The sequence below is a fragment of the Arachis stenosperma genome, chromosome 3, assembly GCF_014773155.1.
Source record: "Arachis stenosperma cultivar V10309 chromosome 3, arast.V10309.gnm1.PFL2, whole genome shotgun sequence".
Classification (NCBI taxonomy): Eukaryota; Viridiplantae; Streptophyta; class Magnoliopsida; order Fabales; family Fabaceae; genus Arachis; species Arachis stenosperma.
The window spans coordinates 54107970-54180058 of NC_080379.1; the positions used below are offsets into that span (position 1 = coordinate 54107970).

Genomic DNA, 72089 nt, shown 5'->3' on the forward strand with positions numbered 1-72089 from the left:
GAACCTGAAGCACCAGAAAACATAAGAAAAACAAAAGCTATGGTGGACACACTAATGCCATCTGGGGGTGCTGCAAGGCCTACAGGTGATGAACAGGATATACAAGTGGGTGACAGATCGGAGGGGTGCAAAGAATACCACGATCACATGGATTCGCAATGGTGATGATGTGCAGCTGCAGCGAACGGACCTTCAATCACTGGGATGGCGCAGAAGAGTAAGCGATACGGTAAGAGCAAACAAAAAAACTGTAATCAATTGCTGTGTATGTGTTCTGCATTAAAGTGCTATGAAATGTAATACGTTTACTCTATTCAGGTGGTTGATTACTGTTGTGCCATGTTTAATGCTTCGAGCAACGCAAGGTTTTGCAGGAATTTTTACTGTATTCCACCGAGACTAATGGTTAGTGCAATCTGTCCTTACGCACTTAATATTAATTAATACCCATAATTGCCTCGGTGAAGGATACTCTAAATTATTACGTTAGGTGTTTAACTAATACAAACTGGGTTTACACGCCATAATATTGACTGATGATAACATTGAACGATGTGCCGGGACGAACACTAGTTTTGTCCCTGTTCTTAGCAACTTCATGGGCCGTGGGAAACACTGGTTCGATGCGAGGAAGGCGAAAAAAGTTAATTATGTCAGTAATTTACGCACACAAAATCTATTTTTTCATTACAAGAATATGAAAAAATAACTATATGCTAACATACTTTATTCAATGATGAAGTGGTTTGTTCCAGTGTGTCGAGATGATCACTTGTGGCTATATGTACTCCATCAGCAGACTGATAACCTATGGGTGTTAAACTCCATGCACAATGGCCCACACTCGGAGCACCGAGAGAAAATAGATAAATATGTAGTAAGTGAGAATAGATTTGATGATACATATTTTTTCGGGTGTTAGGTGTTCCCTTCCATGTATTTTTTTTTATATTTTCCTCCCTAATTTTTTCTGTCTGGCTTGTCGAAGGGCTTTCTTCTCCAAGAGTTGGCAGCAACTATATACCCGAATGTAGTATTCACAGCTGAGGACTATGAGTGTTGCTATGAAACAAGGCTCTAAAAACAGCCAAATGGGTAAGTATATAGATGAAAATGAAGAACGGTTTAAAAAATCAACCCACACAAATTTTAATATGTTGGCACAACTTTTTGTCTTTTGTGTTGCATATGTGGGACTGTGGCGTATACGTCATTAAATGGATGGAAATGTGGGATCCAAAGAGCTTGGCAGAGGATGAATTGAACATGCCTATTTGGACGACGGTTAGTGAAATTCAAAACATATGCTGATGCTTATTTGTGTATTTAATAATTGATAAATAACTCTTCTTGGATGAATTCTACTTATGCTGGCTGGATTTATATTTGCTTGTTTAAAGTATTCTATACCAAACACAAATACATCTGTTTGTCACCACAGGCCCAGCTGCAACAAATTTGGAAAGAAATTGTAACTGATATTCTAATTTGCAAAGACAACATCTCTAGGAGTGAGATAGATGGTGTGCTCAATGTACCATTTCGTCATGTGGAGGATAGGGGAGAGAAGAAAAATCTTGAAGATCCTTGGACGAACCCATGGACAAGATCACTAGTTCGAAGGACAGAATGGGCCAAGAAAGCTAAATAGAACTATAAGCCACAAATTGATATTAGAGTTGGTCGGTGTGTGTTTTTTGTTAATTTGATTTCAGAATTTAATGGATGTTATCGTGGAATACAGATGGATGTTATCGAATATAAACCAAAATCGGGTGCATCTTTTATAAAAGGTTACCTATATTGGACATCAGGGTAAATATATCTACAAATAATTAATTAGGACTAGAGTTGCTGTGTTTATTTACGGTTGATATGGTTACAGGATTTACGTGATTTTATCATGAAATATTTGTGAATGGTTTTGGATTTGAACTGGAAAAAACACACAAGAATTCAATATCCCAATTAATAATTATGTATAAAAAAATTGTTTTTAAATTGTTAGTTTATTTTTTTATACGTGTTTGACTTGTTTTTGCTCAGATCGAGAACACATTGATTGAAGTTTGAACTTTCTTTCGAATATCTGCTAAAAATTTTTCGGACTTTACAATTATCCATACTTAATAGCTAGCTAAAAATATCTATGCCCAAGTAATAAATGCTCGATCGTGGTTGTTATTCTAATAAATTAAAGGATGTTATTGGATGTAAATAAAATACATGTCTGGATATGCCTTTTTGATGTCTAATTTTTTAAATAATAAAAAAAGACCTTATTGTGTACGGTACTTTTGATATTCAATTTTAAACTTTATGTATTGCACCACATTATCATAATGATCAAATTGCCAACTAAACATTTATTATTTTAAATATTAGTAACAAATAATAACGGTAAGAAGGAGTAAAAGAATAAAAATGTTATATATTAGTTGCCCAAGTCTGTTATTGTATTTTGTTTAATAATGGAAGATGAAGCTGTAGTAAGGTAAAATAAAGTTGAGTATATTAAAATACATAAAATAAACCCAATAAACCACCAAATTCATGATAACGTAAAATTACGTTGAAGTATGGGCAAAGTACAAAATAGTTGTTAAACTCTAATGCTTATGATATGTAGTGCTGTTAAACTTCGAATCCTCTAAACATGCTTTTAAAACAAAAGAGGAAACAATAAGTAAATGGACATGACATTAATTCTATGAAAAATACACTAGGTACACATACACAATTGTTCAGCGTTGTGGAATGAATTCAATAGTGATATGAAGGAACCAGAGTGCATAGCCAAATTGTCTGTCATTTCTGAACAAGCCCATTGCGTATCTTTGTAGGAAGATGCCACATTGGTAGGAGATGGTTGTGCATTACCATTAGATCCCTTAACACACAAATCATATTGAAAAATAACATCATCACTTATCATCCATTCAACCCACTTAAAATAAACAAATGACGTGAAAAAGGGGGGTAGATCTCATATTTGCCTTGTTGTGATTGTGAGTGTTCTTGTGTTTGTGTGCCTTCTTTTTAATAGATTTTTCTAGATTTGCCCCAATTCTGGTGGACGTTGGATGACCTCGCATAAAAACATGACGTGGGCCATGTAGCTCATCCATGCTAACGGGACATTCATCACGCGTATGTGAGTAAATCGCACTTGGTACATGTGCAGCTTGATGCTCGGATTCCTTGTGTTCTTTGAGCTTCTGCCGAGCATTGTCCATGGCATCACGCAATATAGCAGCAACCACTGGAGTAGCCACGAAATCCTGAGCGACATTGTAAAAATCAAAACACAATTCTCTAAAATGGTCAAGCTTTCATTAGAACGGTCCATGTCAATGCTATTCCTGATGTATGTGTGTCTCCGACTAACATTCTTACTCCATCGGGATAGAATGTATTGTGAGGACACTACTTTCATACGAAAATGTAGAAGAACAGCAAGACTGTGACAGCATAGAATACCATTCGATTGGAATATAAAGCAATCATATTGAACGTCTGATGACTGCGAGCAATACACGACTTGGTATCTACTATACACTAACATGTCAAACACCATCTTTTGTTGGTCAACTTCATAAACTATACTTGTGCCATGATGGTTGACTGAGGAGATGTCACAATCGGCCTTTTTTATAAATTGATCCTGCACGTCTCGAAACATGGAGTTTGTATATTCTCTCTGGAACTGCTTCTCTATTGGTGAGCTAGAAACACAAGGGATAATACCCCTTAAATCAGCAGCGTCACACTCAATCTCCTTTTGCTCCTTGTCTATAACACAGTTTTGGTATTGACAAACAAATTGCAACAAAGAGCTCTTACTGTTTAAGTACTTATTGAAAACTGAATGCATGCTCTCACTACATTGTGTGCTCTTCATGCCAGCCCAGAATTCGTCCTTGAAAAATACTGGCACCCACATATGTCGGTCAGCAAACATATCTGCAAATGAATAGGAAAAATAAAAAATGCAAAAAAAATAGCGTAAGTTAACCCATAAGTGCAACATCCATATTGACTATAAAATAACATCTATAAAGAAGCCACACAGAGGCAGCAATGAACCGGAAAATTATACTACCATTTAGGCACCTAAAATTGTGGAGGTCATACTCTTCAATAAAATTGTGCCAATCTCTCTTAAATGAGTCCTTAGATTTGGATTCAAACACAATCCTCTTTATGCATGTGATAAGCTGATCGAAACGATGGTAACCTACCAGTTTGTTTGGTATCTTGTTTAGGATATGTCATTTGCACCATCTATGTCGTTTGTGTGGTAATGTGGTCTCTAATGCAGAAGCATCTGCAGAGACTGATATGTTATAACACATATGGGGGCTTTACCCATGCACTTCAACCAAGTACGAAAAAGCATTTGAATGTATGAGTGTCCTCATTCTGCAATAATGCACACCCAAGAAGCGTAGACATCCCATGGTGGTTGACACCTACGAAAGATCCGAACGACATGTCGTACCTAAACAATGGAAATATAAAGACATGTAATGTAGGTAGAAACTCTAAATGCCTTGGATGAAAAAAGTCTAATTAAGTCCAATAGAAAAATAATAATTATGTACCTATTAGTCTTGTAAGTAGTGTTAAACGTCACGACATCACCAAAATATTCCCATGCAGCTCTACACCGAGCATCGATCCAAAACACATTTCTAATGCTATAGTTTTCGTCCACATCTATTTCAAAGAAAAAGTTCGGATTGAGCTCCTTCATCCGTGAGAAGTGCTTAAGTAACTCTTTTGGATCCGTCTCATCCCCGAAAATGCATAAGTGACGACTAATGTAATTTCTAATACTCTTCTCTGTAAAGGTGAGGTTGGCAGGGCCACCAATGACATTGGCTAGTGCCTAGTACGTCTTACTCGGTTTAATGCCAGCTTGGTCATTTTGCTGTATCAGGTCCTTTATATGCATACTTAGCTGACGGTTTGCTGAGAACATTCCAGATAGCTTCGGATTAAGCGGGTGTGAGTGGGATACCTCTACTCGAGAAATTCTCCACTGTCCTGTCATTTTATCTAATGCCAAATAGCAACGGGCTTTGCAATTTGTTAAGGCCACAATTTTTCTTCTCTTGGGTGCCTTTATACGGGATGTGCGATATCCATCTCTGTTACAATGCAAAGCCTGATTAACAACCACCCTCTGATCATTTCTAGTCTCCCAGCCGGTGGTTCTTATTTTGACGATAAATCCAGTCCTAGCCGCATATCGATAATAATATGTACGCGCATCTTCTAATGTGTCAAAGCACATTCCCTCCTCGGGATCTAGCTCCTTGTCACCAATGGCTTGGTTTATGACCTGAAAAAAAAATAAAGAAAGAAAAAGAAAACAAATGAAACTCTACCTAATAGTTAACTGTACAAAAGTGGCTAATTTCACTATCGAGTATAACAAATAAAATACAATACTGTAATTTTGTAATACTAATTTCGTTTTATTATGTATGTTAATGTAGATGTTAAAATCATGTAATTATGGATGTTATTCATATAAACTTATTATTGCATAAAACATGAACTTTACATGAATATTATGCATATAACTAAAAAAAGATTCAAATACCAATTACCAAAAAAAAGTTTAAATACTAAAAAAAATACTTCTTATTTTAGAGATCAACATGATAAAACTATTTTAAAAAATTAAAGTTATACATTTGAAACATATATAAAAATTGAAGGTATACATATGAAACATATATAAAATGGTATATAAAACATTCTTCTAAAATAATTATTGGTCTTTCAATTTTTAGTCTCTATAAAAATTATGATTTTGCTAATACGTGATCTAAAGATATAATTAAGGATACCACAAATAAAATTAAAAAAAAATGTAAAAATAAATCAAAGGTGAACTATATCATTCACATGTTACGAAAACAATTTTAAATGCTTCTATTTTCATAAAACTTTTTTTATAAAATAAAAAATATAACAAAAATAATAAAAAGTTATTTTTTTGACATAAATAGCAAACAAATAATGATCAAGAATATTACACATATAACTAAAGTGCTAAAAAAATACACAAAAAATAATCCGGGTTATTACCATACCTCATCAGAGCTAGTGTAGTTTTCCATATTCTCAAAAATTGATTGACTGGCAACAATTTCATTGGATGAGTCCGTCTGTTGTTCAAATTTTTCAGCACCTTCTTCCACAGGTACTGTATTAAGGTCAAAATCAATTCCCATACAAATTACAATGATAAAAATAATTTCTTGTAAAATTTCTTGGCTTATACACTATTGTGCTTGCAATGGTGTTATTCTTGTAATTTTTTAATGAATATGATTGAATTAATATAAAGTATATATTAGGATAGGTTTCATGTTTCATATCTCTAATAATTGATGATAAATACCATAACGGACAAAGAATCAATTGCAATTATTTAATGTAATTGATATTATAATTACTGTTCTTAAATATAATTATTATTAATCTTTATTGTATTTTTATATATAAAAATTAAATTATAAAAAGGAATATTCAGTATTGATTACAATAGTGCCTAATAAAAAGGGATATGATTTTATAATTAATATCATTAATAAGCAGATTTGATAAGAACGGTGATAAGTAGAGTGATAAAAGAGTGGGATAAAAAATAAAACTGTTATTAAGTGATATAAATGAAATCAATTATGAAAAGTTTTGGTTACCAAACTTTTTCCTCTTTTCATAAGTTAATTATATTAATTTGTTGAGTATATACCAAATAGGCTTCCTAAAGAACTCTGCATATGACACTTTGGTCTCCATCTCAAATTTTAGGTTCCTAAATTTTAATTTTGTAAGACAGATAGATCTTCCTCCAAAACCCATAGAAGTATCGTAGTTTTCATATGCTCCAAATATCATGTTTTAAGGGGCCAAATAGACAACAAATTTCTAGATATAGGTATGTCCTTAATTATTATCAAAGATATGCTTGTTTAATGATACAAAAAATTAAGGGCCTAATGGAGTAATATTTGTAATTTTTGGAGACTAATTTATTTTATAATAAAAATAAATTGAAGAATTTGATCTATCTGAATATATTTTTGGCAGAATGACGTATTTATACTTAATACATCTTATACATATGGACACATACATATTATAAATTCTATGAAATTAGCGAATAATTAATCAATAAATTAAATATTAATAAAAGAAATTAAAAATGTAAATTTTATAGTAAAATAAGATAGAACTAATTAAAACAAGAATTTTAGCACTGATTTTAAAGAATTTGACCCAAAATTGAGTCGAACGAGGCGAATCCATTGAATCGGACCTAAAATGGGCCCAAAGCCCAATCCATTGGCCCAATAACTTAATGAAGAGAGTCCCTCTTCTTCCCCATTCAGCAAAGGAACACTAAAACAAGCTAAGGGGAGAGAAGAGAAGGGTTCCAACCCTTGGCCTTGATTAAATCCTCTATAACTTTTCTCTCCGAACTCCGATCGCCACACCGTTTGTGGCCATGCGACTGTGTCGAGCTCTATGAATCTATTGGAATAATTTTATAGGTAAGCCTCATTCTCACTCTAGTTGCTCTACCCTTGATTTTTGAAATTTGTGAGTATATATGTTGAGATTTTGTTGGCTTTGGTACTTTAGGTTCGATCTAGATTGCGAGAATTGTGGGGCTTGGTTCATTTGGTCCGTGGGTATGGTAAGGATTCTCAACTCATAGTGAATTCATTGGTTAAGTGTGTGGGTATTGAATTTTGTATATGTATATGTGATAAATGTGAATTAGGTGTGTATATATATAATTTGGAGACTTGGTGGAGTTTGGGTGTCATTGCTTTGGAGATTTTGGATCTTTGGGGCTGTGTTTGGTGCCTTGGTGGTGTCTTGGGTTATACATGGAAATCAGCCAAGGTATTGTTTTGGTTTCTCATATTTAATATATAATGTCTTGTAAAAACTTAGGTTAGACGATCATAGGATAGGAATGAATGCATGAGTACGTAAATTGTTTAGTGCTTTAATTATATATGTTGAATAAGGTTAAGTTTTGGCTTGTTGTTGATATTGGTGATAGAATGTTAAATGATGAATTAAATATGTTTGATAAGGTATGAGGATGAATATGAAGTTGTGATGGATTGTTGATGAATCTTGTTGATTAAGGTAATGAATTTAGGTATGAGATTGTATATATAGAGGTATAATTGATTGACATAGGATGTGGGGATTTTGGCATTTTAAATGGTGTGCTGCTGTGATAAATATATGTATAGGAGGTTGGATTTGAGTTTGGTTTTTAATGAAAATTGAGGTTTGAGGTTTTTGTATAAAATAGATTTTTGGCCAAACTTTGGCGAGCTATAACTCAGCTTCCGGACCCCCAAATTATTTCAAACCTGTTTTATATGAAAATTGGGTCTGTGAAGTTTACGCCATTCAAAGAACGGATGAAAAGTATTTAAAAACAAGAAAGTTATGCGTGTTGGAAGTTCGGTATGTAAAATTGAAATTATACAGATTTAGCCATTTTTGATCAAACTGCTGTGAATGCATATGCATACCCCTTATTTGTGAAAGGTCGTTTCTATCCAGCGTACATGCATATGCGAACGAGGGTATGCATACGTGAGATGGGCTAAATTGCACTCCCACGCATACTAAGAACTCGGACAGAACCTCCTCTTAAAATTCGTCTCCACCACCCTTACGGGCTCCCTCACTGTTATAATTTCTCAAATCAACAACCCAACCAAGACATTGACATAACCAGAGTTTTTAGCATCAATCACAGCCTCAATTCAAACTCAATTTCATATTTCAAATTCAACAAGCAGTACCAAATCTATACCATTCACCACCACAGCTCAACAAATATTCATTATAACCAGCTAATAATAAGAATTTTCAGCATTCCTAAACAATCAAAAAATCAAACACACATTCATCAAATTCAGTCACAAATATAGCTCAAACTCATCATTTAGTTATTCCAAACAATTATTAATTATTTGAAAATACCTACTAGACTTCCATGGCATTCATGAACTAAAATAATTAATTTCAAAATAAAATTCTCTACCTCGAATAATCGAACCCGAAAGTTATAAAATGCACAAAACACCTTTTTCTCTCAGGCTGCAGCAAAAGTAGCCACAATCACAACTCCATTTCATCTTTACAGCGACAACAGCAACTCTAAACACGACATGCAATCACCGTAATTCAATCTTATAGCAAAAACGTCGCAAAAACCTCAGTAATATTTAACGAAAAAGCGATAAAAGAGGTTTTCGAAGCAAGATAGCTTACTGTACTCAGAGAAAAAGCCAAGGAACGGAGTATCTGCAGCTCCAGTGATGATTTCTGGTGAGCGAAACGGTGGCAGAAGCTCGCGACGATGGCAGCTCTGACAGTTTTGGCATCTCCGATCGACGGCAGTGGCGCTCTGTTAGATTCCAGAAACCAGGAGCTGAGGCGGAACAACGTCTTCTTCCTTTGATTCTCGCGACACTCCTCCTCTCTGTATACACAGTGGTAGCGGCTTCCTCTGGTGGCACAGCATCGGTGACGAGCTTCACGGCGGCGGTTACTAGCATGACGACGGTAGTGACGTGGCGTGGGATCTCCCTTTCTCCTTGTGCGCGACGACGGCAGCAGCTCGGTGGAACGGTGGTGACATCTCCACGGCGGTGACCTAGGTGCGACGGGATGCGGTGGAGATGCGGCCCCCTCCCCTCTTCTCCCTTCTTCTCCGTTCTCTCTTTCCCTCTTCTTTCTTCCTTCTGATTTCTCTTATTCACAGTGTGTTTTGTGTTCTTGGGTGTGGTTAAGAGTGTGAGAAAAAGAGGGTTGGGGTGGCGGTGGGTGAGGCGGTTAGGTTAGGGTTTGATTTTGGACAAAATTAGGTTTTGATTTGGAAATTAAGGTTTTGCGTAAAAAAATGGAAATTTTGGGTTTAAGTAGAATATTAATTAAAACCAAATTTAATCCAATAATAATATTTATAAAAATACTATTTAATTATCAATTCAAAATTTATTTCCAAATAAATAATCTAATTCAATAATTAGAGATAGTCAAATTAATTTCTCTTAAAATCATAAAATAGAGTTCAAAGTCTAATTATTCAAATTAAACCATATATCTAAAATCCTCATTATTTTTTTAATTACTCAAGCTTTTAAATCAATAAGAAAAAAATATCCAATTAATATAAAAATTTCTAAAAATAATATTCTAAATAAATAAAATAAGTCATAAATAAAATTAAAAATTAAAAAAATTAAATATTACATATCCAAATTAAATAGACATAACTTATAAATTGAGATAATCTTTTAAATTTTTTTGAAACTAAACTAATCAAATCTTAATATTAGAATTAAACTATTTAAATAATATCTAAGGTATTTAATTTTAGACCTTAGATGCATATACAATAGAATCATTTTTATCACAATAACTAATGAAAATAGTTTGACAAGTTAAATATGTAAAATTCATGCAAACTCTAACCATCCTCTTGTTAAATAACCTTTATCATATGTTATTTATGTAATGGAGCAAAATATAGAAGAACCACATTAAGCTTAATGGTAAATTCACCTTCTATAAAATATAATTTCACTCACATTTCATTAGGTCGGTCATATTATATAAAGAGATCTAACCATTCTTGAGTAAAATAAAATTTACTGCCTCTACATTAAACTCTTACATTCATATAATTAACATCTGGGTTACGAAAATAATTTTGAATGGAACATAATGGATGTGATGCATTGTAAATGATTGCATAAAAGATAATTTCATTGCAAGGACAAAAAAATATGAGTAAAAACACTCATTAATCATTATATAATTAAAAAAATAAAATTAAGATTGGATTCATAAAAGAGTTGCAAAATTCTGATTTATACCTTAAAAATGATCAATACTGATAAAAAAAGGAAGAATTTATTATTATTATTATTATTATTATTATTATTATTATTATATGACATAGTTAAAGAAGAAAAGAAAATTAAAAACAAAAACAAAATACTTTGGTTTTAGAACTAACACTCATAAACGGTAAATGAACACTATATATAATATTTATAGAGATATAAAAAAGAATCATTGTAATTATTATGATTATTGACAAATTTATTTTTTAATTAATCATTAAATATTAATAAATATAATGATTTAAGACTTTCTAAAAATAAGAAACAGAAAAGAGAGGCAAGCATACTCACATCAAAGGGTTTTTAATTCTAGACTTTAGATACATATACATTGGAATTATTTTCATAATAACAACTAATGAAAATATAATTTGACCAGGTTGAATATGTAAAATCCATACAAATTCTAACTATTTTCTTGTTAAATAAACATCACCAACTATTATCAATGTAATGCAACAAGATATAAAATTATTACTTTTTACTCAATGATAAATTTAACTCTCCTACAAAAATAACTTCATCCACATTTCTTTTTAGTTGGTCATATTATATAAAGAGATTCGACTATTTTTTAATAAAATAAAGTTCATGGCCTTTACGTTAAACTCTAATATCTATATAATTAACATTCGAATCAACAAAAACAACTCAAGATGAAATATGATGGATATAATACATTGTAAATAATTGTGTAAAAGATAATTTTATTGTAAAAATAAAAAAAATTGAGTAATAATATAATTAAAAGAATAAAAATAAAGTTCAATTCATAAAACATAAAAAATATAATTTATATTTTAATAAGGATCAATTTCAAAAGAAAAAATACATTATGAATTACTTTAAAAAAGAAAATTAAAAAATAAAAATAAAATACTTTAATTTTAAAATTTACACCCATAAACAGTAAGTAAAACACTATATATATATATATATATATATATATATATATATATATATATATATATATATATAGTTAAAAAGATATAAAAAATTGTTATAATTATTAAGATATGATATAAACTATTATCATTATTAACAAATTTTACTATGAATAATTATTAAATATTAATAAACATAATAATTTAAAATGAATACTTTTTTAAAATAAAAAAATAGAAAAAAAAAAGACAAACAACTCATATTAAAACATATCTCGTCACCATGTCTAACAACAGAATGCAATCTATTATAAATTTATATAATAATAATGATTGAATGCATGTATTAAAAAATTAAAAATCTTTTAAGCCAAGATTTTCTTCACTTAAGAGCATACACACATTTTTTTATGGCACATCCATTAAGGTTATTTATTAAGTAAAGTGTTATTTAACATTATCAACTCATACTTTTTACATATTAATTACTCTTTATATATTCTACAATTTCAAAAGTCAACGCTATGATAATAAAGAATAATTAAATAACTGTGTTAAAAAAATTTTTCTATTAATGATATATAAAAATTAAATACGTTACGTATATTTAATAATAAATCTGGAAATATGAAAATATCTATCTATATATATTCTATCAAAGTATCAATCTATTGTATTTGTATACACCCAGCAACGACAACCCATTCCTACTGTCAAATCCTTATAAATAGCTTAGCAGATTTCTTTGAAAACTCATCCTGCTCATCAATCATAATCATGTGGCTAGAGTAGCTATTATCCCATGAATTTTTGGAAGAAACTTTAAAAAAATTTCCACATTCATTGCGGCTACTTTGTAGCCTAAATTTGGGGAATATTAAACTTCACTCTTTGTGATGCAGCATTATTGGCTTTTTTTTTTGAGCAATGCTAGGGGCCAGCAATTTTTGTGATTGTTAGCCATCAACTAGCCATCAATGATGATTTGATGGTGTGAGATTGGTGTGAAATTTCATCCAATGGCTCACCTTCCTCTGCTGGTTACATGCTGGCCAAAATTCAATAAAACTGCTGGCCCCCTAGACTTTTCCTTTTTTTTTTTTCTTATTCTTTTCTATAATGACCATGACCATAAGCATGTTTCACACTTTGTTTGCTTCAGGCTTTGGTTTCCATGTTTCCAGCTATAATGAAGCTAAGCATGGACATCTAATTGAGATTGGCTGTCTCAAGATTCTGCATGTTTTAGGTTACATAGAAAGAAGGCCGGGAAAGAAAAAATGTCTTTTTTATTTTGGGTTCTCTTCAAGTTTTGCATTGATGAAAATTTAAAAAAGGATAATTATTTAAATCAGTTTCTAAAATTTTTAAAATTAAATACTTTAATTTTTAGATTTCAAAATATATAAAATATTCTCCGACGTTTATTTATATTAGACAATTCAATTTGATCCAAAAAATTAAGTACAAAATAGTCTCTAAAGAATTTAAAAAAATTTAAAATAATCTCTAATTTTTTTCAAAATTCTAAAATAATAATTTCAATTAAACGAATCAAATTTAAAAAAAGGTATTGGCTAATACAAGTAAATGTCCGGAACTGTTTTATCTATTTTAAAATTTTGGGACTAAAATATCCGATGTTAAAAATTTTAGGAATTGGTATGGATAATTATTTTTTAAATTAAACAACTTTTGTTTTATAACGGAGAAAAGTTACATATTCCTATATGTATTTAATTTAAGTATATATATAATTTTAAAATAAAAGTATATGTATATATTTTGATTATTAGAAAAGAAACCAACAACAAAGAATGGAATAATTTAAGGGAAAAAAATTTATGGGTAACCTATGGAATAATTTATGAGTCTGTGTATATACAATGGAATTTGAAAAGAAGGAGATGTGAACGTTGAAAGCTGTGTTATGCTCTTCACATGGTTCCTTCCTAGCTACTATATATATACTTGTTTGCACATGTAGCATCACTCGATCTATGCACCATGGCAACATTAAGTTGTCACTATAATAATGAAACTTCCTATTACTTGCGCTAATTGTTAGTGGAAAACCCTTAATTAACGAAAATAAACATAATAAAATCTCACATTTACCAAAGATTATTCCCTAGAATTGTCCATTTTGCGCACGTCCTTTCACTTCGTTCTATATATATTGTATTATGTTCTCTTTTGTTGCAAATTCTAGTAACAAAGATATATTTATTTATAGATATAGGACACCGAGATAAAAATATAGAGATATAAAATTGTATTTAGTAGATAATATATAGACAAAAATATTATATCTAAAAATATATTAAATTAATGTATTTTATCTCTATCCGGATAAAAACGATACGAAAATACTAACAAGAGACACAACTTATTTTTTATTTTTTTATTATTTTCGTTAATTTTTCTTAATTATATCTTTTATTATTATATTTTTTTTCTAAATTTTTTGAATGAAAATAAATTGAACTTTCATAATTTATTTTAATTTTTCACCAAACAAAATACAAGAATATTGATTTTTGTGCCTCTGTCTTTTGTGTCTTGTCTTATCCTGTTATCAGAACCAAACTCAACCAAAAAAATGTTGAATACCATCGGATTTAACGTCAGAGGTTACCAGTAGATTTACCAGTAGATTTGGCAATAAATTCGTCAGGTATACAAGTTACCGTCGGATTCAATTTTTCGATAGTAAATTCACCGGTAATAATGGGAGGGAAAAAATTGGCGCGATCATTACCGTCGTAATTAAATGAAACATGATGTTTTGGTCGTAGATTATACTTTATCGACAGATTTTTTCCACGGTAAATCCGCTGGTAAAATTAATCCTAAATTCGAATTTGCGAACCTTTCCCTTCCATTTCTACAATATCATCAACCTCACTTCTATCTCCTTTCTCTTTCTCTCTCGTCGTCAGCCCCCAATCGCCACTATTCGCTATCGTTTTGCCGATCATCGCCACCCTTACTCACTCTCATCGCTGATCACTGTCACTCAGTCATTGTCGCCGTCTCAACATTGCTGCATCCTACACCGCACTTGTTCAACAGCGTCAGCACCTCCTGCTCCACTCTTGTTCATCATTGTCGTGGCCTCCTCCGATCGATCTTTCCTCGCCGTTACCGCGTCCATCAAAATCATAAACACCACTAGTAGCGTCATCGCCACCCCAGCAGCATTTTTGCTTGTCATCGTCATTGCCTCCCTGATGAGCGGATAATTTGTATGCTTTTTGGCATTGTTTTTAGTATGTTTTTAGTATCTTTTAGTTAGTTTTTAGTATATTTTTATTAGTTTTTAGTTAAAATTCACTTTTCTGGACTTTACTATGAGTTTGTGTGTTTTTCTGTGATTTCAGGTATTTTCTGGCTGAAATTGAAGGTTCTGAGCAAAAATCTGATTCAGAGACTGAAAAGGACTGCAGATGCTGTTGGATTCTGACCTCCCTGCACTCGAAATGGATTTTCTGGAGCTACAGAAGCCCAATTGGCGCGCTCTTAACGGCGTTGGAAAGTAGACATCCTGGGCTTTCCAGCAATATATGATAGTCCATACTTTGCCCAAGATTTAATGGCCCAAACCGGCGTTCAAAATCACCTCAAGAATTCCCAGCGTTAAACGCTGGAACTGGCACCCAAATGGGAGTTAAACGCCCAAACTGGCATAAAAGCTGGCGTTTAACTCCAAGAAGAGTCTCTACACGAAATTTCTTCATTGCTCAGCCCAAGCACACACCAAGTGGGCCCGGAAGTGGATTTTTATGTCATTTACTCATCTCTGTACACCCTAGGCTACTAGTTATCTATAAGTAGGACCTTTTACTATTGTATCTGAGGACTTTGGTAGTTATCTTCGTTTTATGCTATCTTAGATCATTGGGAGGCTGGCCATTCGGCCATGCCTAGACCTTATGCTTATGTATTTTCAACGGTGGAGTTTCTACACACCATAGATTAAGGTGTGGAGCTCTGCTGTACCTCGAGTATTAATGCAATTACTATTGTTCTTCCATTCAATTCCGCTTGTTCTTGTTCTAAGATATCACTTGTTCTCCAACTTGAAGAAGGTGATGATTGTCACGAATCATCACCACTCTCACTCATGAACAAGGTGACTGACAACCACTCTTGTTCTACAAGCAACCAAGGCTCTAGTGAATATCTCTTGGATTCCTGATTGCACGATGCATGGTTGATCGCCTGACAACCGAGTGCTCGCCTGACAAACGAGCCAACCATTCCGTGAGATCAGAGTCTTCGTGGTATAGGCAGGACCTGATGGCAGCATTCAAGAGAATCCGGAAGGTCTAACCTTGTCTGTGGTATTCTGAGTAGGATTCAATGACTGAATGACTGTGACGTGCTTCAAACTCCTAGCAGGCGGGGCGTTAGTGACAGACGCAAAAGAATCGATGGATTTTATTCCGGCCTGACCGAGAACCGACAGCTGATTAGCCATATGCTGTGACAGAGCATAGGAACATTTTCACTGAGAGGATGGGAGGTAGCCACTGACAACGGTGAAACCCTACATGAGCTTGCCATGGAAAGGAGTAAGAAGGATTGGATGAAGACAGTAGGAAAGCAGAGAGACGGAAGGGAAGGCATCTTCATTCGCTTATCTGAAGCTCTCACCAATGATATACATAAGTATCTCTATCTTTATCTTTATGCTTTATTCGTTTACCACTATACCCATTTGAGTCTGCCTGACTGAGATTTACAAGGTGACCATAGCTTGCTTCATACCAACAATCTCCGTGGGATCGACCCTTACTCACGTAAGGTATTACTTGGACGACCCAGTGCACTTGCTGGTTAGTTGTGCGAAGTTGTGTTTATGCCATGGTATTGAGCACCAAGTCTTTGGAGCCATTACCGGGGATTGTTTTGTGTAAAAGTAGTGATCACAATTTCGCATACCAAGTTTTTGGCGCCGTTGCCGGGGATTGTTCAAGTTTTGAGCAAGCTTTTCGTCCGGTAACATCAGTGCCAAATTTCTGATCCGGCAACAAGCACCAAGTTTTTGGCGCCGTTGCCGGGGATTGTTCAGTTTGGACAACTGACGGTACATCTTGTTGCTTAGATTAGGTATTTTTTTTTTCGAAATTCTTGAAGATGAATTCTAGAGTTTCATGATGATTTTTTGAAATCTGGCTGGCTGAGAAGCCATGTCTAATCTCATTGGACCAAGGTTTCAACTTATCATCACAAGAGCTTGTTGATTTTTATCAATCTTGCTTTTGGAGCAGTGATCTGCTAAGGCTTGACTGGCCTTTGGCCATGTCTAGTGTTTTGGACCGAAGCTTTCTTTGAAAGCTTGGCTGGCTGTGAAGCCATGTCTAATTCCTGGACCGGAGTCTTAGACTAGCATTGCACTGATTCCTGGAATTCTCATTAAGAATTTTGATACCTTTTTCCACTTAATTTTCGAAAAACACGAAAAAAAAATTATAAAAAAAAAATTATCATAAAAACCAAAAATATTTTATGATTCTTGTTTGAGTCTAGAGTCTCATCTTAAGTATCAATTGCATGTTTCTGTTCTTATTGTATTCATGCATGTGTCCTCATTGATCTTCAAGTTGTTCTTGATGATTTCCTTGTTTTGATCTTTGAATTTTTTTGGCTTGAGTGTTTATGTGTCTCATATAGTGTCAGTGGTATACAAACTGCTAAGTTTGGTGTCTTACATGCATTGTTATTTCATTCTTGTTGCATTTTGATTATTAAAAATCCAAAAATATTTTTTAATTTGTGTCTTTTCAAGTCAATAATACAAAGAATTGAAGATTCAGAACATGCTGCAGAGGAATTATACAGAAAAAGCTGGGCGTTCAAAACGCCCAGTGAAGAAGGACAGACTGGCGTTTAAACGCCAGCCAGGGTGCCTGGCTGGGCGTTTAACGCCCAAAAAGGGTGCATTTTGGGCGTTAAACGCCAGAATGTATACCATTCTGGGCGTTTAACGCCAGGATGGTGCTAGGGGGAAGATTTTGTTTTCAAATCAATTTTTTTTCAAGTTTTCAAAATTTTTCAAAATCAAATCTTTTTCAAATCATATCTTTTCAATCAAATGTTTTCAAAATCAATTTCTTTCCTTTTTCAAAGATACTTACTAACAATTAATGATTTGATTGAACATCTCAAATATGTTGCCTTTTCTGTTGAGAAAGGTTTAATGTTTGAATCATATCTTTTCTTGTTAGGCAAGTTACTAATTTTCAAAATCAAATCTTTTAAAATTGTTTTCAAAACATATCTTTTTTAAAATTGTTTTCAAATCATATCTTCTCAATCACATTTTTTTAAAAAATCAATCATATCTTCTCAACCACATCTTTTTCAGAATAGTTTTCAATCAAATCTTTTTAACTTCTAAATTCAAAATCTTTTTCAAAAATCACTTGATTTCTCCTCCACTTTCAATTTTCGAAAATTATCAATCAATTTTTTAAATGTTTTTGACATCTTTCTAATTAATTTTCGAAAATTCTCTTCCCTCCTCCTCACATCCTTCTATTTATGGAGTACTACTCCTTCTTAATGCACAATTCGAACTGTATCTCATCAAGTTCGAATTCTTCTACCTTCTTTCTTCTAATTTTCTTTTCCTCTGAAATCTCAAGGAATCTCTATACTGTGACATAGAGGATTCCACATTTTCTTTTTCTCTTCTCTTTCATATGAGCAGGAGCAGAGACAAAGGCATTCTTGTTGAACCTGACCCTGAACCTGAAAGGACCTTGAAGAGAAAGCTAAGAGAAGCTAAAGCACAACTCTCTTTAGAGGACCTGACCGAATTCTTCAAAGAAGAAGAACACATGGCAGCCGAAAACAACAACAATGCCAACAATGCAAGGAAGGTGCTGGGTGACTTTACTGCACCTACTCCCGACTTCTATGGGAGAAGCATCTCTATCCCTACCATTGGAGCAAACAACTTTGAGCTTAAGCCTCAATTAGTTTCTCTAATGCAACAGAATTGCAAGTTCCATGGACTTCCAATGGAAGATCCTCATCAGTTTTTAGCTGAGTTCTTGCAAATCTGTGACACAGTCAAGACTAATGGGGTTGACCCTGAGGTCTACAGACTGCTGCTATTCCCCTTTGCTGTAAGAGACAGAGCTAGAATATGGTTGGATTCACAACCTAAAGATAGCCTGGACTCTTGGGAAAAGCTAGTCAATGCCTTCTTGGCAAAGTTCTTTCCACCTCAAAAATGGAGTAAGCTTAGAGTGGAAGTCCAAACCTTCAGACAGAAGGATGGCGAATCCCTCTATGAAGCTTGGGAAAGATACAAACAATTAATCAGAAAATGTCCCTCAGACATGCTTTCTGAATGGAGCATCATAGGTATTTTCTATGATGGTCTCTCTGAACTATCCAAAATGTCTTTGGATAGCTCTGCTGGAGGATCTTTTCATCTGAAGAAGACGCCTACAGAAGCTCAAGAGCTAATTGAAATGGTTGCAAATAACCAATTCATGTACACTTCTGAAAGGAATCCTGTGAACAATGGGACTAATCAGAAGAAAGGAGTTCTTGAGATTGATACTCTGAATGCCATTTTGGCTCAGAACAAGATATTGACTCAACAAGTCAATTTGATTTCTCAAAGTCTGTCTGGAATGCAAAATGCACCTGGCAGTACTAAGGATGCTTCATCTGAGGAAGAAGCTTATGATCCTGAGAACCCTTCAATAGAAGAGGTGAATTACCTAGGAGAGCCCTATGGAAACACCTACAATTCTTCATGGAGAAATCACCCAAATTTCTCATGGAAGAATCAAGAGAGACCTCAACAAGGTTTCAATAACAATAATGGTGGAAGAAACAGGTTTAGCAATGGCAAGCCTTTTCCATCATCTTCTCAGCAACAGACAGAGAGTTCTAAGCAGAATACCTCTGACTTAGCAACAATGGTCTCTGATCTAATCAAAACCACTCAAAGTTTCATGAATGAAACAAGGTCCTCCATCAGAAATTTGGAAGGACAAGTGGGTCAGATGAGCAAGAAAATTTCTGAACTCCCTCCTAGCACTCTCCCAAGCAACACAGAAGAAAATCCAAAAGGAGAGTGCAAAGCTATTAACATGGCCGAACTCTGGGAGGAAGGAGAGGCAGTGAACGCCACTGAGGAAGACCTCAATGGGCGTGCACTGGCCTCCACTGAGTTTCCTAATGAAAAACTATGGGAATCTGAGGCTCAAAATGAGACCATAGAAATTCCATTGGACCTACTTCTGCCTTTCATGAGCTCTGATGAGTATTCTTCCTCTGAAGAGGATGAGTATGTCACTGAAGAGCGAGTTGCTAAATACCTTGGAGCAATCATAAAGCTAAATGACAAGTTATTTGGAAATGAGACTTGGGAGGATGAACCTCCTTTGCTCACCAAAGAACTGGATGACTTGTCTAGGCAGAAATTACCTCAAAAGAGACAAGATCCTGGGAAGTTTTCCATACCTTGTACCATAGGCACCATGACCTTCAAGAAGGCCCTGTGTGACTTAGGGTCAAGTGTGAACCTCATGCCTCTCTCTGTAATGGAGAAGCTAGGGATCTTTGAGGTACAAGCTGCAAGAATCTCATTGGAGATGGCAGACAACTCAAGAAAACAAGCTCATGGACTTGTAGAGAATGTTTTGGTAAAAATTGAAGACCATTACATTCCCACTGATTTTATAGTCCTAGAGACTGGGAAGTGCATGGATGAATCTATCATCCTTGGCAGACCCTTCCTAGCCACAGCAAAGGCTGTGATTGATGTTGATAGAGGAGAATTAATCATTCAAGTGAATGAAGAGTCCTTTGTGTTTAAGGCTCAAGGATATGTCTCTATCACCATGGAGAAGACGCATGAAGAGCTTCTCTCAAAACAGAGCCAAACAGAGCCCCCACAGTCAAACTCTAAGTTTGGTGTTGGGAGGCCACAACCAAACTCTAAGTTTGGTGTTGAACCCCCACATTCAAACTCTAAGTTTGGTGTTGGGAGGTTCCAACATGGCTCTGAGTATCTGTGAGGCTCCATGAGAGTCCTCTGTCAAGCTAATGACATTAAAGAAGCGCTTGTTGGGAGGCAACCCAATGTTTTATAATTAACTATTTCCTTTTGTTATTTTATCTTTTTTGTAGGTTGATGATCATGAGAAGTCACAAAATCAATGAAAAAAGCAAAAACAAAATGAAAAACAGGAAGAAAAACAGCACACCCTGGAGGAAGAAGTTGCTGGCGTTCAAACGCCAGTAAGCCTAGCAGTTGGGCGTTTAACGCCCAGTCTGGCACCATTCTGGGCGTTTAACGCCAGAAAGGGGCACCAGACTGGCGTTAAACGCCAGAAAAGGGCAAGAACCTGGCGTTAAACGCCAGGAATGGGCACCAGCCCGGCGTTTAACGCCAGAAATGGCTCAAAACGTGATTTTGAGCAACATTTGGTGCAGGGATGACTTTTCCTTGACACCACAGGATCTGTGGACCCCACAGGACCCCCACCTACCCCACCACCACTCTCTCTCTTCCCCCATTCACCAATCCCCTCAATACCTCTTCCCCAAAAACCCTTCACCTATCAAATCCCATCTTTCTCTTCACCACTCACATCCATCCTTCATAAAACCCCACCTAACCTTCCATTCAAATTCAAACCACTTTCCCACCCAAACCCACCCTCAAATGGCCGAACCACACTCTCCCCCTCTCCTATATAAACCCTCCTTCACTCCTTCATTTTCACACACCTTCAACACCATCTCTCTCCCCTTTGGCCGAATACTAAGCCATTCCCTTTCTCCTCATTTCTTCTTCTTCTACTCTCTTCTTTCTTCTTTTGCTCGAGGACGAGCAAACATTTTAAGTTTGGTGTGGTAAAAGCGTTGCTTTTTTTCGTTTTTCCATAACCATTTATGGCATCCAAGGCCGGAGAAACCTCTAAAAAGAGGAAAGGGAAGGCAAAAGTTTCCACCTCCGAGTCATGGGAGATGGAGAGATTCATCTCAAGGGTGCATCAAGACCACTTCTATGAAGTTGTGGCCTTGAAGAAGGTGATCCCCGAGGTCCCCTTTTCACTCAAAAAGGGTGAATATCCGGAGATCCGCCATGAGATCCGAAGAAGAGGTTGGGAAGTACTTACCAACCCCATTCAACAAGTCGGAATCTTGATGGTTCAAGAGTTCTATGCCAATGCATGGATCACCAAGAACCATGATCAAAGTGTGAACCCGAATCCAAAGAATTATCTTACTATGGTTCGGGGGAATTACTTGGATTTTAGTCCGGAGAATGTGAGGTTGGCGTTCAACTTGCCTATGATGCAAGGAGATGAACATCCTTACACTAGAAGGGTCAACTTTGATCAAAGGTTGGACCAAGTCCTCACAGTCATATGTGAAGAGGGCGCACAATGGAAGAGAGATTCAAGAGGCAAGCCGGTTCAATTGAGAAGGCATGACCTCAAACCCGTGGCTAGAGGATGGTTGGAGTTCATCCAACGCTCAATCATTCCCACTAGCAACCGGTCCGAAGTTACTCTAGACCGGGCCATCATGATTCATAGCATCATAATTGGAGAAGAAGTGGAAGTTCATGAGGTTATAGCCCAAGAACTCTATAAGGTGGCGGACAAGTCCTCTACCTTGGCAAGGTTAGCCTTCCCTCATCTCATTTGTCACCTCTGTTATTCAGTGGGAGTTGACATAGAGGGAGACATCCCCATTGATGAAGACAAGCCCATCACTAAGAAGAGGATGGAGCACACAAGAGACCCCTCTCATCATGAGATCCCTGAGATACCTCAAGGGATGCACTTTCCTCCACAAAACTATTGGGAGCAACTAAACACCTCCCTAGGAGAACTGAGTTCCAACATGGGACAACTAAGGGTGGAGCATCAAGAACACTCCATCATCCTTCATGAAATTAGAGAAGATCAAAGAATCATGAGGGAGGAGCAACAAAGACAAGGAAGAGACATTGAGGAGCTCAAGCACTCCATAGGATCTTCAAGAGGAAGAAAGAGCCGCCATCACTAAGGTGGACCCGTTCTTTAATCTCCTTGTTCTTTATCCTTCTGTTTTTCGAATTTTATGCTTATGTTTATCCATGTTTGTATCTTGTGATCATTAGTGTCTTAGTGTCTATGCCTTAAAGTTATGAATGTCCTATGAATCCATCACCTTTCTTGAATAAAAACGTGCTTAATTGAGAATAAAGGAAAGAATTGCATGAATTTTGAATTTTATAACAGTTTAATTATTTTGATGTGGTGGCAATACTCTTGTTCTCTGAATGTATGCTTAAACAGTGCATATGTATCTTGAATTTGTGGTTCATAAAGGTTGGCTCTTGAAAGAATGATGAAAAAGGAGACATGTTACTGAGGATCTGAAAAATCATTAAAAATGATTCTTGAAGCAAGAAAAAGCAGTGAATACAAAAAAAAAAAGAGAGAAAGCAAGCGAAAAAAAAAATCGAAAAAAAAAGAAGAAAGAAAAAGAAAGAATAAAGTTGTGATCCAAGGCAATAAGAGTGTGCTTAAGAACCCTGGACACCTCTAATTGGGGACTTTAGCAAAGCTGAGTCACAATCTGAAAAGGTTCACCCAATTATGTGTCTGTGGCATGTATGTATCCGGTGGTAATACTGGAAGACAGAGTGCTTTGGGCCACGGCCAAGACTCATAAAGTAGCTGTGTTCAAGAATCATCATACTTAACTAGGAGAATCAATAACACTATCTGGATTCTGAGTTCCTAAAGAAGCCAACCATTCTGAATTTCAAAGGATAGAGTGAGATGCCAAAACTGTTCAGAGGCAAAAAGCTAAAAGCCCCGCTCATCTAATTAATACTGATCTTCATAGATGTTTTTGGAATTCATTGCATATTCTCCTTTTTTTTATCTTATTTGATTTTCAGTTGCTTGAGGACAAGCAACAATTTAAGTTTGGTGTTGTGATGAGCGGATAATTTGTATGCTTTTTGGCATTGTTTTTAGTATGTTTTTAGTATCTTTTAGTTAGTTTTTAGTATATTTTTATTAGTTTTTAGTTAAAATTCACTTTTCTGGACTTTACTATGAGTTTGTGTGTTTTTCTGTGATTTCAGGTATTTTCTGGCTGAAATTGAAGGTTCTGAGCAAAAATCTGATTCAGAGACTGAAAAGGACTGCAGATGCTGTTGGATTCTGACCTCCCTGCACTCGAAATGGATTTTCTGGAGCTACAGAAGCCCAATTGGCGCGCTCTCAACGGCGTTGGAAAGTAGACATCCTGGGCTTTCCAGCAATATATGATAGTCCATACTTTTCCCAAGATTTGATGGGCCAAACCGGCGTTCAAAGTCACCTCAAGAAATCCTAGCGTTAAACGCTGGAACTGGCACCCAAATGGGAGTTAAACGCCCAAACTGGCATAAAAGCTGGCGTTTAACTCCAAGAAGAGTCTCTACACGAAATTTCTTCATTGCTCAGCCCAAGCACACACCAAGTGGGCCCGGAAGTGGATTTTTATGTCATTTACTCATCTCTGTACACCCTAGGCTACTAGTTATCTATAAGTAGGACCTTTTACTATTGTATCTGAGGACTTTGGTAGTTATCTTCGTTTTATGCTATCTTAGATCATTGGGAGGCTGGCCATTCGGCCATGCCTAGACCTTATGCTTATGTATTTTCAACGGTGGAGTTTCTACACACCATAGATTAAGGTGTGGAGCTCTGCTGTACCTCGAGTATTAAGCAATTACTATTGTTCTTCCATTCAATTCCGCTTGTTCTTGTTCTAAGATATCACTTGTTCTCCAACTTGAAGAAGGTGATGATTGTCACGAATCATCACCACTATCACTCATGAACAAGGTGACTGACAACCACTCTTGTTCTACAAGCAACCAAGGCTCTAGTGAATATCTCTTGGATTCCTGATTGCACGATGCATGGTTGATCGCCTGACAACCGAGTGCTCGCCTGACAAACGAGCCAACCATTCCGTGAGATCAGAGTCTTCGTGGTATAGGCAGGACCTGATGGCAGCATTCAAGAGAATCCGGAAGGTCTAACCTTGTCTGTGGTATTCTGAGTAGGATTCAATGACTGAATGACTGTGACGTGCTTCAAACTCCTAGCAGGCGGGGCGTTAGTGACAGACGCAAAAGAATCGATGGATTTTATTCCGGCCTGACCGAGAACCGACAGCTGATTAGCCATATGCTGTGACAGAGCATAGGAACATTTTCACTGAGAGGATGGGAGGTAGCCACTGACAACGGTGAAACCCTACATGAGCTTGCCATGGAAAGGAGTAAGAAGGATTGGATGAAGACAGTAGGAAAGCAGAGAGACGGAAGGGAAGGTATCTTCATTCGCTTATCTGAAGCTCTCACCAATGATATACATAAGTATCTCTATCTTTATCTTTATGCTTTATTCGTCTACCACTATACCCATTTGAGTCTGCCTGACTGAGATTTACAAGTTGACCATAGCTTGCTTCATACCAACAATCTCCGTGGGATCGACCCTTACTCACGTAAGGTATTACTTGGACGACCCAGTGCACTTGCTGGTTAGTTGTGCGAAGTTGTGTTTATGCCATAGTATTGAGCACCAAGTCTTTGGAGCCATTACCGGGGATTGTTTTGTGTAAAAGTAGTGATCACAATTTCGCATACCACTCCCACAGCTTCGTCATCATCGTCTCGTCGTTTCTTCCTTCTGTAGTTGCCCCTTCTTGTTTGTTGCCACCTTCTGTACTAAATCCCTTTTTCTGTTTAGCTTGTTTTGAAATTTTTTCAACATTTGGGAGTTTATGATTTGTTAAGTAATTTAAAAATCTTCTGAGTTTGTATGTTTATTTGTTCAATTGTTTGTGCAATTATTGCTAAATTTTTGTTTGGAGATTTAGGATTTGTTTAATTTTTGTGTAATTGTCATACATACATACATACATACATATATATATATATATATGTATATGTGATGCTTGCCTCCTTTGCTTAATGAATTGAATATGATCAGAATACATTTGTTATTGTTTTGGTTTTGATTGATCTATTTAATGTCGTGTTTAAATTATTTTCTTGTTTGAGTGTTCTTAGAGTATTTAATAGGATTATGATACATTTGTTATTGTTTGTTGGGTGATTAGTATAAAATTCGGTTAATTAATGACTAATTAAACCATAAATTAGAATTTATTCTAGAAAGTTAAAAATGAGATTTTTATGATTTAAAATGATGGAGGAGATTGAAACGAGAATTTCGATACCAATTTTATAGAAATCGATCTAAGATTGGACCGAATGGGCCAAACAGAACTAACCGGACCCATATTGGGCCCTTGGCCCAACCTAGCTAAATCTAAAACCCTAAAAACAGCATTCTCTCTCCTCTCTAAACCCTCAAGGACGCTGAAAATGAGAAAGGGAGGGGAAGAACACTCTTCCAAAATTTCAACTATCATTTGATCTTCAAACCACCATAACTTTTGATCCAGAGTTTCGATTGTCGCACCGTTTGTGGTCACGCATTCACCGCGACAAGCTCTACAAAATCCAATACTTTGTTCTTGAGATAAGCCACAATTTTATTCCAGTTTTCTTAGCCTTAATTTTGAATTTTTAGGTGAAAAGTATTGAGATTTTGGGCTCTTTGATGTTATAGGACCCAACTAGCTTGAAAGAGAAGAGTAATCTTGTCTTCTTGATTCTTGGGTGTGGTAAGATTCTTAACACTAGTGAAATTTATTGGTTTATGATATTTGGGTATTGAATTGTTGTATTTGGATATGATAATTGTGGCTTAAGTAGTGTGTATGTGAATATTGAAGCTTGATTGAGGTTTTAGAAAGCTTGGAAAAGGGCTTTGGTGTGCTAAAAATCTGTTCTTAGAGGTGTTGAGACCTTGGGAGCTTGAGAAAAAGTGATTTGGAAGTGCTCCGGGTTGAGCGGAAAAATCGGCTAAGGTATGGTCTCGGTTTCCTGTATCTAAAATGTAATGTGGTGTGAAAACTTATCCTAGAGGCTCTAAGATAAGAATTGAATTGTTGATGTTGTTGAATGGTTGAGATATATTGTGTGGTCATCTATGTGATTATGAATATTGATATTTTGATGGTATGATGCATGAGAGATATGCAATGTTTTGATATATGTTTGATGATTAGTTGAGGTTGAATTGTGAGTCAAACCATATTAATGGTGAGGATGATATTGATTGTATATAATGATGGTTGATTGGAAATGGTGTTGTTGGGAATTGGGATGTGAAAGAATATATTACATGATAATGTGTTTGAAATTAAGTTATTTGATTGAGATGGGTTAAAATAGTGGGATGGCAGTTTATGAATTTGATAAAAATATTAATGTGTGAGTTGAGGAGGCTTGAGGTTGATTTTTTGTATGTTTTGGTTGATTTTAAAAAAAGGGTGGGAATTGGTTTGTTTTGAAAATGGCACTTTGTGGTCTTGTATGAAAATGTGGTTTTTGGGCATACTTTGATGGAGCATAACTTGAACTCCGGATCCCTGATTTGTGCCAAACTTGTTTAGAAATGAAATTGGATCCGGAATGTTTATGCCTTTTAAAGAACGGTGAAAAATGATTTGAAACGGAGAAGTTATGACCGTCGGAAGATTGGGGTTTGAAATTGTAAATTCTACAGCTTTTAACTTAGTAAAATCTTTGGCAGAACGCACTTCCACGCGTAAGCGTGGCCGACGCGCACGCGTCGTTTTCAAATATTCACTACCACGCGTTCGTCTGGCCGACGCGTACGCGTCGATATGCTGTTCCAATTGCCTAGCTAAATTCCCGAGAGTTGTGCGAGAATTGCTCTGGCTTTGTGCGTGGGGCACAAAATGCACCCATGCGTACGCGTGGCTGACGCGCGAACGTGACTTGGCTTTTCTCCCATCCACTCGTACGCGTGGGCAACGCATACGTGTCACTATACTTTTTGATTTTCTACGCGTGCGCGTGGGCAACGCGCACGCATGACCCGGCTTTCACCCCATGGTTGATTTTTGAGTTTTCAAAGCCAAATTTTATACTTTTAAGCCTCTGATCTCATCCCTTATGTCATAAATCCTTATGAGATGCCTAGCAATGGGAAAGGAGCTAGAGAATGTGATAACTTGTGAATGAAGAAAGGGGAGAATTAATGATCAACGATGATCATAGATGATTGTATGAGATACGAAGGATGGCGGTGGAAGTGCTTTATATACCATGAGCCGAAGGACTGTAATTGTTAATAAATTGGCTGTTTATGGATTGAATTATGAGCCGAATGATTGAGTTATTACCGAATTACGGTGGAGCCATTAATGAATTATGGCTGAGTATGATTGCATATATGCTTATTGAATGAAATGTGAATGTTGCACTTCCACTATGTGAGATACGGGTTTCACTGGGAGAAAGCAGTGGCTAGCCACCACGTGCTTCAGGTGGAGACTCGATACTCTGTTGATCCTATGTCGTAAGTGTGGCCGGACACTGTGAAAGTTCTGGATGAGCTCGACCCCGTGAATATACACCAGTGAGGGTTTTGGATATGGATTATGAATTATGTTGAGTATAACTCGAGTTGGGGATGCACGACAGAGGGACAGTCCTATGGTTAGCTACCAGGACTTGTGGGGTTGGCTTTATAATCGACGGATGGGACTCATCAGCCATTAGGACAGGCATACATCATATGCATATTATGTGAATTATTTCAAATTGCCTAATTGACTGCATATTACTTGCTAATTGTCTAAATGTCGTATATATCCCTATTTGTATATCTCCTTGTTTGATATAATTGTGTTTGCCATATTATATTACTACTAGTGGTTGGGAAGTCTGAAGAATTTGGGAAGGGAAGTATTAGTTAGACTGAAGATTTTTAGTCAGTTGTCATTTATCATTTAGTCTGTTTATAAGCTTTGAATTATGTGTTGGGAGTTCTAGGATTGCCTTCGGCTTTTCCAGGACATTACATGTTAGATATGTGGGCACTGTTACCATACTGAGAACCTCTGGTTCTCACCCATGCGGATTTTGTGATTTTCAGATGCAGGTCATGAGGCTTCTCACTGAGGTATGCTGGAGCCTTTCGGATTAGCGAAGATCCTTGGTTCTCGGGACTTTACTTTGGTTTTATGTTTTTGCTTAGATACTTTTTATCTCCACTAGATAATACATACTGTGTTGACTCCTCTTAGAGGTTGTTTTGGAGAATAGGTTTTGTATTTCGCCCTTTTGGGTTCCCTTTGGGTTCCTTGCTATATATATACATGTATATACTTCTATGCTCGGACCGGTTATTTTCGCAACCGGATCTCGAGTTTTGATATTCGTATTTTTGGCATTCTTTGTATATATCCTCACGTTAGCTTATCCTTTATCTGTTATGTTATGTTACCAATCGCAGTATTGCATTTTTCGAGTTACGATTTTGTTTATCCCTTTTCTTCAAAGGTTCCTAGTTATAAACATTTTTTTTCACTTCTACAAATACTAAATTTTATTTTAGAGGTCGTAATACCTTGCTACCTCTATTTTATGATTTAAGCATAAGACTCTGTATGGTAGGGTGTTATATTTTGGTATCAAAGCAGTTCATTCCTATAGAGCCTGAGGGACGGACTGACTATACTTCTGTGCATTCTCTGTGTATGTGTGTTATGTGCTATTAGGATATCTATTTGATATAACAAGCATAATCGTTCATGAGCATGCATTTGGGACTTTGAAGCACTAAACTTCCGATATTGAGACCGATCAACTTGATATCGATTGTTTGGTGTGTATAAGAACCAGATGGCACCTCGTGGACGTGGCAGAGGTCGTGGGAGAGGTCGTACTAGTACCCAAGGACCGAGAACCAACCCAAATAACCCGGTAGACTTTATGGCGGCATTGGAGAATATGGCTGCTGCTATGCAGACCACTGCGGAGGCCCTTAGGCAACAGATGAACAACGGAAGTAGAGCTCAGGGCCCGATGACACTGGCAACCTTCTTGAAGGTTAAACCACCTATGTTCAAGGGAACCACTAGCCCGGCTGAAGCCGATACCTGGTTTCAAGCTATGGAGCGAGCATTGCAAGCGCAGATGGTACCTGAAGGGCAGTGTGTTGAATTTGCTACCTATCTGCTCATTGGGGAAGCATCGCAATGGTGGCAAGGAGTCCGACGTCTCCTGTAGCAGAGTGATGACCCTATCACCTGGGATGCCTTCTAGGAGTAGTTCTATAAAAATTACTTTCTAAATTCTGCCAGGATGGCCAAGGAACTCGAGTTACTGTAGTTGAAATAGGGTACTATGTCCGTATCTAAGTATACTGACAAGTTTGAGGAGCTGTTCAGGTTTTTCCGTATGTGTCAGGGAGCTCCGGGAAATTTCAAAGAATGAAAGTGCATTAAGTATGAAGGAGGACTTCGGAGCGATATCTTTTATTCAGTGGGACCAATGGAGATCGAAACTTTCTCAGAATTGGTGAACAAGAGTAGAGTTATTGAAGAGTGTGTGAAGAAGGTAGCTACAGAGAGAGGGAGCCGTAGGGGACCATTCCCACAAATCTGAAGGAAGAGCTTTTTTCCTAGAGGTCTGCCTTTCAAGCGGGGAGGTTCTGGATCACACCAGACTCAGGGTTAGAACAATTTTAGGAGGCCCAACAACAACAACTCCCACTGGAGGAGATCTGGAAAGTAGCCTCAGAACGAGCAAACTTGTGCTAGGTGCGGAAGTCACCATCCGGGAGCCCCGTGCAAGGCCGGATGGGGCTTGTGCTATTCTTGTGGTAAGGTGGGGCATAAAGTCGCAAACTATCCGGAGAAGCAGAAACAAGGTGTAGGGAGAGCACAACAGCCTGGTTGGGTGTTCACCACCTCAGCTGTAGGTGTTGAGGGATCCGAGACACTTATCCAAGGTAACTGTGAAATGGCTGGTCAAACTTTAAATGCTTTATTTGATTCGGGAGTAACACATTCATTCATTATATTCGAAAAAGCTAGTGGGTTAGGATTAAAGATTGTAGTTTTAGGTTATGACCTAAAGGTGTATAATGCCACCCATGAAGCCATGGTAACTAGGCTAGGATGTCCGCAAGTTTCATTTAAGGTCAAGCAACGTGATTTTGTCCATGATTTAATCTGCTTGCCGATGGTCGGTCTTGATCTTATCTTGGGATTAGATTGATTATCTGAGAACCATGTCCTGGTCAACTGTTTTGCAAAATCGGTGTACTTTATGCCGAAAGATACAGAGAGACTGGTTGTATTGAATAGTTATTACTTGAATTCTATGATGGTGAATTGCTCTTGAATCCTACACGACGTATTTCACGTGTCACAGCTTCGGAAGTATATTACTGATGCTAGCCATGTGTTAGAACCTGAATTGGTTCAGTTAAAAGAATATTTGACGCTTCCAGTGGGTCCAGTCAGAATTGAAGATACTAGTATCAAACGGTTGCATGGAAAAGAAATTTCGTTAGTCAAAGTGGCATGGAGTTAAGCCAGTGTTGAGGAGCACACTTGGAAACTTGAGTCGGAGATGCGAACTGATTACCCACACTTATTCTTAGGTAATTGAATTCGAATTTCGTGGGCAAAATTTCCGATTAGGTGGGTAGATTGTAAAACCTGGTTAATTAATGACTAATTAAACCATAAATTAGAATTTATTCTAGAAAGCCAAAAATTTGATTTTTATGGCTTAATATGATGGAGGAGATTGAAACGAGAATATCGATACCAATTTTACAGAAATCGGCCCAAGATTGGACCGAACGGGCAAAACCGGACCAACCGGACCTATATTGGGCCCTTGGCCCAACCTAGCTAAACCTAAAACCCTAAAAATAGCAGTCTCTCTCCTCTCTAAACCCGCAAGGACGCTGAAAATGAGAAAGGGAGGGGAAAAACACTCTTCCAAAGTTCCAACTCTCATTTGATCTTCAAACCACCATAACTTTTGATCCAGAGCTCCAATTGCCGCACCATTTGCAGCCACGCGTTCACCGCGACAGGTTCTACAAACCCACTACTTTGTTTATGAGGTAAGCCACGATTTTAGTCTAGTTTTCTCAGCCTTAAATTTGAATTTTTGGGTAAAAAGTATTGAGATTTTGGGCTCTTTGATGTTATAGGACCCAACTAGCTTGAAAGAGAAGAGTAATCTTGTCTCCTTGATCCTTGGGTGTGGTAAGATTCTCAACCCTAGTAAAATTTGTTGGTTTATGATGTTTGGATATTGAGTTGTTGTGTTTGGATATGATAATTGTGGCTTAGGTAGTACGTATGTGAATGCTGAAGCTTGATTAAGGTTTTGAAAAGTTTGGAAAAGGGCTTTGGTGTGCTAAAAATCTGTCCTTGGAGGTGTTGAGACCTTGCGAGCTTGTGGAAAAGTGATTTGGAAGTGCTTCGGGTTGAGCGGGGAAATCGGCTAAGGTATAGTCTCAGTTTCCTGTATGTAAAATGTAATGTGGTGTGAAAACTTAGGCTACAGGCCCTAAGATAGGAATTGAATTATTGATGTTGTTGAATGGTTGAGATATATTGTGTGGTCATCTATGAGATTATGAATATTGTTGTTTTGATGGTATGATGCATGAGAAATATGCAATATTTTGATATATGTTTGATGATTGGTTGAGGTTAAATTGTGAGTCAAACCATATTAATGGTGAGGATGATATTGATTGTATGTAATGATGGTTGATTGAAAATGGTGTTATTGGGAATTGGGATGAGAAGAATATATGACATGATAATGTGTTTGAAATTAAGTTATATGATTGAGATTGGTTAAAATGGTGGGATGGCGGTTTGTGAATTTGATAAAAATGTAAATGTGTGAGTTGAGGAGGCTTAAAGTTGATTTTGGTATATTTTGGTTGATTTTAAAAAAAGGGTGGGAATTGGTTTGTTTTGAAAACAACACTTTGTGGTCTTGTATGAAAATGTGGTCTTTGGGCATACTTTGACGTAGCATAACTTGAACTCGGATCCCCGATTTGTGCCAAACTTGTTTAGAAATGAAATTGGATCCGTGATGTTCATGCAGTTCAAAGAATGGGTGAAAAATAATTTGAGACGGAGAAGTTATCTCCGTCAGAAGATTGGGCTTTGAAACTTGAATTCTGCGCTTTTAACTTAGTAAAATCTTTAGCAGAACGCACTTCCACGCGTAAGCGTGGCCGACGCACACGCATCGTTTTCAAATGTTCACTACCCACACATCCGCCTGACCGATGCGCTATTCCAATTGCCCAGCCAAATTTTCGAGAGTTGTGCAAGAATTACGTTGGGTTTGTGCATGCGGCACAAAACGCACCCACACGTACACGTGGCTGACGCGCGGGCATCACCTGGCTTTTCTCCCATCCACGTGTACGTGTGGGCGACGCATACACGTCACTATACTTTTTGGCTTCCCACGCGTGCTGGTGCACGAAATTGTGATCATCAATGGCGCCATCAACATGGTACGCTCAATTGCAATCTCAACTCTTTATCACAACTTCGCACAACTAACCAGCAAGTGCACTGGGTCGTCCAAGTAATAAACCTTACGCGAGTAAGGGTCGATCCCACGGAGATTGTTGGTATGAAGCAAGCTATGGTCATCTTGTAAATCTCAGTCAGGTAGATTTAAATGGTTATGGATGATTTATGAATAAAGCATAAAATAAAGATAGAGATACTTATGTAATTCATTGGTGAGAATTTCAGATAAGCGAATGGAGATGCTTTGTCCCTTCCGTCTCTCTGCTTTCCTACTGTCTTCATCCAATCCTTCTTACTCCTTTCCATGGCAAGCTGTATGTTGGGCATCACCGTTGTCAGTGGCTACAGTCCCGTCCTCTCAGTGAAAATGTTCATCGCGCTCTGTCACAGCACGGCTAATCATCTGTCGGTTCTCAATCAGGTTGGAAAAGAATCCATTGATTCTTTTGCGTCTGTCACTAACGCCCAGCCTTCAGGAGTTTGAAGCTCGTCACAGTCATTCAATCCTTGAATCCTACTCAGAATACCACAGACAAGGTTTAGACCTTCCGGATTCTCTTGAATGCCGCCATCAATTCTAGCTTATGCCACGAAGATTCTGATTAAGGAGTCCAAGAGATATCCACTCAATCTAAGGTAGAACGGAGGTGGTTGTCAGGCACATGTTCATAGGTGAGAATGATGATGAGTGTCACGGATCATCACATTCATCAAGTTGAGGAACAAGTGATATCTTAGAATAGAAGAACAATAGTAATTGCATTAATACTCGAAGTATAGCAGAGCTCCACACCTTAATCTATGGTGTGTAGAAACTCCACCGTTAAAAATACATAAGAACAAGGTCTAGGCATGGCCGTGAGGCCAGCCCCCAAAACGTGATCAAAAGATTCAAAGATCTCAAGATGATCAAAGATCCAAAGATGAAAAGACAATAGCAAAAGGTCCTATTTGTAGAGAACTAGTAGCCTAGGGTTTACAGAAATGAGTAAATGACATAAAAATCCACTTCCGGGCCCACTTGGTGTGTGCTTGGGCTGAGCATTGAAGCTTTCATGTGTAGAGACTTTTCTTGGGGTTAAACGCCAGCTTTTGTTCCAGTTTGGGCGTTTAAGTCCCATTTTTGTGCTAGTTCCGGCGTTTAACACCGGGCAGTTTTGAGCTGATTTGGAACACCGATTTGGACCATCAAATCCGAGAAAAGTATAAACTATTATACATTGCTGGAAAGCCCAGGATGTCTACTTTCCAACGCAATTGAGATCGCGGCAATTGGACTTCTGTAGCTCCAGAAAATCCACTTCGAGTGCAGGGAGGTCAGAATCCAACAGCATCTGCAGTCCTTTGCAGCCTCTGAATCAGATTTTTGCTCAGATCCCTCAATTTCAGCCAGAAAATATCTGAAATCACAGAAAAACACACAAACGCATAGTAAAGTCCAGAAAAGTGAATTTTAACTAAAAACTAATAAAAATATAATAAAAACTAACTAAAATAAACTAAAAACATACTAAAAACAATGCCAAAAAGCGTATAAATTATCCGCTCATCACAACACCAAACTTAAATTGTTGCTTGTCCCCAAGCAACTGAAAATCAAATAAGATAAAAAGAAGAGAATATGCAATGAATTCCAAAAACATCTATGAAGATCAGTATTAATTAGATGAGCGGGGCTTTTAGCTTTTTGCCTCTGAATAGTTTTGGCATCTCACTCTATCCTTTGAAATTCAGAATGATTGGCTTCTATAGGAACTCAGAATCCAGATAGTGTTATTGATTCTCCTAGTTAAGTATGATGATTCTTGAACACAGCTACTTTATGAGTCTTGGCCGTGGCCCAAAGCACTCTGTCTTCCAGTATTACCACCGGATACATACATGCCACAAACACATAACTGCGTGAACCTTTTCAGATTGTGACTCAGCTTTGCTAGAGTCCCCAATTAGAGGTGTCCAGGGTTCTTAAGCACATTCTTTTTGCCTTGGATCACAACTTTATTTCTTTCTCTTCCCTTTTTTTTCTTTTCGTTTTTTTTTTGAATATTCACTACTTTTTCTTGCTTCAAGAATCATTTTTATGATTTTTCAGATCCTCAGTAATATGTCTCCTTTTTCATCATTCTTTCAAGAGCCAATCATTCATGAACAACAAATTCAAAAGACATATGCACTGTTCAAGCATACATTCAGAAACCAAAATATTGCCACCACATCAAAATAATTAATCTGTTATAAAATTCAAAATTCATACAATTCTTCTCTTTTTCAATTAAGAATATTTTTCATTTAAGAAAGGTGATGGATTCATAGGACATTCATAACTTTAAGGCATAGACACTAAGACACTAATGATCATAAGACACAGACATAGATAAACATAAGCATGAAAATTCGAAAAACAGAAAAATAAAGGACAAGGAAATTAAAGAACGGGTCCACCTTAGTGATGGCGGCTTGTTCTTCCTCTTGAAGATCTTATGGAGTGCTTGAGCTCCTCAATGTCTTTTCCTTGCCTTTGTTGCTCTTCTCTCATGATTCTTTGATCTTCTCTAATTTCATGGAGGAGGATGGAATGTTCTTGGTGCTCCACCCTTAGTTGTCCCATGTTGGAACTCAATTCTCCTAGGGAGGTGTTGATTTACTCCCAATAGTTTTGTGGAGGAAAGTTCATCCCTTGAGGTATCTCAGGGGATTTCATGATGAGTGGGATCTCTTGTTTACTCCATCCTTTTCTTAGTGATGGGCTTGTCCTCATCAATGAGGATGTCTCCCTCTATGTCAATTCCAACTGAATAACAGAGGTGACAAATGAGATGAGGAAAGGCTAATCTTGCCAAGGTAGAGGACTTGTCCGCCACCTTATAAAGTTCTTGGGCTATAACCTCATGAACTTCTACCTCCTCTCCAATCATGATGCTATGAATCATGATAGCCCGGTCTATAGTAACTTCGGACCGGTTGCTAGTGGGAATGATTGAGTGTATGATAAACTCCAACCATCCCCTAGCCACGGGCTTGAGGTCATGCCTTCTCAGTTGAACCGGCTTCCCTCTTGAATGTCTCTTCCATTGAGCGCCCTCTTCACAAATGTCTATAAGGACTTGGTCCAACCTTTGATCAAAGTTGACCATTCTAGTGTAAGGGTGTTCATCTCCTTGCATCATAGGCAAGTTGAATGCCAACCTTACATTTTTCGGACTAAAATCTAAGCATTTTCCTCGAACCATTGTAAGCCAATTCTTTGGGTCCGGGTTCACACTTTGATCATGGTTCTTGATGATCCATGCATTGGCATAGAACTCTTGAACCATTAAGATTCTGACTTGTTGAATGGGGTTGGTAAGAACTTCCCAACCTCTTCTTTGAATCTCATGTCGGATCTCCGGATATTCACTCTTTTTGAGTTTAAAAGGGACCTCGGGGATCACCTTCTTCATGGCCACAACTTCAAAGAAGTGGTTTTGATGCACCCTTGAGATGAATCTCTCCATCTCCCATGACTCGGAGGTGGAAGCTTTTGCCTTCCCTTTCCTCTTTCTAGAGGTTTCTCCGCCTTAGGTGCCATAAATGGTTATGGAAAAACAAAAAGCAATGCTTTTACCACACCAAACTTAGAAGGTTTGCTCGTCCTCAAGCAAAAGAAGAAAGAAGATAGTAGAAGAAGAAGAAATGGAGGAGATGGAGGAGGCTTTGTGGTTCGGCCAAGGAGCAGAAGTAGTGTTTAGGTTGTGTGAAAATGAAGGAGTGAAGATGGGTTTATATAGGGGTGGAGAGAGGGTAAGGTTCGGTCATGTATGGGTGGGTTTGGGAGGGAAAGTGGTTTGAATTTGAATGGTGAGGTAGGTGGGGTTTTATGAAGGATGGATGTGAGTGGTGAAGAGAATATTGGGATTTGATAGGTGAGGGGTTTTTTGGGGAAGAGGTGTTGAGTTAATTGGTGAATGGGTGAAGAAGAGAGAGAGTGGTGGGGTAGGTGGGGATCCTGTGGGGTCCACAGATCCTGAGGTGTTAAGGAAAATTCATCCCTGCACCAAGTGGCGAGCAAAAATGCTCTCTATGCCAATTCTGGCATTAAATGCCGGGCTGGTGCCCATTTCTGGCGTTTAACGCCAGCTTCTTACCCTTTCATGGCGTTTAACGCTAGTCTGGTGCCCCTTTTTGGCATTAAACGTCCAGAATGGTGCCAGACTGGGCGTTAAACGCCCATTTGCTGCCCTTACTGGCGTTTAAACGCCAGCAAGGTTTTCCATCAGGGTGTGCTATTTTTCTTTCTATTTTTCATTTTGTTTTTGCTTTTTCAATTGATTTTGTGACTTTCCATGATCATCAACATACAGAAAACATAAAATAACAAAGGAAAATAGATAAATATAACATTGGGTTGCCTCCCAACAAGCGCTTCTTTAATGTCAGTAGCTTGACAGTGGGTTCTCATGGAGCCTCACAGATGCTCAGAGCAATGTTGGAACCTCCCAACACCAAACTTAGAGTTTGAATGTGGGGGTTCAACACCAAACTTAGAAGTTGGTTGTGGCCTCCCAACACCAAACTTAGACTTTGACTGTGGGGGCTCTGTTTGACTCTGTTTTGAGAGAAGCTCTTCATGCTTCCTCTCCATGGTAACAGAGGGATATCCTTGAGCCTTAAACACAAAGGATTCTTCATTCACTTGAATGATCAATTCTCCTCTGTCAATATCAATCACAGCCTTTGCTGTGGCTAGGAAGGGTCTGCCAAGGATGATGGATTCATCCATGCACTTCCGAGTCTCTAGGACTATGAAATCAGCAGGGATGTAATGGTTTTTAACCTTTACCAGAACATCCTCTACCAGCCCATAAGCTTGTTTTCTTGAATTGTCTGCCATCTCTAGTGAGATTCTTACAGTTTGTACCTCAAAGATCCCTAGCTTCTCCATTACAGAGAGAGGCATGAGGTTTATGCTTGACCCTAGGTCACACAGAGCCTTCTCAAAGGTCATAGTGCCTATGGTATAAGGTATTGAGAACTTCCTAGAGTCCTGTTTCTTTTGAGGTAATCTCTGCCTAGTCAAGTCATCCAGTTCTTTGGTGAGCAAAGGGGGTTCATCCTCCCAAGTCTCATTACCAAATAACTTGTCATTTAGCTTCATGATTGCTCCAAGGTATTTAGCAACTTGGTCTTCAGTGACATTTTCATCCTCTTCAGAGGAAGAATACTCATCAGAGCTCATGAAAGGCAGAAGTAAATCCAACGGAATCTCTATGGTCTCATTATGAGCCTCAGATTCCCATGGTTCCTCATTAGGGAACTCATTGGAGGCCAGTGGACGTCCATTGAGGTCTTCCTCAGTGGCGATCACTGCCTCTTCCTCCTCTCCAAGTTCGGCCATGTGGGTTATGTTAATGGCCTTGCATTCTCCTTTTGGATTCTCTTCTGTATTGCTTGGAAGAGTACTAGAAGGGAGTTCAGTAATTTTCTTGCTCAGCTGACCCACTTGTGCCTCCAAGTTTCTAATGGAGGACCTTGTTTCAGTCATGAAACTTTGAGTGGTTTTGATTAGATTAGAGACCATGGTTGCTAAGTCAGAGTGGCTCTGCTTAGAATTCTCTGTCTGTTGCTGAGAAGATGATGGAAAAGGCTTGCCATTGCTAAACCTGTTTCTTCCACCATTATTGTTGTTGAAACCTTGTTGAGGTCTCTGTTGATCCTTCCATGAGAGATTTGGATGATTTCTCCATGAAGGATTATAGGTGTTTCCATAGGGTTCTCCCATGTAATTCACCTCTTCCATTGAAGGGTTCTCAGGATCGTAAGCTTCTTCTTCAGATGAAGCGTCCTTAGTACTGCCTGGTGTAGCTTGCATTCCAGACAGACTTTGAGTTATATTGACTTGCTGAGTCAATATTTTGTTCTGAGCCAATATGACATTCAGAGTATCAATCTCACGGACTCCTTTCTTCTGATTCATCCCATTGTTCACAGGATTCCTTTCAGAAGTGTAAATGAATTGGTTATTTGCAACCATTTCAATGAGTTCTTGAGCTTCTGCAGGCGTCTTCTTCAGATGAAGAGATCCTCCAGCAGAGCTGTCCAATGACATCTTGGACAGTTCAGACAGACCATCATAGAAGATACATATGATGCTCCATTCAGAAAGCATGTCAGAAGGACACTTTCTGATCAATTGTTTGTATCTTTCCCAAGCTTCATAGAGGGATTCACCTTCCTTCTGTCTGAAGGTTTGGACTTCCACTCTAAGCTTACTTAATTTTTGAGGTGGAAAGAACTTTGCCAAGAAGGCATTGACTAACTTTTCCCAAGAGTTCAGGCTTTCTTTAGGTTGTGAGTCCAACCATATCCTAGCTCTGTCTCTTACAACAAAAGGGAATAGCATAAGTCTGTAGACCTCAGGGTCAACCCCATTGGTCTTGACAGTGTCACAGATTTGCAAGAATTCAGCTAAAAACTGATGAGGATCTTCCAATGGAAGTCCATGGAACTTGCAATTCTGTTGCATTAGAGAAACTAATTGAGGCTTAAGCTCAAAGTTGTTTGCTCTAATGGCAGGGATAGAGATGCTTCTCCCATAGAAGTCGGGAGTAGGTGCAGTAAAGTCACCAAGCACCTTCCTTGCAATGTTGGCATTGTTGTTATTTTCGGCTGCCATGGGTTCTTCTTCTTTGAAGATTTCTATTAGGTCCTCTACAAAGAGTTGTGCCTTAGCTTCTCTTAGCTTTCGCTTCAAGGTCCTTTCAGGTTTAGGGTTAGCCTCAACAAGAATGCTTTTGTCTTTGCTCCTGCTCATATGAAAGAGAAGAGAACAAGAAAATATGGAATCCTCTATGTCACAGTATAGAGATTCCTTGAGGTGTCAGAGGAAAAGAAAAATAGAAGGAAGAGGTAGAAGAATTTGAATTTATCAAGAAAGATAGAGTTCAAATTGTGCATTGAGGAGGAGTGTTAGTCCATAAATAGAAGGATGTGAGAAGAGGGGAAGAAATTTTTGAAAATTAATTAAAAAGATTTTAAAAATATTTTGAAAAATACTAATTGATTTTCGAAAACTAAGAGTGGAAAAGAAATCAAGTGATTTTTTGAAAAAGATTTTGAAATAAGAAATTAAAAAGATATGATTGAAAACAATTTTGAAAAAGATGTGATTAAAAAGATATGATTTAAAAGTTATGGTTTTAAAAAGATATGATTGAAAAGAGATGATTGAAAAACAATTTAAAAAGATTTGATTTTAAAAATTAATAACCTGCCTAACAAGAAAGATATGATTCAGACATTAAACCTTTTTCAACAGAAAAGGCAACATAATTGAAATGTTGAATCAAATCATTAATTGTTAGCAAGTATTTTTGAAAATGGAAAGAAATTGATTTTGAAAATATATGATTGAAAAGATATGATTTGAAAAAGATTTGATTTTGAAAAATTTTGAAAACTTGAAAAAAAATTTGAGTTAAAAACAAAATCTTCCCTCTTGTGCCATCCTGGCGTTAAACGCCCAGAATGGTATACATTCTGGCGTTTAACGGCCAAAACTCACCCCTTTTGGGCGTTAAACGCCCAGCCAGGCACCCTGGCTGGCATTTAAGCACCAGTTTTCCTTCCTCACTGGGCGTTTTGAACGCCCAGCCTTTTTCTGTGTAATTCTTCTGCTGTATGTTCTGAATCTTCAATTCTCTGTATTATTGACTTGAAAAGGCACAAACTAAAAAATATTTTGAATTTTTAATAATGAGGAATAATCAAAATGAAACTAAGATCAAATAAACAATGCATGCAAGACACCAAACTTAGAAGTTTGTATACTATTGACACTAACAAAATGAAAATGCATATGAGAAACAACAAAACACTCAAGACAAGAGAATTTAAAGATCAGAGTAAGGAAATCATCAAGAACAACTTGAAGATCAATGAAGACACATGAATGAATTCGAAAAATGCAAGAAGAACAGAAATATGCAATTGACACCAAACTTAAAATTAGACACTAGACTCAACAAGAAACATACAAAATATTTTTGGTTTTTATGATTTCGTAATTTTTTTTCGAAAATTATGTGGAAAAGAAAATAAAGATATCAAAATTCTTAATGAGAATTCCAGGAATCATGCAATGTTAGTTTAAAGCTTCAGTCTAAAGAAATTAGACATGGCTAGCCAAGCTTCAGCAGGACATTGCATTCAAGAGCTAAATTGATGAGAATCAATCAGCTTTTGTGATGATAAGAACATCACCTTGAAACACTAGAATTCATTCTTAAGAACTCTGAAGAAAAATACCTAATCTAAGCAACAAGATGAACCGTCAGTTGTCCAAACACAAACAATCTCCGGCAACGGCGCCAAAAACTTGGTGTACGATATTGTGATCATCAATGGCGCCATCAACATGGTACGCTCAATTGCAATCTCAACTCTTTATCACAACTTCGCACAACTAACCAGTAAGTGCACTGGGTCGTCCAAGTAATAAACCTTACGCGAGTAAGGGTCGATCCCACGGAGATTGTTGGTATGAAGCAAGCTATGGTCATCTTGTAAATCTTAGTCAGGAAGATTCAAATGGTTATGGATGATTTATGAATAAAGCATAAAATAAAGATAGAGATACTTATGTAATTCATTGGTGAGAATTTCAGATAAGAGTATGGAGATGCTTTGTCCCTTCCGTCTCTCTGCTTTCCTACTATTTTCATCCAATCCTTCTTACTCCTTTCCATGGCAAGCTGTATGTTGGGCATCACCGTTGTCAATGGCTACCGTCCCGTCCTCTCAGTGAAAATGTTCAACGCACTCTGTCACAGCACGGCTAATCATCTGTCGGTTCTCAATCAGGTTGGAGTAGAATCCAGTGATTCTTTTGCATCTGTCACTAACGCCCAGCCTTCAGGAGTTTGAAGCTCGTCACAGTTATTCAATCATTGAATCCTACTCAGAACACCACAGACAAGGTTTAGACCTTACGGATTCTCTTGAATGCCGCCATCAATTCTAGCGTATACCACGAAGATTCTGATTAAGGGATCCAAAAGATATCCACTCAATCTAAGGTAGAACGGAGGTGGTTGTCAAGCACACGTTCATAGGTGAGAATGATGATGAGTGTCACAGAACATCACATTCATCAAGTTGAGGAACAAGTGATATCTTAGAACAAGAACAAGCTAAATTGAATAGAAGAACAATAGTAATTGCATTAATACTCGAGGTACAGCAGAGCTCCACACCTTAATCTATGGTGTGTAGAAACTCCACCGTTGAAAATACATAAGAACAAGGTCTAGGCATGGCCGAATGGCCAGCCTCCCAATGATCTAAGAACTAGATGTCCAAAGATGATTCTAAGATCTAAAGTGATCAAAAGATGAGAATACAATAGTAAAAGGTCCTATTTGTAGAGAACTAGTAGCTTAGGGTTTACAAAGATGAGTAAATGACATAAAAATCCACTTCCGGGCCTACTTGGTGTGTGCTTGGGCTGAGCATTGAAGCTTTCATGTGTAGAGACCTTTCTTGGAGTTAAACGCCAACTTTTGTGCCAGTTTGGGCGTTTAACTCCCATTTTTGTGCCAGTTCCGGCGTTTAACGCCGGGCAGTTTTGAGCTGATTTGGAACGCCGATTTGGGCCATCAAATCTCAGGCAAAGTATGGACTATTATACATTGCTGGAAAGCCCAGAATGTCTACTTTTCAACGCAGTTGAGAGCTCGCCAATTGGGCTTCTGTAGCTCCAGAAAATCCACTTCGAGTGCAGGGAGGTCAGAATCCAACAGCATCTGCAGCATTTTCAGCCTCTAATTCAGATTTTTGCTCAGATCCCTCAATTTCAGCCAGAAAATACCTGAAATCACAGAAAAACACACAAACTCATAGTAAAGTCCAGAAAAGTGAATTTTAACTAAAAACTAATAAAAATATAATAAAAACTAACTAAAACAAACTAAAAACATACTAAAAACAATGCCAAAAAGCGTATAAATTATCTGCTCATCAAATTCATTGGTGAGAATTTCAGATAAGCGAATGGAGATGCTTTGTCCCTTCTGTCTCTCTACTTTCCTACTGTCTTCATCCAATCCTTCTTACTCCTTTCCATGGCAAGCTGTATGTTGGGCATCACCGTTGTCAGTGGCTACAGTCCCGTCCTCTCAGTGAAAATGTTCAACGCGCTCTGTCACAGCACGGCTAATCATCTGTCGGTTCTCAATCAGGTTGGAATAGAATCCATTGATTCTTTTGCGTCTGTCACTAACGCCCAGCCTTCAGGAGTTTAAAGCTCGTCACAGTCATTCAATCCTTGAATCCTACTCAGAATACCACAGACAAGGTTTAGACCTTCCGGATTCTCTTGAATGCCGCCATCAATTCTAGCTTATACCACGAAGATTCTGATTAAGGAATCCAAGAGATATCCACTCAATCTAAGGTAGAACAGAGGTGGTTGTCAGGCACACGTTCATAGGTGAGAATGATGATGAGTGTCACGGATCATCACATTCATCAAGTTGAGGAACAAGTGATATCTTAGAACAAGAACAAGCTGAATTGAATAGAAGAACAATAGTTATTGCATTAATACTCGAGGTACAGCAGAGCTCCACACCTTAATCTATGGTGTGTAGAAACTCCACCGTTGAAAATACATAAGAACAAGGTCTAGGCATGGCCGTGAGGCCAGCCCCCAAAACGTGATCAAAAGATTCAAAGATCTCAAGATGATCAAAGATCCAAAGATGAAAATACAATAGCAAAAGGTCCTATTTGTAGAGAACTAGTAGCCTAGGGTTTACAGAAATGAGTAAATGACATAAAAATCCACTTCTGGGACTTGGTATGTGCTTGTGCTGAGCATTGAAGCTTTCATGTGTAGAGACTTTTCTTGGAGTTAAACGCCAGCTTTTGTGCCAGTTTGGGCATTTAACTCCCATTCTTGTGCCAGTTCCGACGTTTAACGCCGGGCAGTTTTGAGCTGATTTGGAACGCAGGTTTGGGCCATCAAATCTCGAGTAACGTATGGACTATTATACATTGCTGGAAAGCCCAGAATGTCTACTTTCCAATACAATTGAGAGCGTGCCAATTGGGCTTCAGTAGCTCCAGAAAATCCACTTTGAGTGTAGGGAGGTCAGAATCCAACAGCATCTGCAGTCCTTTTCAGCCTCTGAATAAGATTTTTGCTCAGATCCCTCAATTTCAGCCAGAAAATACCTGAAATCACAGAAAAATACACAAACTCATAGTAAAGTCCAGAAAAGTGAATTTTAACTAAAAACTAATAAAAATATAATAAAAACTAACTAAAACAAACTAAAAACATACTAAAAACAATGCCAAAAAGCGTATAAATTATCCGCTCATTACGTGCGCGTGGGCGACGTGCATGCATCACCCAGTTTTCACCCCAAGGTTGATTTTTGAGTTTTCAAAGCCAAATTTCATACTTCTAAGCCTCCGATCTCACCCCTTATGTCATAAATCCTTATGAGATGCATAGCAATGGGAAGGGAGCTAGGGAATGTGATAACTTGTGAATGAAGAAAGAGGAGAATTAATTACCAATGATGATCATAAATGATTGTATGAGATACAGAGGATGGCGGTGGAAGTGCTTTATATGCCATGAGCTGAAGAGCTGTAATTGTTAATAAATTGGTTGGTTATGGATTGAATTATGAGTCGAATGGCTGAGTTATTGCCGAATTACGGCGGAGCCATTAATGAATTATGGCTGAGTTATTGCCGAATTACGGCAGAGCCATTAATGAATTATGGCTGAGTATGATTGCATATATGCTTATTGAATGAAATGTGAATGTTGCACTTCCACTATCTGAGATACAGGTTTTCCTGGGAGAAAGTAGTGGCTAGACACCGCGTGCTCCAGGTAGAGACTCGATACTCTGCTGATCCTATGTTGTAAGTGTGGCCAGACACTGTGAAAGTTCCGGATGAGACTCATCAGCCATTAGGACAGGCATACATCATATGCATATTATGTGAATTGTTTCAAATTGCCTAATTGACTGCATATTACTTGCTAATTGTCTAAATGTCGTATCTGTCCCTATTAGTATATCTCCTTGTTTGATATAATTGTGTTTGCCATATTATATTACTGCTGGTGGTTGGGAGGTCTGAAGGATTTGGAAAGGAAAGTATTAGTTAGACTGAAGATCTTTAGTCAGTTGCCATTTATGGTTTAGTCTGTTTATAAGCTTTGAATTATCTGTTGGGAGTTCTAGGATTGCCTTCGGCTTTCCTAGAACATTACATGGTGGATATTTGGGCACTGTTATCATACTGAGAACCTCTGGTTCTCACCCATGCGAATTTTGTGGTTTTCAGATGCAGGTTTTGAGGCTTCTCGCTGAGGTATGCTAGAGGCTTTCGAATTAGCGAAGATCGTTGGTTCTCGAGACTTTACTTTGGTTTTATGTTTTTGCTTAGATACTTTTTATCTCCACTAAATAATACATACTGTGTTGACTCCTCTTAGAGGTTGTTTCGAAGAATAGGTTTTGTATTTCGCCCTTTGGGTTTCCTTTGGGTTCCTTGCTATATATATACATGTATATACTTCTATGCTTGGACCGGTTATTTTCGCAACCGGATCTCAAGTTTTGATATTCGTGATTTTAGCATTCTTTGTATATATCCTCGCGTTAGCTTATCCTTTATCCGTTACGTTATGTTACCAATCGAAGTGTTGCGTTTTTTGAGTTACGATTTTGTTTATCCCTTTTTTTCAAAGGCTCCTAGTTATAAATATTTTTTTACGCTACTACAAATACTAAATTTTATTTTAGAGGTCGTAATACCTTGCCACCTTTATTTTATAACTTAAGCATAAGACTCTATATGGTAGGGTGTTACAATTAAGAGCTTTTTAGCACTTTAAATCTTCTCTTATTTTTTCAGCAGGATTGATCGAGTGTGAATCTCTTCTTGATTGTTTAACATTGTTCAGACTTCCATACATACATGTTCTTACTACAATTTCTCTTGTTCAAGCTCATTCTTTGTTACAGATTATATTAGGTTTGTTTATTTCGATTAAGCATATACTGTAAGCTTTTCTAGCTCTATGTAACAAGCATATATGTTATATAAATATCCCTTTTTATTATTTCTTTAAATATCTAGTTAATTATAATTTTATGTTTGATTATAAATTTAAAAATTTTAATTTCAATTTCCATCCTATGTCTTTATATTTATATAATTGATTACCACAAAAAGAATAAAGAATAATTATTATTTTGAAATCGAACTTAGTTGATCGAGTTCTCATTAGATTAGAAGAAAAATTATTTGAATTTTGAGTACCATTATATTGAAGAAAAGCAATATGATAACATATCTAAGGGTGTTGCTCGTTAATGATTACCATTAATGATTACCATTAATTGATTACCATTATTGAATTTAATTGGTTACCATTAATGATTTTGTCTTGTTTTCAAAGAATGTTTCAAATCTGTGACCCATCCTATAAAATCTATGTACAATAAACTCCACTGTACTATAATGTAATTTCAATCTCATATGGATTTTATGTTTTTGTCTCGAGCCTACAAAATGCATACAATTTACAAATATAGTAGTAATAGACTATGTGTTGGATTAGTTTTGAGAGTTGTTTAACTGTTTCTGCAATTGTAAAATCAATAATAGCTTTAGTATCATAAATAATTTAGTATATATGATTGATTTTTTATGTAATGTAATAACATTAGTATAGCTTAATCTCTAATGATCATCAGTATTGTTCTTTCGATTATTTTTGGTTTAATTTTGGTTCAATTTTTATAATTGAGGGTTTGGTGCATTTTAAATTTGATTTTCTTTTTAAATTGAATTTTCAAATAATATTTTTAAAAATTTAAAATTTAAGTTTACCGTCGATTAAATCCATCGGTAACAATTAATTTAATTATTAACAAAAAATAATATATTATCGTCATATTTACTAGGAGAAAAATTCGACGGTAACAAATTCCAAAATTTTGCTAACTAAAAGTTTATATCCACTGCTAAATTTGCCGATAATTAACAGTAGACAAAAAATTCATCAATAAATAATTATCAGCAAAATTTATATCGTCGGATTTATTTTGCTACTAAATTTAACAGTAAATAAATTACCAACAAAATTTTTTAATGATTCGCTGATAAATCTGATAGTATTTGAAGACTTTAATTTGTTAAAGTGCAAAGGACAACAACATATGAATTTAGTAGCAGGTAGGAAAGAGTTCCAAGAAATGCCTTCAAATAGCAAATACTCTCATAAGTGCTGAGCAGATAATTTATACGCTTTTTGGCATTATTTTTAGGTAGTTTTTAGTATATTTCAGTTACTTTTTATTATATTTTTATTAGTTTCTATGCAAAAATCACATTTCTGGACTTTACTATGAGTTGGTGTGTTTTTCTATAATTTCAGGTATTTTCTGGCTGAAATTGAGGGACCTGAGTAAAAATCTGATTCAGAAGCTGAGAAAGGACTGCAGATGCTGTTGGATTCTGACCCTCCTGCACTCGAAGTGGATTTTCTGGAGCTAAAGAAGCCCAATTGGCGAGCTCTCAATTGTGTTAGAAAGTAGACATCTTGGGCTTTCCAACAATATATAATAGTTCATACTTTGCTCGAGATTTGATGGCCCAAACTGGCAGTAAACGCCAGCCAGAGACCTTTTTCTGGCGTAAAACGCCAGAACTGGCACACTTCTTGGCGTTAAACACCCATTTTGGCACCTAGGGTGGCGTTTAACTCCAATTTGAGGCATATGCACGTGGAAGCTTGAAAGCTCAGCCCAAACACTCACCAAGTAGGCCCCGGAAGTGGAATTCTGCACTATCTACACCTAGTTACTCATTTTTTGTAAACCTAAGTTACTAAGTTTAGTATAAAAACTACTTTTAGAGATTTATTTGGCAACTCATGACATTTTACAACTCATATTGTATCTTCTATGGCATGAGTCTCCAAACCCCATAGGTGGGGGTGAGGAGCTCTGCTGTGTCTCAATGGATTAATGCAATTACTATTGTCTTCTATTCAATCACGCTTGATTCTATTCTAAGATACTCACTCGTACTTCAAAATAGAGAATATGATGATCTGTGACACTCATCATTATCCTCAACTTTATGAACGCGTGCCTGACAACCACTCTCATTCTATTTGAACTCAAAGTAGTCGTTGGGCGACAGTTTGAGTGCGTATTTCTTGGGTCTCCGATCCATGGACCGAGTCCGTGAGATTAGAACCTTCGTGGTAGAGGCTAGAACCAATTGGCAGCATTTCTGAGATCCGAAAAGCACAAGAAAAAGCACAAGAAAAACAAGAAAAGACACAAAACAAGAACAACTTGAAGATCAATGAAGAACAAAGAACACAAGTCTGAAAATTTAAAGAAAATTGTGAAATATGCAATTAACACCAATCTTAGAATAAGACACTAAACTCACGAAAATTAGCAATTAATAAAGAAAAATAATATATTTTGAAAAGAAATTTTTGAAAAGAAACTATCTTATCAAGATTTAATGACTCTATAACAATAAAAATAAATTATTCCTAATCTAAGAAATAAAATAAGCCTTCAATTGTTCAAACTCAACAATCCCCGGCAACGGCGCCAAAAACTTGGTGCACGAATTTGTAATCCGCACAACTAACCAGCAAGTGCACTGGGTCGTCCAAGTAATACCTTACGTGAGTAAGGGTCGATCCCACGGAGATTATTGGTTTGAATCAATCTATATTTATTTTATTAATCTTAGTCAGGATATTAATTAAAATTATCAGTTGGAATTATTAGATTGGAAAAATAAAAGAGAATAAAAGCGTTACTTGTTGTGCAGTAATGAGAAATATGTTGGAGTTTTGGAGATGCTTTGTCCTTTGAATTTCTACTTTTCCTTGAATTCCTCTTCCCACACGCAAGGTCCCTTCCATGGCAAGCTCTATGTAGGGTGTCACCGTTGTCAATGGCTACCTCCCATCCTCTCAGTGAAAACGTTCCTATGCTCTGTCACAGCACGGCTAATCATCTGTCGGTTCTCAATCAGGCTGGAATAGAATCCATTGATTCTTTTGCGTCTGTCACTAACGCCCAGCCTTCAGGAGTTTGAAGCTCGTTACAGTCATTCAATCCCAGAATCCTACTCGGAATACCACGAACAAGGTTTAGACTTTCCGGACTCTCATGAATGCCGCCATCAATCCGGCTTATACCACGAAGATTCTGATTAAAGAATCTAAGAGATACTCATTCAATCTGATGTAGAACGGAGGTGGTTGTCAGGCACACGTTCATGGATTGAGGAAGGTGATGAGTGTCACGGATCATCACCTTCTCCATAATTAAGCGTGAATGAACATCTTAGATAAGAACAAGCGTGTTTGAATGGAAAACAAAGTAATTGTATTAATTCATCGAGACGCTACAGAGCTCCTCACCCCCAACAATGGAGTTTAGAGACTCATGCCGTCAAAAAGTATGTAATTCAGATCTGAAAATGTCATGAGGTACAAAATAAGTCTCTAAAAGTTGTTTAAATAGTAAACTAGTAACCTAGGTTTACAGAATATGAATAAACTAAAATAATTGGTGCAGAAATCCACTTCTGGGGCCCACTTGGTGTGTGCTGGGGCTGAGACTAAAGCTATCCACGAGTAGAGGCTTTTCTTGGAGTTAAACTCCAAGTTATGACGTGTTTTGGGCGTTCAACTCCGGATCATGACGTTTTTCTGGCGTTTAACTTCAGACAGCAGCATGTACTTGGCGTTCAACGCCAAGTTACGTCGTCTATCTTCGCGCAAAGTATGAACTATTATATATTGCTGGAAAGCCCTGGATGTCTACTTTCCAACGCCGTTGAGAGCGCGCCAATTGGACTCCTGTAACTCCAGAAAATCCATTTCGAGTGCAGGGAGGTCAGGATCCAACAGCATCAGCCGTCCTTTTTCAGCCCAAGTCAGATTTTTGCTCAGCTTCCTCAATTTCAGCCAGAAAATACCTGAAATCACAGAAAAATCACACACTCATAGTAAAGTCCAGAAATATGATTTTTGCTTAAAAACTAATAAAATTCTATTAAAAACTAATTAAAACATACTAAAATCTACATGAAATTACCCCCAAAAAGCGTATAAAATATCCGCTCATCACAACACCAAACTTAAACTGTTGCTTGTCCTCAAGCAACTAGATAAATAAAATAGGATGAAAAGAAATTAAGAAACAATAATATCTCAGAGTTTCAAGTGAAGCTCAGATTCTAATTAGATGAGCGGGACTAGTAGCTTTTTGCTTCTGAACAGTTTTGGCATCTCACTTTATCCTTTGAAATTCAGAATGGTTGGCATCCATAGGAACTCAGAATTCAGATAGTATTATTGATTCTCCTAGTTTAGTATGTTGATTCTTGAACACAGCTACTTTATGAGTCTTGGCCGTGGCCCTAAGCACTTTGTTTTCCAGTATTACCACCGGATACATAAATGCCACAGACGCATAATTGGGTGAACCTTTTCAGATTGTGACTCAGCTTTGCTAGAGTCCCCAATTAGAGGTGTCCAGAGTTCTTAAGCACACTCTTTTACTTTGGATCACGACTTTAACCACTCAGTCTCAAGCTTTTCACTTGGACCTGCATGCCACAAGCACATGGTTAGGGACAGCTTGATTTAGCCGCTTAGGCCTGGATTTATTTCCTTGGGCCCTCCTATCCATTAATGCTCAAAGCCTTGGATCCTTTTTACCCTTGCCTTTTGGTTTTAAGGGCTATTGGCTTTTTCTGCTTGCTTTTTCTTTCTCTCTTTTTGGCATTTTTTTTCTCGCAAGAAATTTTTTTTTTCACTGCTTTTTCTTGCTTCAAGAATCAATTTCATGATTTTTCAGATCATCAATAACATTTCTCTTGTTCATCATTCTTTCAGGAGCCAACAATTTTAACATTCATAAAATTCAATATAAAAAATATGCACTGTTCAAGCATTCATTCAGAAGACAAAAAGTATTGCCACCACATATAAATAATTAGAATTTTCCTTATTAAGAACTCGAAAAAATTAAATTGCCTCTTTATTCTACAAATCTACTATTTTATTCATGTTTGATGATAATGAGAAAAATAAGTTATAACTTAATTGGAAATAAAGCCAAAATAGATATGCTAATTACTACTACTCCTATATAACTTCTAAGGTAAAATCCTATAATAATAATATCACAGAGTTAAAGCTAGAATTAGAACTTAACAACCTGTATTTTGGGAAGTGGATGTTCCTCTAGTCTGTGGGGTGCCTTCAAGAATTAATTTCTGACACTTCAGCTCCCTTAAGTTCACATCCTTGCTCTTCCTGTTCCCTTAGGTGCCATGATCTTAATGAGTTTTAGCTCAGTGATCATGGCAAATCATACCAAACTTAGAGGTAAGATAAAAGAGTTTCGAAAAAGATATGAGAAGATATGATTAAAAAGATTTGAAAAAGAATTGGATTGGAAAAAGATTTGTGTTTATGAATTAAGATACATTTGATATTTTTTGAAAAATGGATTTTAGAAATTAGGGTGTTTAGAAATTAGGATTAAAATCTTTGGAATTGAAACATGTTTATGCAAGAAATCATGAATTGAAACATAAAAATTAGAAAATTTGTGAAGAAAAACGAATTTTACCTCCTCCACACCTTTCTGGCGTTAAACGCCCAAACGCTGCATGTTTTGGGCGTTTAACGCCCAAATGTTGCTTCTCCTGGGCGTTCAACGCCAAGCAGATGCATCTTTCTGGCGTTGAACGCCAGGAAGTTCTTTGTCACTGGGCGTTTTTCTGAACACCCAGGATGCTGTCAATCTGGCGTTAAACGCCCAGAAGGTGCTTCTTTCTGGCGTTGAACGCCCAGAAGATGCTCCTTTCTGGCGTTTAACGCCCAGATGGCTACCCTTACTGGCGTTGAACGCCCAGTGGGTGCTTCTTTTGAGCGTTCAACGCCCAAAATGTTTCTTACTGGCTTTTTTTCGCCAGTGAACTTCCAAATTCCCCTGTAACTCTGTGAATTCAAGCAATTGCTATTTTACCTTGAAGATACTTGGACACATACCTGTAAAAAAAGGAAATTTATTTAATTAGTAAATAAACTTTGTAAATGGCTGGGTTGCCTCCCAGCAAGCGCTTCTTTATTGTCTTTAGCTGGACTACCACTGAGCTCTAATCAAGTCTCAGTTTCGAGCATTCTTGCTCGAAGTTACTTTCAAGATAATGTTTAATTCTCTGTCCATTAACAATGAACTTTTTGTTGGATTCATTATCCTGAAGCTCTACGTATCCATATGGTGATACGCTTGTAATCACATATGGACCTCTCCACCGGAATTTTAATTTCTCGGGGAATAATTTGAGCCTGGAATTAAATAGCAGAACTTTTTGCCCCGGCTCAAAGACTCTGGATGACAATTTCTTATCATGCCATCTTTTTGCTTTCTCTTTGTAAATTTTTGCATTCTCGAAAGCATTGAGTCTAAATTCCTCTAGCTCATTTAACTGAAGCAATCGTTTTTCTCCAGCTAATTTGGCATCAAGGTTTAGGAATCTGGTTGCCCAGTAGGCCTTGTGTTCCAGTTCCACTGGCAAGTGACATGCCTTTCCATACACAAGCTGGTATGGAGAGGTCCCTATAGGGGTCTTGAATGCTGTTCTGTATGCCCACAGAGCATCATCCAAGCTCCTTGCCCAATCCCTTCTACGGTTAATTACAGTCCGTTCCAAGATTCTTTTGAGTTTTCTATTTGAGACTTCAGCTTGCCCATTAGTCTGTGGGTGATATGGAGTAGCTACCCTGTGGCTAACTCCATAACGAACCAAAGCAGAGTAAAGCTGTTTATTGCAGAAATGACTGCCCCCATCACTGATTAATACTCTAGGGGTACCAAATCTACTGAAGATGTGTTTCTGGAGGAATTTTAACACTGTTTTAGTGTCATTGGTGGGTGTTGCAATAGCTTCCACCCATTTGGATACATAATCCACTGCCACCAGAATATAAGTGTTTGAGTATGATGGTGGGAAGGGTCCCATAAAGTCAATACCCCATACATCAAACAACTCAATCTCTAAGATCCCTTGCTGAGGCATGGCATAACTGTGAGGCAGATTGCCAGATCTTTGGCAACTGTCACAATTAAGTACAAATGCTCGGGAATCTTTATAGAGAGTAGGCTAGTAGAAGCCACATTGGAGGACTCTTGTGGCTGTTCGCTCACCTCCAAAATGTCCTCCATACTGTGATCCATGGCAGTGCCATAGAATCTTCAGTGCTTCTTCCTTAGGCACACATCTACGGATTACTCCGTCTGCACATCTCTTGAAGAGATATGGTTCATCCCAAAGATAGTACTTTGCATCTGTAATCAATTTCTTTAATTGCAGCCTACTGTACTCTTTGGGTATGAATCTTACTGCCTTGTAGTTTGCGATATCTGCAAACCATGGCACTTCCTGGATGGCAAAGAGTTGTTCATCCGGAAAGGTTTCAGATATCTCAGTGAGAGGGAGGGACGCCCCTTCTACTGGTTCTATCCGGGACAGGTGATCTGCTACTTGGTTTTCTGTTCCTTTTCTGTCTCTTATTTCTATATCAAACTCTTGCAAAAGTAACACCCATCTTATAAGTCTGGGTTTTGAATCCTGCTTTGTGAGTAGATATTTAAGAGCAGCATGATCAGTGTACACAATCACTTTTGATCCTACTAAATAGGATCTGAATTTGTCAATGGCGTAAACCACTGCAAGTAGCTCTTTTTCTGTGGTTGTGTAATTCTTCTGTGCGTCATTTAGAACATGACTGGCATAGTAAATGACGTGCAGAAGCTTGTCATGCCTTTGTCCCAACACTGCACCAATGGCATGGTCACTGGCATCACACATTAGTTCAAATGGCAATGCCCAGTTTGGTGCAGAGATGATTGGTGCTGAGACCAATTTAGCTTTCAGGGTCTCAAATGCCTGCAGACACTCTTTATCAAAGATAAATGGCGTGTCAGCAGCTAGACGGTTGCTTAGAGGTTTGGCGATTTTTGAAAAATCCTTTATAAACCTCCTATAGAATCCTGCATGCCCCAGAAAGCTTCTGATTGCCTTAACATTGGTGGGTGGTGGTAATTTTTCAATTACTTCAACTTTAGCTTGATCCACCTCTATTCCCTTGTTCGAGATTTTATGCCCAAGGACAATTCCTTCAGTCACCATAAAGTGACACTTCTCCCAGTTTAAAACCAGGTTAGTCTCTTGGTATCTCTTTAGAACAAGTGCTAAATGGTTAAGGCAGGAGCTGAATGAGTCTCCAAACACTGAAAAGTCATCCATGAAGACTTCCAAAAAATTTTCCACCATATCAGAGAAAATTGAGGGCATGCACCTCTGAAAGATTGCAGGTGCATTGCACAGGCCAAATGGCATCCTTCTGTATGCAAATACTCCAGATGGGCATGTGAATGCCGTTTTCTCCTGATCTTGGGGATCTACTGCAATTTGATTATAACCTGAATATCCATCCAGGAAGCAGTAGTATTCATGACCTGCTAGTCTTTCTAGCATTTGGTCTATGAATGGTAAAGGAAAATGATCCTTTCTGGTGGCTGTATTGAGCCTTCTATAATCAATACACATACGCCACCCTGTAACTGTTCTTGTAGGAACCAGTTCATTTTTTTCATTGTGAACCACTGTCATGCCACCTTTCTTAGGGACAACCTGGACAGGGCTTACCCAGGGGCTATCAGAAATAGGATAAATAATCCCAGCCTCTAGTAACTTAGTGACCTCTTTCTGCACCACCTCCTTCATGGCTGGGTTCAACCGCCTTTGTGGTTGAACCACTGGCTTGGCGTCACCCTCTAGTAGGATCTTGTGCATGCATCTGGCTGGGCTAATGCCCTTGAGATCACTGATGGACCACCCAAGAGTTGTCTTGTGTGTCCTTAGCACTTGAATTAATGCTTCCTCTTCCTGTGGCTCTAAGGTAGAGCTTATGATTACAGGAAAGGTATCACCTTCTCCCAGAAATGCATATTTCAGGGATGGTGGTAATGGTTTGAGCTCAGGTTTAGGAGGTTTCTCCTCTTCCTGAGGGATTTTCAGAGGTTCTACTATTCTCTCTGATTCCTCCAGGTCAGGCTGAACATCTTTAAATATGTCCTCTAGCTCTGATTCGAGACTCTCAGCCATATTGACCTCTCTTACCAGAGAGTCAATAATATCAACACTCATGCAGTCATTTGGGGTGTTTGGATGTTGCATGGCTTTGACAACATTCAACTTGAACTCCTCCTCATTGACTCTCAAGGTTACTTCCCCTTTTTGGACATCAATGAGGGTTCGGCCAGTTGCTAGGAAAGGTCTTCCTAGAATGAGAGTTGCACTCTTGTGCTCCTCCATTTCCAGCACCACAAAGTCAGTAGGAAAGGCGAATGGCTGACGATTGGATTTTTGACGGTTTAGAATTTCTCAAATAAAATCTCGTCGAAGTATAGTTTCTAAACCAAGCAATAATCCTTTCATACAAAAAGTTGTTTGTCACTAAAACAAACCCCTAAATTTATAAACCGAAGTATTGGACCTCGGGTCGTTCTCCCTAGGAATTGTAATAAAGTGTCTTGTTATTGGTTAGAAATGTATTTTGGGGTTTTGGATAAGAAGCATGAAAGTAAATGGTAAGAAAGTAAACTAATGGCTAAAAAGGTCTTGGCAAGGGTTGGTGGTCAAGGATCTCTATCCTAATCACTAACCACAATATGAGAATTGGCAAGGATTAATCTCATTAAATCATCCTCTAACTAGTAGTAAAGGAAAGTCAAATGAGCTATATCAATCCTAGTCCATAAGTCCTAACTCTCCACTAATTCAATTAATGAGAACTAGAGTCAATGGCTCCCAATCATCAATTACTTGGACATTAGTAACTCAAGAGGTCCTAAGTTACCTTTCCAAGCCAAGAGTATAAAATTCTACTCTAAAATCCAACCAAGCATTTCATCAAACACTTGGAAGGCATAAAAGGAAAGCATAGTAAAATTGCAAGAAAAGTAAATCTACACTACTCAATTGCAAGGAATTAAACAACAACAAATCAAATGAACACAATTATTATGAATTACCTCTAATTGAATTGAAAGAGAATAGGAGGAACAAAAGTAGATCCACAACAAAGCATAAGAACAACATAAAGGAAATTACAACAAAGAATAGAGGAAGATGAATGTAACAACAAAGAATTGAAATGTAGAAGTAGAAGAAAGCAAAGATTAAAACCTAGATCTAAGAACTAAACCTAATCCTAATCCTAATTCTAGAGAGAAGTGAGAGCTTCTCTCTCTAGAAACTACTTCTAACTACTAACTAAACTAATGGTAACTAACATGTAAAGTATGAAAAGTATCAAAAGTGTGAAAAGTATGAGAAGTATGTTGATTCCCCTTCAATCCTTGGCTTAAATAGCATCAGAAATGAGTTGGATTGGGCCCACAAGGCTTCTAAAATCGCTGGCCACGTTTTGCTTTAAGTGGACTAGGTGGCAGCAACGGCGCGTGCGCGTACTTTGCGCGTGCGCGCCACCATACGTGTAGCAACTATGGCAAATCTTATATCGTTTCGAAGCCCCGGATGTTAGCTTTCTAACCCAACTGAAACCGCATCATTTGGACCTCTGTAGCTCAAGTTATGGTCATTTAAGTGCAAAGAGGTCGGCTTGACAGCTTTCCGGTTCTTTCATTTCTTCATGAGTTCTCCAACTTTTCATGCTTCTTTCTTTATTCCCTTGATCCAATCTTTGCCTCCTAAACCTTAAATCACTTAACAAACATATCAAGGCATCTAATGGAATCAAGGAGAATTAGATTTAGCTATTTCAAGACCTAAAAAGCATGTTTTCACTCTTAAGCACAATTAAAGGAGAATATACAAAACCATGCTATTTCATTGAATAAATGTGGGTAAAAGGTGATAAAATCTCCTAAATTCAATACAAGATGAACCATCAAATTGGGGTTTGTCAACCTCCCCACACTTAAACCAAGCATGTCCTCATGCTTAAGCCAAGAGAAAGCAAAGGGATCGACATTTATTCAATGAAATCTAACTAAATGCAATCTACCTATATGCAACTATCTACATGAATGCAATTGCTTGGTCAAAATAAATCAATTCCCAAGAAGCATATATGCACAAGGGCTAAGGACTAGCAAGTCTAATCCACAATCGAATTGAGTTATTAAATATTTTTACAAACTTGCATGAAAAGTGATGATTGTAGGTGGAAGCATGTAATTGAGCATCGAACCCTCACCGGATGTGTTTGCACTCTATTCGCTCAAGTGTTTAGGGTTGATTCTCTCAATTCTCCCCTAATCATGCTTTCTAAGATTTGTTCTTCTTCTAACAATCAACATATATTTCATGCATGCATACATTTATCATGAGGTCTTTTCTTTAGGTTGTAATGGGGTTAGGGTTAAGGTAGGATGCATATTTGGTCAAGTGAGCTTGAACTTTGAATCTTTGATAAGCTTAAACTTTCCCACCTAACCTATGACATCCTATACAATTGAGTTCTAACCTAACCACCCATTTCTCACTTTTTCACATACTCATGTATCCCTTTTTATTTCACAACACTTGTGCATTGATTCTTATTGAGCTTCACTTTGGGGCATTTTGTCCCCTTTATTGCTTTTCTTTTTCTTTCTTTTTCTATATACATTTTCTTTTCTTTTCTTTTTCTTTTTTTTCTTTTTAACTTTTATTTCTTTTTCTTTTCATTTTTCTTTTTCTTTCAAACTATATACAAAAACATCAATGCATAAGGTCTATACCTTTAATCAATACATGAGTATGTACCAATTCCCCAATATAAAAATACAAAACACAAACACCCTTTTATCCCAACCAATGTCCCAAAGTTTTCCCACTCTTGGGTGACACTCACACTCACTAGCCTAAGCCAATCAAAGATCCAAATAAAGGACATTCATTGTTTTCCGCTTTAAGGCTTGTAATGTGCTAAATTAAAGAACAAGTGGGTTAAGCGTAGGCTCGAATTTGGCTAACAAAGGAAGATAAAAGGTAAGGCCATTTGGGTAAGTGAGCTAATGAAATGATGGCCTCAATCATATAAATGCATGAATACACAAAATAATGGAAATAAAGGATCAAACAAATCAAAGATTACATTCATAGAAAGAGAATAATGCGCACAAGAAGGAAAATAAGTGGTTATAAGATGTAACCACGCCATTAGGCTCAAATCTCACTTGCTTGTGTTCTTAGCTCAAAAACATGATCCACAATATATTCTTTCAAGCAAGTTCTATGAAAAGTTTTCACTCAAATCAATTGGTGCCCTATAGATAGAAATCTTGAAAATTTTCATTATTTTGACTAAGCTTATTGTGTATACATATACAAAAATAAGAAAATGCAAGTAAAAATCCTAAAATCCTAGAATGAAATGCAAAAGGTGTTGGGACTAGAAATTTGTCACCCAAAATCGCCGATTGGTCGGACGACCTCCCCACACTTAAAAGTTTGCACCGTCCTCGGTGCATGTAGAGGAGAGCAAGGTGGACGGGTTGCTACAATTGATGAGCTCCTTCAAAAGGTTGTGCGGATGACTTATTTGTTGCCCCCTTTAAAAGCTTTTCCTTTCTCCCTCCTTGGTGGCCAACCTAAAAGGATAGAAAAGGAAAGGAATATTAAGCCTATGACAAAGATATCAAAGCAAATAGAACATAGGCGGGGGTTAATGCCAAATAAGAGTAAGGTTCTCACTACATGTTAGCTACGCATGTAGGTGAGAAAACAATATAAGCTAATGGCATATTAACTAATACTTGATGCAAGAGTAAGGGTAAAGCATGAAGAGCATGATGGCACATCAAGTTCACATAAGAAGAAGTGGGTCATGAAAGACAATATGAGGTCATATCAATGCACAAAGACATAAGAGTCATACAAGATGAAGCATTGATGTAAAAGGTTCATCACCCAACAATATCAAACAAGTCAAGAAGCACCAAAATAATGCAAGAATTTCTCAACAATTGAGTGTAAGAGTCCAACACCATTATTAAAATGACTAAAAAAAACGAAAACATGCTATAAAAACTAAATGAAAATGGGAAGAGTAGAAGTATGCGAATGCAGTGAACAAAAGAAAATGGAAGATGAGAAAAAAAAACTTTTTTTTTTACCGACGTGTGCGCGTCATGCACGTTTATGCGTCGATGGGTATATTGGTCGAAGGACGCGTACGCGCCAGGTGCGCGCACGCGTGCATCGAGTTAGGCCGGAGGCATAGTGTCGGCCCAAGTCTGGCACAACTCTCGGGTAAAAGTACCAGGGGTGCAGATTGTGCAATCGACGCGCGCGCGCACAGTGCGCGTGCGCGCGCATTGCGAATTTAAGATAATGTGCGCGTACGCGCCAAGTGCGCGCACGCGTGCATAGACTTGTGCCTGAGGCCCAATGTTCGCACAGTGCAGGCCTAACTCTCGGGTTTTTGGCTGGAGGTGAAATTTTGCATCCACGCGTACGCGTACAGTGCGCGTCCGCGTGGGTGGTCGAAAAATGCTCAGGTGCGCGTACGCGTTAGGTGCGCGCACGCATAGATGGTGTTCTGTTTTTCAAAAATATTTTTCTAAGTTTTTACACCAATCCAAGCCTTTCAATCCTCCAAACAGCTACCAAAACACCCTAAAACCTTATTTATCATATTATACTTATAACTAAACTTAACAAACCAATAAAAACATGAAATTAAACTAATTCTACCAATATGTACAAAGAAAGAAAATGAAAAGATGTTACCATGGTGGGGTGTCTCCCACCTAGCACTTTTGTTTATTGTCCTTAAGTTGGACTTATGGGGAGCTCCTCATCAAGGCGACTTGTGCTTGTATTCATCTTGGAACTCCCACCAATGCTTGGTTCTCCATTGTGCCCCAAGATTTCTTATGGATTGAGCCAAGTGTTGATGGAGTTCTTCACAAGTTTGGGGCTCCCAAAGTTGATCCTCATGTGTTCCCGGATCCCATATTTTGTCTTCACACCCGTCTTGAGGTTGATCATCATTATTAGTCCAACCGGGTGGTGAGTAAGGTGAATTCTCTATATAGTGGCCAACAATCCTCTTAGACCCATCTATTTGAGCACTACTCCAACCTTTATATCTCATGTTCGATGCATCAACCATAATGAGCCTTGATTTGCAATGCCCACCACAAAACCTTTTTCGCTTACGCTTCATCCCGCAAACTTCCCTAAGTTGGCCATCCGTTTCAAGCAAACCATATTCAAGTGGGATAATAAAGCTAATAGAAATGAATTTCACCCACTCAAATGAAGGTGTAGATGGCAATCTAGGCAAAGATGCTTCCAAAGATCTTGACAAAGCATAGCTAACCCTCGTTCTTCCATTTCTAGGGACTTCCACCTCTTCACAAGATCTCTTAATCTCAATCCTTTGTTCAACAATTTTATCTAAACCTTTTCCTTTACTCAAATCATAATAGGGAGGGTGAGAAAAATTTACCTCCTCAATGCTTTCAAATCCAACGGGAGAAGGTTCTTCAAGTTCAAAGGATTCTCCACCACTAGGACTTGATGCTTGCTCTTCATTGCCATGGGAACTCAATTCTTGCTCTATCCCATCCAAGTCTTCATATGGAATATGCCTTGGAAGGTGTGCACTTTCCTCCCTAGCATCAATTTTAATCATCTTGGAGGGGTTTTCTTCAACTTTATGTTCCCATGGAGGCTCCGCATCTCCTAAGTCTTCTACCACTTCTTCCATGTTTTCAACAATTAAAGCTTCCTCCAATTGTTCCAATACAAAGCAACTTCCTTCATTTCCCACCGGAGTTTCCAATCTCTCCTTCATGCTATGTTCTTCATTTGATTCTCCACATGTAGTCGTGGGAGTTCCTTGAGTGTTCAAGCATTGGGAGGCTAATTGATTTGTTACCGCATCCAAGGCGGCCATGAAATTTTGCACATCCCTTTGCATCTCTTCTTGCCCTTGAACAAGAACACCAAGGGTTTCATCCATTAGAGATTGGGGTGGGTGGAAGGGTTCCTCATTTTGGGGAAAGGGTTCATAATAGGAAGGTAGTTCTTCTTGGTAGAGTTGTGGTGGTTCAATGTTTTCCATTCTTTCCACTTGTTGCACAACACACTCCATGGTTGCTTGAAATTGATCCAATGCTTCCTTGAGACGATCCCTTGACTCTTGTTCCTCTTGGATAGTATGATTAGGATCATGTGGCTCTTGGATCAATGGATATGAGTATTCTTCCATGGGAGGTTGTGGTGGAAAGTAGTATTCATCTTGTGGTTGAAAATTTTCATATATTGGAGGTGGTTCATCTTGGTAATAATATGGACGAGGTGGCTCTTGAAAATATTGATGTTGGAATGGTGGTGACTCTATATGTGGTTCATATGGTTCATATGGTTGTTGGTAGGATGGATATGGGTTAGGGTCATATGAAGGTGGTTGGTAAGAAGGGGCTTGTGAGTATGGTTGAGAGTTATGTTGAGGATATGGTTCATAGGCATATGGTGGTGGTTCTTGAAAGTCACAAGGAGATTCACCATAGCCATTTGATTGGTATGCATCATGGAATGGCTCTTCTTCATAGTTCATTGGTGGAGGTTGTTGCCAAGAAGATTGATCATATGCATATGGCTCCTCCCACCTTTGGTTGTCCCATCCTTGATACATATCTCCATTATAGTTCTCCTCACCTACAACATAGTTGTAATTACACTCATAGCCAAAGTGAGAATTCATAGTAGAAAGGGAAAACAAAAATCAAAAGATAATAGAAAACAAGAGAAATAAAATTTTACAACTAGCAAATAAAGCAAAGAGCAAGATATTTACACTATTCACATATATACAATAACCAATAACACAACACCATTGCAATTCCCCGGCAACGGCGCCATTTTGACGATTGGATTTTTGACGGTTTAGAATTTCTCAAATAAAATCTCGTCGAAGTATAGTTTCTAAACCAAGCAATAATCCTTTCATACAAAAAGTTGTTTGTCACTAAAACAAACCCCTAAATTTATAAACCGAAGTATTGGACCTCGGGTCGTTCTCCCTAGGAATTGTAATAAAGTGTCTTGTTATTGGTTAGAAATGTATTTTGGGGTTTTGGATAAGAAGCATGAAAGTAAATGGTAAGAAAGTAAACTAATGGCTAAAAAGGTCTTGGCAAGGGTTGGTGGTCAAGGATCTCTATCCTAATCACTAACCACAATATGAGAATTGGCAAGGATTAATCTCATTAAATCATCCTCTAACTAGTAGTAAAGGAAAGTCAAATGAGCTATATCAATCCTAGTCCATAAGTCCTAACTCTCCACTAATTCAATTAGTGAGAACTAGAGTCAATGGCTCCCAATCATCAATTACTTGGACATTAGTAACTCAAGAGGTCCTAAGTTACCTTTCCAAGCCAAGAGTATAAAATTCTACTCTAAAATCCAACCAAGCATTTCATCAAACACTTGGAAGGCATAAAAGGAAAGCATAGTAAAATTGCAAGAAAAGTAAATCTACACTACTCAATTGCAAGGAATTAAACAACAACAAATCAAATGAACACAATTATTATGAATTACCTCTAATTGAATTGAAAGAGAATAGGAGGAACAAAAGTAGATCCACAACAAAGCATAAGAACAACATAAAGGAAATTACAACAAAAGAATAGAGGAAGATGAATGTAACAACAAAGAATTGAAATGTAGAAGTAGAAGAAAGCAAAGATTAAAACCTAGATCTAAGAACTAAACCTAATCCTAATCCTAATTCTAGAGAGAAGTGAGAGCTTCTCTCTCTAGAAACTACTTCTAACTACTAACTAAACTAATGGTAACTAACATGTAAAGTATGAAAAGTATCAAAAGTGTGAAAAGTATGAGAAGTATGTTGATTCCCCTTCAATCCTTGGCTTAAATAGCATCAGAAATGAGTTGGATTGGGCCCACAAGGCTTCTAAAATCGCTGGCCACGTTTTGCTTTAAGTGGACTAGGTGGCAGCAACGGCGCGTGCGCGTACTTTGCGCGTGCGCGCCACCATACGTGTAGCAACTATGGCAAATCTTATATCGTTTCGAAGCCCCGGATGTTAGCTTTCTAACCCAACTGAAACCGCATCATTTGGACCTCTGTAGCTCAAGTTATGGTCATTTAAGTGCAAAGAGGTCGGCTTGACAGCTTTCCGGTTCTTTCATTTCTTCATGAGTTCTCCAACTTTTCATGCTTCTTTCTTTATTCCCTTGATCCAATCTTTGCCTCCTAAACCTTAAATCACTTAACAAACATATCAAGGCATCTAATGGAATCAAGGAGAATTAGATTTAGCTATTTCAAGACCTAAAAAGCATGTTTTCACTCTTAAGCACAATTAAAGGAGAATATACAAAACCATGCTATTTCATTGAATAAATGTGGGTAAAAGGTGATAAAATCCCCTAAATTCAATACAAGATGAACCATCAAATTGGGATTTGTCAATGGCCCGACCTTGACAATCATGTCTTCAATCACGCTTGATGGGTATTTAATGGAGCCATCAGCAAGTTGAAGACATATCCTGGTTGGTTTGATTTCTTCAGTTAAACCAAGCTTTCTGATAGTAGATGCATGTATTAGGTTGATACTTGCCCCAAGATCACATAAAGCTTGCTTGGTACAAATACCCTCTAACGTGCATGGTATCATAAAGCTCCAAGGATCTTTAAGCTTCTCAGGTAAGCTTTTTAGAATGACTGCACTGCATTCTTCAGTGAGGTAAACTTTTTCAGTTTCCCTCCAATCCTTCTTATGACTTAAGATCTCTTTCATGAACTTAGCATAAGAGGGTATCTGCTCAAGTGCTTCTGCAAACGGAATCTTTATTTCAAGAGTCCTGAGATAGTCTGCAAAGCGGGCAAATTGCTTATCCTGTTCCGCTTGGCGGAGTTTTTGAGGATAAGGCATTTTGGCTTTGTATTCCTCAACCTTAGTTGCTGCAGGTTTATTACCTACAGAAGTGGGTTGGGAAGTCTTTTTAGAAGGGTTATTATCAGCACTTGTATGTGACTGATCCCCCACTGGCATTTGAATGCCAGGGGTGGAAGCTGGAGTGGCGTTAGACGCCACCTCCTTGTTTGTTACTGGCGTTTGAACGCCAGAACCATGCTCCCTTTGGGCGTTCAACGCCGGATTCATGCTTGTTTCTGGCGTTGAACGCCAGGAATGAGCATGGTCTGGGCGTTCAGCGCCAGCTTTATTCCTCTCTGGGCTCTGACTGTCCTCAGAGGGATTTTGTGTAACCAATTGTTCATTTCTTGGTTTCCTGCTGCTTTGAAGTGAGGTATTTAATGTTTTTCCACTTCTTAATTGAACTGCTTGGCATTCTTCTGCTATTTGTTTTGACAGTTGCTTTTCTGTCTGCTTTAATTGCACTTCCATATCCCTGTTAGCCATTCTTGTTTCCTGTAATATTTCCTTGAATTTGGCTAGCTGCTGAGTCAGAAAGTCTAATTGCTGATTGAATTCATTAGCCTGATCCACCGGACTGAGTTCAGCAGTTACTGTTTTAGCTTCTTCTTTCATGGAAGATTCACTGCTTAGGTACAGATGTTGATTTCTGGCAACTGTATCAATAAGCTCTTGAGCTTCTTCAATTGTTTTTCTCATATGTATAGATCCACCAGCTGAGTGGTCTAGAGAAATCTGAGCTTTTTCTGTAAGCCCATAGTAGAAGATGTCTAATTGCACCCATTCTGAAAACATTTCAGAGGGGCATTTTCTTAGCATCTCTCTGTATCTCTCCCAGGCATCATAAAGAGATTCATTATCTCCTTGTTTGAAGCCTTGGATGCTTAGCCTTAGCTGTGTCATCCGTTTTGGAGGGAAATAGTGATTCAAGAATTTTTCTGACAGCTGCTTCCGTGGGATCGACCCTTACTCACGTAAGGGATTACTTGGACGACCCAATGCACTTGCTGGTTAGTTGTGCGGAGTTGTGAAAAGTGTGATCACAATTTCATGCACCAATAAGTAATTTCTAATTGTTACTTTATTATTATTATTATTATTATTATTATTATTATTATTATTATTATTATTATTATTATTATTATTATTATTAAAATAGCAACAAAATATATAATTAACATGAGGTTAACCGAGAGGGAAATCAAAGAAGTAGTGGGAAATAATTAAAACGTTTGAGATTGATCACATGGGTGTCAATTGTTCCTTTGAGCCTTCTGTTTGAGTTTAGTTTCATATTTTAAGTTTGGTGTCAATTGTATGTTTTTATTTTTCTTTAAATTTTTTGAATTGTATGTTCTTTTTATTCTTCATATTTTTGAGTTTTATGTTCCTTGTTCTTTCTTGATCTTCAAGTTGTTGTTTATTTTTCTTGTTTGATCTGTAGTTCTTCTTGCTTTGTGTCTTTCCTTGTTTTTCTTGTGCATTTTCGAATTATTAGTGTCCAAAGTATAAAAATTTTTAAGTTTGGTGTCCTTTGTGTTTTTATTTTCCTAAAGATTTCTAAAATTTGTTTTGGTGTTCATCTTGATCTTCAAAGTGTTTTTGGTGTTTATCTTGACATTCAAAACTTTCTTGTTTGTTTTCTTTGTTTTGATTTAAAAATTCTAAGTTTGGTGTAATTTTATTGTTTTTCTCTTTCCTCATTAAATTAAAAAATATCTTTTCTCTTTATTTTAATTGAATTTTCAAAATTTACATTAAAAAAATTTCAGATTTTTATTTTAAAATTTTTATCTTATCTTATCTTAGTTTTAAATTTCAAAATTCAAATCGTTAAAAAAAATCATATCTTTTTCAAAATCTTATCTTATCTTATTTCAAATTCAATTTTCAAATTTCAATTAAATTCCAAAATTCAAAATTCAAATTTCAAAATTTAAATTTAAAATTTTCAAAATCAACCCTTTTCAAAATTTAAATCTTTTTCAAATCTTTATCTTATATTGTTGACTTTTTCAAAATTTAAAATTCAAAATTTAAAATTCAAATTTCAAATTTCAAATTTCAAAATTTAAAATTCAAAATTTAATTTTCAAATTTAAAATTTAAATTTTAAAATTTTTAATTTAAAAACTTATCTTCTCTTAAAATTCCTTATCTTCTCTTACCTAACTTATCTTATCTTTTCTAATCTCAAATCTTAAAATCAAATTTTTTCAAATCTTTTTAATTAATTACTTAATTTAGTTTTCTAATTTATTTATTTATTTATTTTTCTTTTCTTAATTTTTGAAACTTGCATAATTTTTTATTTACTTTCTTTTAATTTCGTTAATTTAAAAAAAAAAGAGAGAGAAAAAGAATAAAATTTTTTATTTTACAATCCACATCATCTCCCTTTCTCCATCATGGACCTAAGTGGAAATGAACAGTCCAGAAGGATTCTGGGGTCATATGCTAACCCCACTACTGCTTCATATGGGAGTAATATCTGTATACCCCCCATTAGAGCCAGCAATTTTGAGCTAAACCCTCAGCTCATTATCATAGTGCATCAAATTTGCCAGTATTTCGGTCTTCCACAGGAAGAACCTACTGAGTTTCTGGCACAGTTCTTACAAATTGCTGACACAGTACGTGATAAGGAAGTAGATCAAGATGTCTACAGATTATTACTATTTCTATTTGCTGTAAAAGATCAAGCTAAGAGGTGGTTAAATAACCAACCCACAGCAAGTATAAGAACATGGAAACAGTTATCAGACAAATTTTTGAATCAATATTTCCCTCCAAAAAGGATGACACAGCTAAGGCTGGACATCCAAGGCTTTAAACAAGAGGATAATGAATCTCTTTATAATGTTTGGGAGAGGTACAGAGAGATGCTAAGGAAATGCCCCTCTGAAATGTTTTCAGAATGGGTGCAGTTAGACATCTTCTACTACGGGCTTATAGAAAAGGCCCAGATGTCTCTAGACCACTCAGCTGGTGGATCTATACATATGAGAAAGACAATTGAAGATGCTTAAGAGCTCATTGATACAGTTGCTAGAAATCAGCATCTGTACTTAAGTAGTGAGTCCTCCATGAAAGAAGAGGCTAAAGCAGTATCCACTGAACTTAGTCCTTCAGAACAAGTTGCTGAACTCAATCAGCAATTGCTTTTTATAACAAAACAGTTAGCAGAATTTAAAGAGATGCTACAAGACACTAAAAATGCTAACAAGAATATAAAAGTACAATTGGATCAGACAAGACAATAGTTATCTAAACAGATAACAGAAGAGTGCCAAGCTGTTCATTTAAGGAGTGGGAAGACATTGAATGTTTCAACTTAAGGCAGCAGAAAGCCAAGAAAGGAACAACTGATAGAGGATGTCCAAGCCACTGCCCAAAATCTCTCTGAGGACAGTAAGAGCCCGTAGAGGAATGATTCTGGCGTTCAAACACCAGAAAAGGGTGAAAAGTTGGCGTTAAATGCCCAGTGGATGGCCAATTCTGGCGTCCAAACGCCAGAAAAGGGTGGTGATAAACCACTATTTTATGGTTTATATTGTGCTAACTTGAGTGGTTTTTATCAGCTTTTCACCTACTCATTCATATAATTTACATGGTTTTACAATTCCTTCCTGGATTTATTCTATGATTGAAAACTTGCTTCCTAAAGCTTTAAAATTGTGTATTTTAATCCCCTTTATACCATTCGATGCCGTGATCTGTGTGTTAAGTGTTTCAGGCTTTATAGGACAAGAATGGCTTAGATAATAGAGAGGAAGCTTGTAAAAATGGAAGGAATACAAGAAACCAATGAGATGACCAGCGAACACCGACGCGGACGTATGGCTCACGCGACCGCGTGAAATGGAGAAAATCGCAGTGACGCGATCGCGTGCCTGACGCGAACGCGTGGATCGAAATCTGCACAAATGACGCGAATGCATGGACGAGGCATACGCGTGGCAAGGAAAACGCTGAATGACGCGCACGCGTGGATGACGCGTACGCATGACAAGCGCGATCTGCAAAATTAACAAAAATCGCTGGGGCGATTTCTGGGCTGTTTTTGACCCAGCTTTCGGCCCGGAAAACACAGATTAGAGGCTATAAAGTGGGAGAATGCATCCAATCACACAACTTCACATTTATTATTCATAATTTAGGTTTTAGATGTAGTTCTCTAGAGAGAGAGGCTCTCTCCTCTTGCTTCTGCTTTTAATTCTTCTAGTACTCTAGTTTATTGATTTTCCCTTGTTGATTATTTGACGTTGTTACTTTAATTTATGAATCCTCATGTCAGAGTTGATTTCTCTTATTTATGCAATTTGAAGTATCTCATATTTATGACTTTAATTTAGCTTTTTACACTCTTAGCTTTGGTTGAGTAATTGGAGACATTTGAGTTATCAAACTCCTTGTTGATTGAAAATTGGAATTCTTTGCTGATTGATTTGGATTCCCCTAACTATAGTCTTCTCTTTGGAATTTACTAGGACCTGAGGAATCAAATTGATTTATCCACTTATCATACCTTCATAGTTAGAGGTTGAACAAGTGGGAGCAAAAGCCAATTCTCATCACAATTGATAAGGATAACTAGGATAGGACTTCCAATTCTCATACCTTGCCAAGAGTTTTTATTGTTATTATTCTATTTTCTCTACAATTTACTCTTCTTATTTCTCATCCCCAAAACCCCCAATTTACACAACTCATAACCAATAATAAGAACACTTCCCTGTAATTCCTTGAGAAGACAACCCGAGGTTTGAATACTTTGGTCATAAATTTTATTGGGTTTTGTTACTTGTGACAACCAAACTTTTGTATGAAAGGATTCTCTGTTGGTTTAGAAACTATACTTACAATGCGATTATATTTTTGTGAATTTTTTTACTAGCAAAAGTCCATTTGTCAGGTGGTAATCTGGCATTAAACGCCCATACATCACCCAATTCTGGCGTTCAAATGCCAATGGGGATTAGACATCTGCAAGTGCTGATAACAACCCCCTTAGACAGGCTTCTCCAACTACATCTGTAGGAAGTAAACCTGCAGCAACTAAGGTTGAAGAATATAAAGCCAAGATGCCTTATCCTCAGAAATTCTGCCAAGCGAAACATGATAAACAATTTGCTCGCTTTGTAGACTATCTCGGGACTCTTGAAATAAAGATTCCATTTGCAGAGGCACTTGAGCAAATACCCTCTTATGCTAAGTTCATGAAAAAGATCTTAAGTCATAAGAAGGATTGGAGAGAAACTGAAAAAGTTTTTCTCACTGAAGAATGCAGTGCAGTCATTCTGAAAAGCTTACCATAGAAGCTTAAAGATCTCAGAAGCTTTATGATATCATGCACATTAGAGGATGCTTGTACCAAGACAGCTCTATGTGATATTGGGGCAAGTATCAACCTAATACCTGCATCCACTATCAAAAAGCTTGGTTTGACTGATGAAGTTAAACCAACCCGGATATGCCTCCAACTTGCTGATGGCTCCATTAAGATTCCATCAGGCATAATTGAGGACATAATTGTCAAGGTTGGGTCATTTGCCTTTCCCACTGACTTTGTGATACTGGAAATGGAGGAGCACAAGAGTGCAACTCTCATTCTAGGAAGACCTTTCCTAAAGATTGGACGAACCCTAATTGATGTCCAAAAAGGGGAAGTGACCTTGAGAATCAATGAAGATGAGTTTAAGTTGAATGCTGTCAATGCTATGCAGCATCCAGACACCTCAAAAGACTACATGGGCATTGATATTATTGACTCTTTGGTGGAAGAGGTCAATATGACTGAGAGTCTCGAATCAGAGCTAGATGACATTTTTAAAGATGTTCAACCTGATCTGGAGGAACCAGAGAAAACAGAAGAACCTCTAAAGACTCCTCAGGAAGAGGAGAAGCCTCCTAAACACAAGCTCAAACCACTACCACCATTCCTGAAATATGTATTTTTGGGAGAAGATGACACTTTTTCGATAATCATAAGCTCTGCTTTAGAGCCACAGGAAGAGAAAGCACTAATTCAGGTGCTAAGAACACACAAGACAGCTCTTGGGTGGTCCACAAGTGATCTTAAGGGCATTAGCCCAGCCAGATGCATGCACAAGATCCTATTGGAGGATGATGCTAAGCCAGTGGTTCAACCACAGAGGCGGCTGAATCCAGCCATGGAGGAGGTGGTGCAGAAAGAGGTCACTAATTTACTAGAGGCTGGGATTATTTATCCTATTTTTGATAGCCCCTGGGTGAGCCCTGTCCAAGTTGTCCCCAAGAAGGGAGGCATGACAGTAGTTCATAATGAAAAGAATGAACTTGTTCCTACAAGAACAGTTATAGGGTGGCGTATGTGTATTGACTACAGAAGACTCAATACAGCCACCAGGAAGGATCATTTTCCTTTACCATTCATAGACCAGATGCTAGAGAGACTAACAGGCCATGAATACTACTGCTTTTTAGATGGCTATTCAGGTTACAACCAAATTGCAGAAGATCCTCAGGACCAAGAGAAAATAGCATTCACATGTCTATCTGGAGTATTTGCCTACAGAAGGATGCCATTTGGTTTGTGCAAAGCACCTGCAACCTTTCAGAAGTGCATGCTCTTTATCTTCTTTGATATGATAGAGAAATTTCTGGAAGTCTTCATGGATGACTTCTCAGTATTTGGAGACTCATTCAGCTCCTGTCTTGACCATCTAGCACTTGTTCTAAAGAGGTGCCAAGAGACTAACCTGGTTTTAAACTAGGAGAAATGTCACTTTATGGTGACTGAAGGAATTGTCCTTAGGCACAAAATTTCGAACAAGGGAATAGAGGTGGATTAAGTTAAGGTAGAGGTAATTAAAAAATTACCACCACCTACCAATGTTAAGGTAATCAGAAGCTTTCTGGGGCATGCAGGATTCTATAAGAGGTTTATAAAGGATTTTTCAAAAATTACAAAACCTCTGAACAATCTGCTAGCTGCTGATACACCATTTGTCTTTGACACAGAGTGTCTACAGGCGTTTGAGACTCTGAAAGCTAAACTTGTCACAGCACCAGTCATTTCTGTACCAGACTGGATATTACCATTTGAACTAATGTGTGATGCCAGTGACCATGCCATTGGTGCAGTGTTGGGACAGAGGCATGACAAGCTTCTGCATGTTATTTATTATGCTAGCCGTGTTTTAAATGACGCATAGAAGAATTACACAACCACAGAAAAGGAGTTGCTTGCAGTGGTTTATGCCATTGACAAGTTTAGATCTTATTTAGTAGGATCAAAAGTGATTGTGTACACTGACCATGCTACTCTAAAATATCTCCTCACAAAGCAGGATTCAAAACTCAGACTCATAAGATATGTGTTGCTTCTGCAAGAGTTTGATATAGAAATAAGAGACAGAAAAAGGATAGAGAACCAAGTAGCTGATCACCTGTCCCGGATAGAACCAGTAGCAAGAGTGTCTCTCCCTCCTACTGAGATCTTTGAAACCTTTTTGGATGAGCAACTCTTTGCCATTCAATAAGTACCGTGGTTTGCAAACATTGCAAACTATAAAGCTGTGAAATTCATACCCAAAGAGTACAGTAAGTAGCAAATGAAAAAATTGGTTTCTGATGCAAAGTACTACCTGTGGGATGAACCATATC

The 72089-nt window shown here is 37.4% G+C and overlaps 2 protein-coding genes and 2 non-coding genes across 4 annotated transcripts; 1 reads left to right on the top strand and 3 right to left on the bottom strand.

Annotated features, from left to right (window-relative positions):
* Window positions 1–2722: 2722 nt before the first annotated feature.
* LOC130966125 (protein FAR1-RELATED SEQUENCE 8-like) lies at window positions 2723–4756 on the bottom strand. The gene is made up of 6 exons (XM_057890893.1): window positions 4605–4756; window positions 4437–4501; window positions 3564–3963; window positions 3389–3461; window positions 3177–3281; window positions 2723–2890 (listed from the first exon to the last, which is right to left on the bottom strand). Exons 1-6 carry the CDS (start codon window positions 4754–4756, stop codon window positions 2723–2725), a joined length of 963 nt encoding a protein of 320 aa, XP_057746876.1.
* Window positions 4757–4891: 135 nt separating this feature from the next.
* LOC130966126 (protein FAR1-RELATED SEQUENCE 8-like) lies at window positions 4892–6248 on the bottom strand. The gene is made up of 2 exons (XM_057890894.1): window positions 6108–6248; window positions 4892–5347 (listed from the first exon to the last, which is right to left on the bottom strand). Exons 1-2 carry the CDS (start codon window positions 6246–6248, stop codon window positions 4892–4894), a joined length of 597 nt encoding a protein of 198 aa, XP_057746877.1.
* Window positions 6249–19107: 12859 nt separating this feature from the next.
* Window positions 19108–19215, bottom strand: LOC130971581 (small nucleolar RNA R71). Its single transcript, XR_009082793.1, has one exon. It is a non-coding gene; the product is annotated as a small nucleolar RNA R71 (small nucleolar RNA).
* A 20300-nt stretch (window positions 19216–39515) lies between these two features.
* Window positions 39516–39623, top strand: LOC130971562 (small nucleolar RNA R71). The gene has a single exon (XR_009082775.1). It is a non-coding gene; the product is annotated as a small nucleolar RNA R71 (small nucleolar RNA).
* Window positions 39624–72089: the final 32466 nt, after the last annotated feature.

Bases quoted from the DNA above. Each gene is read 5' to 3' on its own strand.
- LOC130966125 (XM_057890893.1), bottom strand. From the start codon at position 4,756: ATGAAGGAGCTCAATCCGAACTTTTTCTTTGAAATAGATGTGGACGAA. The intron at 3,462-3,563 runs GTTAGTGTATAG...ATGCTGTCACAG, and splicing joins CAAAAGATGGTGTTTGACAT to TCTTGCTGTTCTTCTACATT. The intron at 2,891-3,176 runs GTACCAAGTGCG...TTGTGTGTTAAG, and splicing joins CCGAGCATCAAGCTGCACAT to GGATCTAATGGTAATGCACA.
- LOC130966126 (XM_057890894.1), bottom strand. From the start codon at position 6,248: ATGGGAATTGATTTTGACCTTAATACAGTACCTGTGGAAGAAGGTGCT. The intron at 5,348-6,107 runs GTATGGTAATAA...TTTTTTTTTCAG, and splicing joins ACTACACTAGCTCTGATGAG to GTCATAAACCAAGCCATTGG.